Genomic DNA, 69,923 nt, shown 5'->3' on the forward strand with positions numbered 1-69,923 from the left:
GACAACTTCATGGGTACCAACATCTCCACCATAGGGGTGCTGAAAGAAGAAGAGAGAGAGCAAGAAATTAAAATCCTACTTGAAAAAATAATGACAGAAAACAGTTCCCTAACTTGGTGAAGGAAACAGTCATACAAGTCCAGGAAGTGCAGAGAAACCCAAATGTGATGAACCCAAAGAGACCCACACCAAGACACATCATAATTAAAATACCAAAGTTAAAGATAAAGAGAGAATCTTAAAAGCAGCAATTAGTTACCTATAAGGGAGCTCCCATAAGACTGTCAGCTGATTTCTCAAAGAAAAACTTTTCAGGGCAGAAGGAATAGGCAAGAAATATTCAAAGTGATGAAAAGCAAGGACTTATAGCCAAGTTTACTCTACCCAGCAAAGCTATCATTTAGAATCAAAAGGCAACTAAAGAGCCCTGGCTGGCATAGCTCAGTGGATTGAGTGCGGGCTGCGAACCAAAGCATCGTAGATTCGATTCCCAGTCAGGGCACATGCCTGGGTTGCAGGCCATGGCCCCCAGCAACCGCACACTGATGTTTCTCTCTCTCTTTCTCCCTCCCTTCCCTCTCTAAAAATAAATAAATAAAATCTTTTTAAAAAAAGGCAACTAAAGACAAGAAAAAGCTAAAGGAGTTTATCACCACCAAACCAGCATTATATGAAATGTTAAAGTGTCTTCTTTAAAAAAAAGAAAATGATAAAAATATGAACAATTAAGTGGCAATAAATATATATGTATCAACAACTGAATTAAACAACAAAATAAATGAACAAGCAGAACAGAAGCAGAATCATAGATACAGAGAATGTTTTGATGGTTGCCTGATAGGAGGGGGTTAAGAGGATGGACCAAAAAAGGTGAAGGGGTTAAGAAGTACAAATCGGTAGTTACAGAATAGTCATGGGATTGTAAAGTACAGCAGAGGGACCATAGTCAATAATAGTCTAATGACCACGTATGCTGTCAGATGGGCGTGGGACTTCTCAGGATCATCACTTACTAACTTATGTAATATTGAATCACTGGGGTGTACACCCGAAACTAATATAATAATGCATGCCACTGTAACTGAAAATAAAAAGGATCTTTAAAAATCAGTCTTGAGCATGTGTCAACACTGATTCTCGCTAATGGGGAAGGCGCAGGGAGTACAAGCCTGCTGAGGAGCGAGCAAGCAGCCAGGCACACACCTGCTGGCTTCCCATGGATGTCAAAAGCCCCGCCTTCGCATCAGGGGGACCGTGAAAACTGACGGGTGAGTCCCATGATTTGCAGACACTTCCAGGCAGGAGATACTAATTAGAAACAACAAGCAGTATCTCTAAACAAACCTTAAACTATAGTAGACAGTTAAACAGGCATAAGCAGAGTAGGAACAATAGGCCAGGTGCAGAGGGTTACCAGGGTGGACAGCCCGGGCGCCTAGCAATGGGCAAAACTATAAGCCGTTGCATGACCACTCCCTTGAGCATTAGCCCCTGGAAGATGACATCTAGGCCTTGGCCGTGTTCCAGCTCCAGGCCCAGAGAGGTGGGAAAATCAGATGGAGCAATACCATGGCTGACATCAGGACCAGCTGCATTGACTAAGGACCCTCTGGCGCCAACCAATCAGTGGAGACCACAATGGGGCACATCTGATCAATTTTCTGTTGAGATCCTCTCCTGAGACCGGAGATAAAAGCCCTCAGGATGGAGGACCCAGTGCCTGCTCTCTCTCTTTTCTGGAGCACACCTGGACCTCTCTTCCCTCTTCCACCCTCAAGATCCATCTCTCTCCCTCCTTCTTCTAAGTTCCAAGGGTCCTTCTTTCACTTCTATAACTTTTTTCCTGAGCTCATGTCTTCCACAGCTCACTTCCTATACCTCTGTGACTTTCTAAATAAACTTTCTCCTATAGTTTGAGACTGGACTCTGAATTCTTTCCTGGCCAGAACTCAAGTACCGAGGTTGCTGAACTGAGGTTCATTTTGAGTCCACAGCTCTAACACTCGGAGCTGTTTTTCCGCCGCTAACAAAACCAATTAATCAGAAGCAATGCCATTGATTCCCTAGCGGGAGCCGCTTAAAACCTGAGGCAATGATGACCTTAAAAATACAAGTTATTTTACCAGCAAAACTGAGTTTGTTCAGGGATAGCAAGGAATTGCAACTCAGGGTATATGGGCTATGGCAAAACCACAGGCAAACCAGGAGAATGAAGAGGAGGAGCGTTCTCTTATAGAGGAAAGCAGAGGAATTCAAAAGGGCTGTTATAAACAAAGAGGCCATCGGAGGAAGCTGGGAGTTTGGAGCGTAGTGCCTCTTCAGCCCCGTTAGACATGAAGAAACTGAAGCCCAGAAAGGTTCAGCAATTTCACAAGGTCACACAGAAGGGGAACTGGAAGCCTGGTCATTCAGCACAAGGGCCATCCAGCATGAGGTCTTTGCTGCCCTGCTACCGAATCAGCGCATGGCACAGGACGTGGTCACACTGTGTGCGCCCAGGACAGCGGCCCCTTCTGAGTGCATCACCAGTCTTTGCTGCACGCAAAGTTGGTTCAGGAAGTTTGTGTGCCCGTGTTTGCTCAGTGCCTTAAGTATCCAGGAAACAGACTCTGAGACGGTGAGCTTCATGCAGGAGCTTTGCCTGGGAGCAGCCTCGGACTCACGTTCGCGAGGTGGTGAGGAGCCAGACAGGGTCAGTCTGTGGTGGGGTGGAGAGTGAGGCGTCGGTCCACTCTAAGACCCCACGGATTGGGCTGGCCCACACTGAGGCAAAAGGCTTACTATGTGTTTGAACCGTGTCCCCCCCCAAAGAGGTTGAAGTCCTAAGCCCCAGGACCCGTAAATGGGGCCTTATTTAGAAATAGGGTCTTTGTAGATGATCAAGTTAAGAAGGGATCCAGAGGGTGGGCCCTAACCCAATGAGACTGTGTCTCTGTACAAAGGGGAGATTTGGACAGAGAGGCAGACATACACAGAGGGAAGATAAAGTGAAGAAATGCAAAAAATGGCCACGGACAAGGCCCGTGCTCCTGAGGACACCGGAAGCTCAGAGAGATCGAAGCCTAGAAGGACCCAGCCTGTGACACCTTGGTTTTGGATTTCTGGCCTCCAGAACTGTGAGAAAATAAGTGTCTCTTGCTCTAGCCCCCAGTTGGTGGTCCTTTGTTACTGTAGCCCAGGTCTTCCAAGCTGAAGTGTGTACGTTGATCTTCCTGCACTTTACTCCTCTTGGCACAGGGTGTGTGAATGTCAGAGAAGCGAGACTGCACACCCACTGTCCAGCCAGGGCGACGAGAAGAACCCAAGCCCGGGGGCCCAGGCTGCAGATCCACCATGCCATACACTACGCCCCACTTTCACAGAGAAGCACGCTCCCCAACACCGTCTCGGAAAACGCATGTAGCCCTCGGGCTCCACTGTCTATTCCCACACCATTGCGAGAGACACAGCTTCAAGAAATACAGTTGACCTTGAATGACACGGGTTTTGAAAAGTGTCAAGTCTAAGTATATGCAGAATTTAAAACTTTAAAAATCTGCATGTAAGCAGATCCATGCAGTTCCGACCTGTGTTGCTCCAGGGTGAACTGTGTTTTGACCTGCAGTTGGAAATCCACATGAACGGAGGACCTACTTAAGTCATACCTGGATTTTCAACTTTGCGGTGGTCAGCACCCCTGACCCCTGTGTTGTTCAAGGGTCCACTGCATTTCACTTTGCTCTTACATCTGTTGACAGGAGAGCACCACACAAACGCAATGCATCCAGGTAGTTGGGATGAGTGCATCACGGTCTATTCGGATGATGGCACTCTATACGGGGTGAGAACGAGCCCTCCATTAGTCTGAACCCTAGAAAGTGCTGTTTGTGTGGATCAAAAAATGGCCAAGTCTACGGCCTTGCCACCCCAGATATGCTCGATCTCATCTGATCTGGAAAAAATGGCTCAATATCAGCAACTTCGTATGGTTCAGCAATGCAACTCTGGCAGCCACTGAGTCTTGCCCAAGGAATGGTGAGCAGGAATAAGTGAGACCCAAGAGTGTACAACAGCCGACTCCATTAACACATAAAACACATACACAGGCAGAGCAAACCCACGCTGCCAGAAGTCAGGACAGTGGTCACCCTTCCGGAGATAAGACTGGGATAGGTGCCGGGGGACTGGCGTGTTGGGAGAACGTTCTGTTTTCCATCTGGGTTCAGGTTCGACAGGTGTGCCCAGTTTGTGAAAACTCATCAAGCTTTGCATTGTGACTGGGCCCATTTCTCTGTGTGTGTCATGCTGCACAAACATCACAAACACTGTGTGAGGGCTGGGAGGCTCAGAGGAGGTGAGTTTCGGGTGCTCTCATCCACATCCTAGCAGGAAACAGATGGCTCTCAGGGCGACTTTATTTGAGAAGCATTTAGTGGTTTTCTGGTGCGGACAGGGCTGTGGAGCCAACAATGGCTGTGGTGGCTAGGGGGACTAACATGAGCTAAGAGGCCACTCCCAATCCGTGGCCTGAGGGGCAGGGGCGGGGGCGGGGGAGGTGGGGGGGATGGTGCCAGGACCCAGAAAGTCCAGAACCAAGGCTGCAGGTGTAGCACGGGCTGCCCAGTAGGGAATGCAGCCTTCAGCAGAGAATGTTAGGGAAACAAATGAGACATCATTTTTAAAATTTAGTTTTATCCTTATAATGTTATTATTTTTTATCCTCATCCAAGGACATTTTTTCTTTGTTTTTGGAGAGAGAGAAACATCAATGTGAGAGAGAAACGTTGATCGGTTGCCTCCTGTACATGCCCAGGGCCGGGGATTGTATGCACCTGGACGAGGGATCGAACCTGCAACCTAGGTATGTGCCCTGACTGGGAGTCGAATACGCAAACTTTAGGATTACAGGACGACACTCCAATCAACTAAGCCACACCAGCTGGGACTAGACCTTGTTCTCTCCCTCCCTCCAGTCTCTCAACGATGCCTCCAATGGCGGCACCCCACCAGGAGCCAGAGGGCAAGGACCTCGCTGATGCTGATGCAGCCCAGAGAGAGCCACCTCCCAGGACGCAGGACCAGGAGGGACTTGCAGGGAAAACCGGAGCCCTGGCTGTGGGGCAGGCATGTGGGCACCTGTAGCCAATCTTGCTGTTTTTCAAGAGAATTTGGAGACCTGGCCTTTATTTGCGCAATCTTTGTACTTATAAAAGTACAAAGTAACTTTTGTAAGTAATGGGAGTAATTTTCCAAACACGTGTGGGCCAAGCAACACATGCTGGTATGAAGTCTTCAGGCCTAAAAACAAGTGAATACACAAAACGAAAGAGAAACAGACCCATAGACAGAAAGAACAGGCTGATGGTTGTGAAACACAAGAGGGATGGGGGGTGGGGGTGAGTGGAAAAAATACATAAATCAATTTATTTTTAAATGTGCACAAAGCCTAAAAATATCTATTTGGATGGTTGAAGTTCTGTAGAAATTTCATTTTCCATGGTTTTAAGCAACATTCAACACCAGTAATTTGTAGTATAAAATCAGCTTCACATTTAGGTATTCTAAAATGATTCACTAATTTGGTCTAGTCCAATCTTATCCAGGTTTGGAAGTGGCCTTGAAATTGTTATAGAAAATGGTAGTTACAGTTCCTAACTGCAAAAGGAATTTCAGTGAGCTCAAAGTTATTAAAATGTATTAGAATACAGTGAAGGTAATCACAAATCACAGTGTAATTCTGATTGAGGAAGTGTCCATACCACATACACCCACGTGAGTTAGCTGAGTGCGTCACGGGAGGATGGTGAGCGAGTGAACTAACGAATGAATGGACGAACGGGTGAATGAACGCACAGGGGATTGAAGACCCACCTTTCTGCACCAAGTAGGAAGCAACCTCCCCTCCGGATTCCCAGAACGCAGCTTCCCCTTCCCTGGGGCCCTGACGGTCTTGGTCTGTCTTCACCACACCATGAATTTCCCAGGCCTGGCACAGCTGGATGTCCCTCAGCATGGGGGAACTGACTGTCACTGAGTGTCTCCTCCACACCAGGGACTTTACATGCCTTGAATCCCCGGGTCCTAACAATGCAGTGAAGGAGAGTCATCATCGCGACGCCTTGGAGGGAGGAGCAAGTTCATTTGCACGAGTGATGTGGGAAAGGACCAGGCAGAGGCGGCAGAGGCGGGAGGAGGGCAGGTGTCCGCCCAGGCGTGGAAGTCCAGGCCACTGGAGAGCGTGTGCGTTTTCTGCAGGCCTGGTGTCACTTGGGAAGGCAGCTTAGAGTGCGCTTTTTTACTGTGTGAACAATTTGCCTTCGTGAGAGTATTAACAAAACAGCAAAGGGCACAGAGGAGGCCGGCAGCGCTTTGGGGACAGGGAGGTCACCGGAGTTGGGCGGTGATGGGAGAGGCTGTGGTCACCAGCAGAGGGATGGCGGTGGGGGGCTTCGCACAGCACAGCAGAACTGGGATGCAGGTTAAGCCTATCCACTCCCAGCTACTCACTGAGCACCTACTGTGTGCTGGCCACTGTGCCGTGTGCTGGTGTGCGGCAGGGAATAATAGTCCCTGCCCACAGGGGAGGGGGGCAGTCGATGGACACAGCAAATAAGTAAATGACAGGGTATGCGAGTCGGTGATCAGTGTGGGGCAGAAACAGCAGGGAAGGGAGAGAAGGGGTGGGAATGCTGGAAAGTGACAGAGGGCTCTCTGAGGAGGAGACACTCGAGCTTCTCCTGGAACGGAGGCTGGCGCGGATCTCGGGGAGGGGCGTCAGACGAGGGAACAGCCGGGCAGAACTTGGGCGGGCCGTGTGCCGGAGCTGGGGCCTGGCGGTGCGGTCAAGGAGCACACAGCTAAGCCAGGGTGCTGCTGGAGGAGAATGAGTGAGGGGAGAGCCTGGGAGAGGAGGGAAGGGTGGGGTGAATAGGTGGGCGTGGCGTGGACTTGGGCTTTGACTCTGCTTGGACAGAGAAGAGGAGAAGACGCAATTTATGTTTTCGTGGAATCCGTCTGCGTACACGTGGGGGAAGAGGGCAGGAGTGGGAGAGCAGGGAGGGTTGGCTGCGACCATCCGGACTGCCCGTGGTAGTGCCCAGACTAGGGTGGTCCTAATTTCTCCAAACTGGGACAACCCAGGGGCCTGGGTAAACAAACCGCAGGACCGCCACTCAAGGGACCGCTACGCAACGCTGGAAAGGAACGACGGGGTGGGGGTGGGGCAGGGAAAGTGAAGGGAGATTCCGAGATATTGCGGAGGCGGGGCCCACTGGGTGTGCGCACAGGTTGGATGCGGGTGTGAGACTCGGAGGAGCTGAGGACGATGACTCCGTGGTGTGGGGTGTGCCAACGGTGACAGCGTGAATGGCAGGGACAGGAGTCACCACAGAGGTGCTGGGGGCAGGGCAGAGTGGAGGTGACAACGTTACCGTCTGCACTGACACCCCCTTTTCCTGAAAAGTGCAGAGAATTGAGAATTTTCATTGGCACCTCTCTGGTTCACTCTCATGGAGCTAAAAACACCCACGACTCTGTCAGATATTTTTTGTTTTTACACTGATTTTATTTTTCCTTATTTTTTAATTGTTCAATTACAATGGACATTCGATATTATTCTGTATTAGTTTGAGATGTACAGCATAGTGGATAGAACAATCAGCTACTTCACACAGCAGTCCACCGATACCTCCAGTACCCACCTGGCACCATACACAGTTAGTATGATAATATCGACCATGTTCCCCATATTGTAAGTTACACGTCTGTGACTGCTCTGTAACTACCTACTGTAAAATATACTTCTTCTTTTAAGATTTTATTTATTTATTTATTTAGAGAGAGGGAAAGGGATGGAGAAAGAGAGGGAGAGAAACATCAGTGTGTGGTTGCCTCCCATACACCCCCTACTGGGGACCTGGCCCACAACCTAGGCATGTGCCCCGACTGGGAATTGAACCAGTGACTCTTTGGTTCACAGGCCGGTGCTCAGTCCACTGAACCACACCAGCCAGGGCTGATTTGTACTTCTTAATCCCTTCACCATTTTCACCCAGTCCCCCACCCGCCTACCCTCTGTCTGTTAGATCTTTGTACTTAAACAAAGCATAATCTTGTCGCATGTAGATTAATGTTTTCCATCCCATCAATATGTGGGCTGTGGCTGAAAACAGCAAGGTGAGAAAATCGACTTCCCTTCGGAAATGCCATCACACTTGTGTTTTGCTATGTGCTTGAAAACCCTCGAGTCAAGGGAGGCGAGAAAGTGGTGTTTTAGTTTGCTTTTAGCTGTTTCGCCTGATTTGATGTAGGACTGGATATTTGAATACCGTGAGGCTGAAGGAGACAGACCCTGGGAGCCCTCGGATGGAAAATGAAAAGGCGGCTCACTCTATCAGGACCCCCACGTTGAAGATCTGACCCCGGGGTAGGGGTTGGGGGGAGCTGCAGCCCCCACCACCACACAGAAAGGTGAGAAATCAAAACGCTGCCGCCACTGGAGTCCAGAACCGACACCAGCCTTCTGCATCCACACAGACGAGAGCCTCACGAACCCAGTCACTGGTGGTACCTCGGGGAAAAACACCAGCCTCTCCCCGTCTGTGTGTGCCACAGACGAAGCCTCAGCCTCACAAGCACAATCTCCATTTCACTTCCACTTTCCAGATCTCGGTGCGAGAATGTCAGACTGACCAGAACCCTGGCTTCGAGGGAAGTGAGGGGAGTGTCATTTTAGCTTCCCAGCCTCTGCAGTACGGGAAGGCTCGGACGGTGAGCAATCAAATCCACAATCTAAAATCCCTGGGACATTTTCTCCTCGGCCTCCTACAACCCAGGGGAAACCCACGCGTGACCTTTCCCCTGCGTAAGCAGGGCCTGCTTTGCAGAGGAAGGTCAAGATCATGTCTGGTTCATCTGTACGTCCTTTTCTCCTAGCGGCTGGGTGGAGACTGAGGATCTCAATGAATAACCCCTTTTGTCCTGACCTGAAGGCAGAACCAATCAGAGAGAGAGGCAAGAGTGAGAGAGAAAGGGCAATGCGGTAACATTACAGCCTGGACAATGAACAACGCCAGGGAACAGGGCCGAGCTGTGTGGTCAGACGAGTTTGCCACCCCCACCCGCCTTCCTGCTCCCCTGCACTGAGCAACGGAACTTAGGACAAAAATGTGGCTGCTGGCTCTGGCCGCTGTGGCTCAGTCTGGTGAAGCAACATCCTGTAACAGAAAGGTCTCATGTTTGATTCCCAGTCAGGGCACATACCTCGGTTGCAGCTTTGATCCCTGGTCATTGGGGCATGTATGAGAAGGCATAAATCAATGTCTCTCTCTCTGTCTCTCCCCTTTCCTCTTTCTCTAAATAAATGAAAAAAAATGTCCTCAGGTGAGGATTTAAAAAATGTGGCTGCCTATGGCAGATTCAAAATAACAATAGCTTAAATGACATGGAAATGCATTTCCCTCATTTCAAGCTGGGGTACAGCTCTGCTCTGTGAAGATCTCAAGAGCCTGGGCTCCTTCATCCTGTTCTTGGCCCTCCATATGGTGTTGTACTTGTCCCCGTGGCCCAAGATGCCACCCCACAATGTCCCCACTCTAGCCTGAAGGAAGGGACAAGAAGAAAGGACAGCCCTCTCTCTTTAAGAGTAAAAGCTGCCCTGGCTGGTGTGGCCCAGTGGATTGAGCGCTGGTCTGTGAACCAAAGGGTTGCAGGTTCAATTCCCAGTCAGAGCACATGCCTGGGTTGCGGGCCAGGTCCCCAGTAAGGGGCACGCAAGAGGCAACCACACATTGATGTTTCCCTCCCCTTCTCCCTCCCTTCCCTTCTGTCTAAAAATAAAATAAATACAATATTAAAAAAATAAAGAGTGAAAGCTGTACTTCTGCTCACATTCCATTCACCACAACCTGGCCACAGGGCCATGCTTGCTGCAAGGGAGGCTGGGAAATGTCTTCATTCCAGCCAACCATATGCCTACCTAAAACTTCTTAAAAAAAAAAAAGATTTTATTTATTTATTTTAGAGAGAGGGGAAGGGAGGGAGAAACAGAGGAAGAGAAATATCAATGTGTGGTTGCCTCTCACATGCCCCCTACTGGGGACCTGGCCTGCAACCCAGGCATATGCCCTGACTGGGAATTGAACCAGTGACCCTTTGGTTTGCAGGCCGGCACTCAATCCATTGAGCCACACCAGCCAGGGTAAAACTTCTTTAGCTATGAAAGAGGGAGCTAATAGACAGGGGTGGAGGGACCAATAGTTTCTCTTCCATATAAACTTACCTCTAATAGGTCCTCGATCACATGGCAGAAGGGGACAGACCAAAATGTACCCTTTCTGGAGAGAGGCAGGACCAAAAGCAGAGAGAGAAAAGGTCTGTGCCACACAGGCTTAGTTTTCTCTCCCAGACCCTCCTGGAAGGGGCGGGACTGCCTCTGATGGGTGACAGGGACGTCCTTCCCCGGAAACGTGCATGAGACACATGGGTCAAGTCGTCTCCCGTCCAGACTTAGCCCCTAGGGGGACAGGGAGTCCTTCTGGCCTTCAAGCTGCTTTTTTTACAATCAGCTTTGTCCAGAGCCGGCTGTTTGTCCTGTTACCTGTGTTAACAAGACGATGACTTACTGCTCCCCTCCAGCACAGCATCGCCCTACCCCCCCACCCCGCCCCTGCAGGAGGACAGAGTGTTGAGGCAGGAACTGAAGGAGCCAGGAAAACAGGACCGGCCTTGTGCCTCAGGAAGCTCATTGTCTGGAGCCTGAAGGAAGGAAATGGGGCTGGACTGGGGTGAGGGTGTGCTATTGTTGTTATTTTTTAAATTTAACCCCATCCAAGTATCTCTGGTGTTTTTCTCATGTGAAAAAAATGCAAACAATAAAATATACCACCTGAGGATGTTAGGAGGCCCAAGTGACTTGAACAGATTGTCATATACTCGTATAATGCTTAAGATCACAGACACTGGCCTTGGCTGGTGTGGCTCAGTGGATTGAGTGCCAGCCTGCGAACCAAGGGGTTGTCGGTTCAATTTCCGGTCAGGGCACATGCTTGGGTTGTGGGCCAGTCCCCAGTGAGGGCCATATGAGAGCCAATGACACAGTGATGTTTCTCTCCCTCTCTTTCTCCCTCTCCTCCCCTTTCTAAAAATAAATAAATAATCTTAAAAAAAAACGCCTCTAAAAAGAATATCACAGATGCCAGCACCAGACGCCTGGGTCTGCCCAGCCACCCAGCAGCTATTTGCTGTAGGGTAAGTCACTTACCCCCTCTGTGCCTCAGTTTCCTCCTCTGTAATAGGAGAATGGCAGCACCTGCCTCCCAGGGCTGTTGGAGGGATACATGAGTTAATATATGTTAAGTATTTAGAGCAGTGGCCACCTCAGAGTCAAGGTCTCTGTAAATGGCAGTGACTGTCCCATTTCCTCCAGGCAGGACTCACGTTTTTGTTGTTGCTGTTGTTACTTTTTCAACTGCACCCTACACTGTGTTCGAACTTCACCAACTTTTCCACTAAGGTCCTCCTTCTGTCCCAGCAACCAGTCCGGATGCCACATTGCATTTTTCGTCACATCTCCTAAGGCTCCTTTGGGACAGTTTTTCCATTTTATCTTGTTTTCCACGGCTGTGACCGTTTTTGAAGAATGCTGGTCAGATATTCTGTAGAAGGTGCCCCAATCAGGGTTTGTCTGAGTTTTCCTCCTACTCAGACTGAGGGTCTGGGTTTGGGGGGAAACACTGTAGATGTGAATGCTCTTCTAATCACATGCCCGGTGCTGCATAATATCCCCATGGCATCAGCAGCGATTCCAAAGAAACTTGCTCAGTTGGTTAAACTATGTGACCTTAATGAAAGAGAAGTGACTCAGCTGGTTAGAGCATTGTCCCAATATGCCAAGGCTACAGTTACAATCTCAGGTCAGGGCACATACAAGAAGCAACCAATGGATGCACCAATGATACAACAAATGTCTCTCTCTCTCTCTCTCTCTCTTTCTCTCTCTCTCTCTCTCTCTCTTTCTCTCTTTCTCTCTCTCTCTCAAATCAACAAATAAAAACTTTTTTTTTAAAAGGAGTGACTTACTAGATGTTATATCTGCCCTTTGCTATTCTTCCTTTCTACTTAAGTAGTCAATCCCTTCCCCAAGTTTCCTATGGACTTGATGATAGTTTGATATGATTTCTGCACATGTAACTTAGCTATTTCTCAGAGTATAAGTAAGGATTTATTTCAATTTTATTCTACCTTAGTTGGACAGTAAAGGCAGTCTATGTACATGATTGTCCCTGGTCTTCTCTCTCTTTTTTAAAACAACTTTTTAAAATGTTAATTGCGGTTTAAAAATATAAAACTTACCATCTTTTTTTTTTTAATCCTCACCTGAGGATATAGTCATTGATTCCAGAGAGAGAGGAAGGGAAAGAGAGAGAGAAAGAGAGAGAAACATTGATTGGATGCCTCCCGTACATGTCCCAACAGGGGATCAAACCCACAACCTTGTGGTTTATGGGGTGACACTCCAACCCACTGAGCCATACCAGCCAGGGCTGAAATTTACCATGTCAACCATCTTCAAGGTATAGTTCAGTAATGTTAAGTATCTTCATATAGATTGGGACTTGTGTTCTTTTGGAGACACACCAACAAAATTTTGTAGTGTTATGTGGACAGATGTTTCATTTTTATCATTATGTTTTTTGTTTTTATCTGCATTAATATAATTAGCATAGTAATACATAATTTTGCAGGTGTTATTGTTTAAAAACTGAGTTGAGCTTATTTTAGATGAGTCACTTTAGAGAAAGCTATGAAGTAAACACATGAAAGTACAGGTGGGGTGTGCATGTGGAAGGGATTGTGAGGTGGTATGAGAGAGAATGAGGTTTGGAAACGCAAACCTGCTAAACCCTCCCTCTCCCCCCGGGGTCGGTTTAGCCGTCTCCTCCCCGGGGTGCTTCCCTGACCCATTTTCAGTCTTGGCGGATCCCGAGTCATATGCTCTCAAAACTCTGTTTTTCACTTTTGTTTTCAATCAAAGGTATTTTGGAGGCAAGTAACTGAATCCCAAATCAAACTGTTCTGGGAAAATCAATGGGAATGTGCAGACTCACACAACACAAAATCTGCAGGATTATTGGCAGCTTCAGGCACAGCTGGATCTAGGCATTTAAATTACATCATCAGGAATCTCTGTCCATCTACTGGTTTCCTTCCCTATGTGTTGGCCTCATTCTTAGGCAGCCTCTCTACTCACGGTGGAAAGAGGGCCCTCCGCAGCTCCACACTTAGATCCCTTGAGCATAGCAAACCCACCAGAAAGAAAATGCTTTATTCCCCAGAATTCTAATGAAAGTTCCTGGATTTCTCTTCCCCAGCCTGCTTTGGGTGGTGTGCCCCGCTTTCAAGCAATCACTGAAGCATAGGGTTGAAATGCTCTGATTGGCCAGGCCTGCACCCCTCACTTCCCTGGAACCACGAGGGGCTATTAGCTAGAAAGAAGAGAATGAATGCTGGATGAGCAGAAACCACAGTCCTCAAGCACACAATGGTTATTCGTGGTGTTGCAAATATTTGCAGATCACCCATCCGTGCTTCCCTGTCCTGACTGAGGCAAAATCATAAAAGAGGCAGTGCCACGGATGCCAATAAACACATAACCAAGTCACTTGATAAAGATTATTTTTAGAGACTCATGGGTGAAACTTTACCCCAGGTGGAGCCTGGGATCTCTCTGGGAAGGAAAAGCCTGAGCTTCTGAGTCAGGTCTGCATTTAATTCTCCGTACCCTCATCAACCTCACCCACTTATTCCTTCCCTGGGACAGTATGTGCTGAGCCAGGTACTGATTGTCCCAGGCACCTGGGACATGGGGAGGTGGCACCAAAGGAGGGGAGAGAGGCAATGAAACGTGGACGAAGGAAGAAAGGGTTTCGGATGGTGGTACATATTGTAAAGGAAATGTAACCGTGTGGCCTGCTAGCGAGCAGCTGGGGCCCTGACTTGCAGCCTGCCTTCGGGAAGGCCTTTTCCAGGAGCTGATATTTGATTTGCTCCTGGAGTGCAGTCAGCATGAGATGATTTGGGTAAGACTCTAAGAAAAGGGGACAGCAAGTGCTGAGACCTTGAGGTGGCTTCTTCCAAGAACTGACAGAAGGCCCTGGATGGTGTGGCTGAGTGGACTGAGTGCCCGCTTCCAAACCAAACGGTCACTGGTTCGATTCCCAGTCAGGGTACATGCATGGGTTTCTGGCCAGGTCTCTAACAGGGGGTGTGCGAGAGGCAACCACACATTGATGTTTCTCTCCCTGTCTTTCTTGTTCCCTTCCCCTCACTCTAAAAAATAAATAAAATCTGTGAAAGTATATATATATTTTTTTAAGTAAAAAAAAAGAACTGGCAGAAGCTTCTGTGAATGCTGTGTGCTGTGAGGTGACTCACTCAGTCTCTGTGCTCCACTGGGAAATGAGGATGATCATGGAGACCCCTCAAGGTGGCTATGAGGATCCAGCCTGTTAAAGGGCTCATGCTGTGCCTGGCGTGCATAGGTGTCCAATAAACACCAGTTCTTAGTTTGAGCAAAACAGTTGTGAATTCAAGGAGGAAAGAGTGGGCTTGGAGGATCAAAGAATGAGCTCAGGTGAGAGAAAGGAGCTTCTGTGGCTTATCCTTCCAAATCCAAAATGCAAAATATAGCACGAGTCCTGGCTGGTGTGGCTCAGTGGATTGAGCGCCGGCCTGCAAATAGAAAGGTCGCTGGTTCAATTCCCAGTTCGGGCACATGCCGGGGTTTCAGGCCAGGTCCCCAGTTGGGAATGTGAAAAAGGTAATCAATCAGTGTTTCTCTCACACAACAGCGATTCTCTTTCTCTCTTTCTCCCTCCCTCCCCCTTTCTCTAAAAATAAATTAAATTAAAAAAAATTTTAAGACATAGTATGAGCAAGGCCCTGAAATAGGCCTCTAAGCATGCTTCCAGGACATCCTGGATACCAAAGCTAATAACTGGTGTTGTTTTAATAACTACCACCATGCATTGAGCACCTACTATCTCCAGACACTCTGCTGAGCACCTGACGTCTGCGGCGGGTCTGACTCTGGGGTAGGCACTAGTACCAGCATCCCCATCATACAGATGAGGAGAACTGAGGCTCAGAGCAGAGAGCCACAGAGTCTGGAGCAAAGCCAGGAGGCCAGCACGAGGCCACTCCACCTCCTACCTGATGACCTTCGGCCATGTGTCATCTCTGATTGGGGTGACAATTCTGCCCCACCTTTATCCCTCTCCCAGCCTGGGAGTGGGGGGTGCAGAGAAGGAGGGAAGCAAAATCCCAGTGCTCCTCCCCCAGGAACCCTGCCCCCTAGCCTGCTCCCCACCCACCACTACCAGCAACCCCCTGCTTGAGAGGAGTCCAGGCCTGGAGGTGGCTTCCCAGCCAACAGCTGGAGCCTGGGACTGGAACGGATGGGGGGTGTGGCCAGGGCAGGGGCCAGGCCCGTGCAGGGGCGGGGCCAAGGCTGAGTACTTAACTGTGCTGTCTTGGAAACCCCACTCCTGACAGGGCGACCTCCCCTCTGTGGCCCCTGGACAGAACACAACATGAGGGGTCCGCTGAACGCTGGTTCTGTCCACAGCACTGCATGGAAGAGACTGCTCCTAACAGGTGCGTGAGAGACAGTGATTCCACCCACGGGATGGGGACAAGGAGAGGGTACACCTGGGAGAGCCTCTATCCAAGTAAGAGTCGCTGCGCTCGGAGCTCCTACTCGGGTCAGTCTGAATCCCGCGCAGTAGCAGATACCCCCGCTACTGGCCCCTCTTACACAGGAGGGCAGGGAGGCGCAGACTGGGCCGGGGCCAGCTGCCCAAGATCTCAGGGCTGGCAAGGGCAGAATCAGAATTCAGGAGCCCACCCCAGCCGCTTTCCACAAGCGCATCCGGTCTTGCCCAACTCTCCACATCTAATCATAATTTTGAAATTGCAATAGTAATAATCATAAAGTAATAACAGTCCTATTATAAAGAGGTTATTGTGACTATTTCTGCATGCCCACCTGTTCTAAGTGCTTCCAAATAGCAACATTTAATTATTAACCCCAGAAGGTGAGGGCCATATCATCCCCATTTCATAGAGGAGAAAACGGAGGCACAGAAAGGTTGTGTGCCCTCCCTGGGCCACACAGCTTGGAAGTGGCAGAGGGAGGATTTGAACCCCGATAGTCTGTCTATGGAGATCACACCTTTCAGAGGCCGCATGCATCTGCCTGTCAGATAATAAGTGATTTGCCTCCCTTTACAGGTCTTAAAAATGTCCAGCTCTGTGTAATTTCAAAACCCCAAACTTCACCCAGTTTAAAGCTTCTCTTCGCACGCACGCAGTCAGGCCTGTGTTAGACTGTAGTGAGGACGAGATGGGGCGTAGTGGGCCTCGTCTCTCTCCCTTTGAGCCCTTTCTCCCGGCCCATAGCTGTAGTCTGTGCTGCCAGCCCCCGCCCCCACCTCCCAGGGCCGTAGGCAAAGGGGAGAAAGGCAAGCAAGGGGGGCAGGCAGGTTCCACTACAGTTGTCAGGTGGGGAAAGGCACTCTGTTGCCGAATCTCTCTCCGTGGAGGGCGGGGACCTTGGGGACGCTTGGCCCCTGCCAGCCCAGAGTGTGTTCCTAAGGCTTCCATGGAGTGGCTCTCCCCAGGCTCACTGCCCTCTCCTGGCCCCCTCCAGCCTCTTTCTGCCGAGGTCCCAGGTCAGCAAGCCGCGTCCCACGAGGGTTTTCTCCAGGGCAGCCTCCACCCGGTTCAGAGGCATCCGCCACTGGCCCGTGGGAAACATGCAGACATGTCTGTTGTTCTCCCAGGCATTGGAGGTGTGGGCCACATGCACCCCAGCCGTGTGTTTCCTCCCCCGCACGGGCCTCTCCCACGCCACTTTCTCACCGCGGGAATTAGAGGGGACACTTCCCAGTTTCTCTAAGAGGTCGGGTTGGAGCCGCCCTCACTTGGCCTGTGGAGGAGAAAAGCCGGGCAGGTCCTCAGCCTCCCTCCCCCTCCCCCTCCCCCTCCCCGCTCCTCCCCCTCCCCCAGGACTCAGATTTATTCTCAACTGCACCCCCTTGCCCTGCCCCCCCGCCCCGGAGGCCTCGTTCTGCGCCTCCTCTCCCTCTCCACCGGCTCTTTTATTTTTCAATATCACGGAGTCTTAGTTTCGGGTGCACAGCATAGTGCTTAGACTATCATATACTTGACGAAGGGTTCCCCCCAGTATTTTCAGTCCCCACCCGGCCCCACACGTAGTTCCTGCGATGTTATTGACTAGACTCCCCGTGCTGTATCCGGTGATGCAGGGAGTGTCCCTGGCTCAAACTGGGGAAAATTGAATAGCGACTTCTCATTGCAATAAAGGTTAGACATTAGATAAAATAATCATGCTCCTGTAAACTGAGTTCTGGAATCATCTCTGAGGTTCCAGCCCTGAAATGCCATCCTTCATCTGGCATGCTTAAAAAGAATATTTACTTATTTGTTTATATATTTATATATATGTATATGATACAGCATTATACAGGGAGGGCCAAAAGTAAATTCACAGTTGTTTGTATGGAGAATAATACAATAATTAATAAATAATGACACAAGAATAAAATCTGTGTTTTGTGTACCCGCAACCGTAAATCTTTGCCCCACACTGCATAGACAGACATCTTAAATAAATATCAAATACATTTTATATTTATTAATATAATTCATATTTATGTATTGTTAAATTGTTAAATCAATATATAAATATATAATTATGCACATAATTATGATATATTCTACATATTGTATTCTATATATGGCCTACATATTATGTAATTAATATAATAAATAATTATGTTAGCATATAATTATATATAGTAAATGTATTCGCATTGTGTTTATTAACATAATTTAATTTATGAATGAAATACCAAAGTTTGACTGTCCTCAGCCCTGAAAATTCATGATCTCATTGAATCTGAGGCACCCCTGTAAAATGGTTACTGTCAACTGCCCTCCTTGATAAGTGGGGAAACTGAGGCTCGAGCCCAGAAATAATACGCGGCAGAGTCCGAGTTACAGACCCAGGTGCAGAGGCCTCAGCTCCCGTAAGTGAAACCACGACTCCGCGCCAGCTGGACTGAGGGTTGCCGAGGCTTCCCGCCGTCTCCCGAGGAGGCCTTGGGCAGGCTCCCTGATGCTCAGGGTGCCTGCAGCTCTGTCACACGCAGAACTGGATTCTAGCTCGTGCGCTGCAGGACCTGAAGCCTGTCCCTTTGGTCACTTATTCAGCAGACACTGATCTCCGCCCAGCCTGTGCAGTGCTGGGTGGGGCTGGGGACGCAGCAGTGAAGGAGACAGCCTCGGCCCCGCCCTCCCGGGGCTCCCAGTCCAGAGGGAAAACACAGTGGTGATGCGTGGGAGGTGGGGCAGGAATGGTCTGGGAGAGAGAGACCCTGGCGGGGGGTGGGGGGGGCATTGCGGGGGAGGGGAGAGGCACCTTTCAAAGCTGTCAGAATCAAAATATGGCCTCAGAAAGGCGTGACATAAGTTATGCAAAGGGGATCCCTGTGCTCCTTGCTTCATAAACATCTCAGAATGCAAATCTTTTTCATGAAGATAGGAAAGCAAAACCTTGAGCAGGTGATTGGGGAAGAAACTTCATTCTGCCCCTTCGCAGCAAGAGCTCCTCCCATCGGCCCATTGAGTCCTTTGAGGTCTCTGCCCAAACATTGTAACGTCTGTTATTAAGCACCCCTGAGGGCCAGGGAAGACTCCAGGAGGGGGGGCACCTGAGCTGAAACTTGAATCACAGCCAGAAAGAGAGTTAGAGGGGAACAGCATCCCAGGTAGGCGGAACAGCGTGGGCAGAGGCCTGGAGGTCAGAGCACTGCGCAGAGCTCAGCATGGCCGATGTGGAGAATGAGGGAGAATGGGGAAGAACGGGGAGATGAACAGGGACATAGCAGAGGTGCCGGGCGAAGGAGTCTGCACTGTGTCCTGAGGGCACTAGGCAGCCATGGAAGGTGTATGAGCAGGGCAGCAGGTAAGTCCCACCAGCTGCCAGCTCGGAAGTAAAATCAATGAGGGTAGGAAGGGAAAGACCCCATGAAGACCCTACAGTGAAAGAACTCTCAGCTCCCACTTACAGCCTTGGGTCTGAGACTCAAACTTATTGTGCCTCAGTTTCCCTGCCTGTAAAACAGATTAGAACCAAGCTTTGTTGTTGAGAGGATCAGTGAAGTCATGGATGGGAGAATCTGTCACGTTCCCTGGCTCTCAGCCAGCTCTCTGTGTCAGCTGGTCACCTGGAGCTGCCTTCTGAGACCTTCCACACCCCTCCCTCCCACACCCCTCCCTCCCACACCCCTCCCTCCCACACCCCCTCCCTCCCACACCCCTCCCTCCCACACCCCTCCCTCCCACACTCCTCCCTCTCACACCCTTCCCTCTCACACTCCTCCCTCTCACACCCCCTCTGGAGCACAGCACTTGCGTCTGATGCTGATGCTGCCCTGGAAGTCATTCTCCCCAGCCATGACTTCTCATTTGTCTACCAAGAAGAGAGCTGATGGCTGGGTGGCTCAGTTGGTTAGAATATTACCTTGGCACCAAAAGGTTGTGGGTTTGATCCCTGGTCACAGCATATACCTGGGTGGTAGGTTCGATCCCCAGTTGGGGATCATACAGGAGGCTACTGATCTACGTTTCTCCTTCCCCCTCTCCCTCTCCCTCTCCCTTCCTCTCTAAAATCAGTAAAACATCCTTGGGTGAGGATTAAAAAAAAAAAACTTAAAAGACAGAGCTGATGTTTCAACATTTGTTCTATAACTGGGTATTTCTGATGCTTAATATGTAGCCACTTATTTTGTGGATTAAAAAAAAATCTTTAAAAGGCATATTTACAATACACCCAGTGCTTAGAATTGTAATCTGGCTGTTGCCTCGTTAGTCCACTGTCCTAAGCACTCTACAAGCATTAGATGCAGGAGTTTCTGATCTTGAAGGACTTTGCCGGCCTGCCCCCTGTGTGCGGTTGTGCCAGCCTGGGAGACTTTCCTGGTCCTCAGCCTCACCCACACAGCATCAGACTCTCGGACCTTTGCCAACCTGCTGGGTGCAAAGTAGCATCTCAGTTTCGTTTAATTTCCATGTCTCTCGCTGTGAGTATAGCTGAACATCCTCTCTACGTGAGGAGACATTTGAATTTTCTTTTCTAGGAAACCACCCCTATCTTTCGTGTATTTTTCTGGTAGGCTGTTGACATTTCTCTTGCCGATATCTAGGAGCTCCTCATACATTAGCGAAATGAGCTCTCTATCTGTGATATCAGTTGCAAATGATTTTTTCTGGTACGTCGTTGTTCTTTTGCCTTTGTGGGTGGTGTTTTGTTTCTTTTTTCAACATTTGCAGAAGTTTCTTTTTGTTTTTATGTTAGATTTTTTTCATCTTTTCTGGCTGGAGCCCGTGCTCTCACTACAACAGTCCCCGGCCCCGTGAGAGGCAGAGGGAGGGCGGGCGGGCGCACAGGCCCTGGGGCCAGACCGCCAGTACTGCGCTCCACGTTCTAAGCAACTTGGAAACCTGATGAGAAGAAGTGACAGAAGCGGGGGACTGGGGACACACAGGACAACATAGTTGCAACAGTGTCGGTGGCTGAGAATTTTGACCTTACCTCCTATGACATCCAGGAAACATGTCTTCAGTTCTCTGATTCTTTGCTTCTTCACCTCTGCTAGGGGTAGAATAGTTGTGTCAGTGAGGGTGGAGGCAAGAAAGAGATAGTCAACTCGAAAGGAGTAGTGAGCCCTGGCCAGTGGGGCTCAGCTGGTTGGAGCAGCGTCCCATACACCAAAAGGTCACAGGTTTGATTCCCAGTCAGGGCACATGCCCAGGTTACAGGTTTGAGCCCTGGTTCGGGCATGTACAAGAAGGAAGCCAGTCAATGTTTCTCTCTCTCTCTCTGCCCCCCTTTCTCTAAAAAGCAGTGAAAACAATGTTCTTGGGTGAGGATTAATTTAAAAAAAAAGGAGGAGTGAGGAGGGTTTGCTAAAGGGACCATTTGCAGAGGTGTAGGCAGGAGATAGGTGGAGTGACAAGGGACTGTGCAGCACCCAGGGGCGAGCAGCAGTGGGAAGCTGTCACCTCTCTTGGGCTAGAAGCTGTAAGAGGGACGGTGGACCCCCAACCAAAAGAGAGTGGTGCATGGAGATGGCCGCCCGACAGGCGCTTTAGTAGAGGGACACAGCCAGCCTGTGAGGACGGAGCAGGGAGGGAGCTGTGAGACCGGTAACCTCAAGGTCACTCCCACTGACAGATGCAAAAGGCAAGGGACCCCAACAATGGAGCTCAGAGAAGTCAGCCTTTCAGGGTGCACAGCAGAGCAGAGGTGAGAGAGTGGACCTGACCGTCCAGTGGAGTATGTGCTTTGTGGGGTCGATGTACGAGGAATAAGTGCGGCATCTCAGGCTCCGTGCTTAGAACACCGTCTGGCTTTCTAGGAGGTACTCCGTGAATGTTCTCTTTCATTTCAACAACACTTTTATCAGGAGCACTGTTGCCGTCGTCAGCTCTTGGTGGGCCGCACGCTCCGAGAGGCCCATACTTGGGGTGGCACCACGCCCCGCCCCGGATCCCACTTGCTCCCCCTCTTCTCACCTCTCTTCCCACCTCCTCCAGGCACCCTGCTCGCGGCAACCTGCATCTGCTCTGCCTCCTCGGAGCTGCCGTCCTCTGCGCCTCCGGACTTCCTGACCGAAGGAGCCAGTGCTCACCTCCCTGTCCCCGGCAACCTCGATGACATCCTCTCCGCTTCTTGGTTCCGAGGGCACGAGGCCCAGCCGGAAGCCATGATCTTCTCCCCTGAGGGCCTGCCAGGGCCCGGCCACAGTGGCCGGGAGACGCTGGGCACCCAAGGCAGCCTGCTCATCAGAAACGTGACAGCTCAAGACTCAGGAAGCTACACCGTGGTGCTGAACACCAGCAGGGGGCGCAGGAGTGCGACAGAGCAGATACGCGTCACGGGTGAGTGGGACCCCACAGCGGGAGAGACGGGGTCTCAGTCAGCTGGGCACATCCAAACCCGCTCTGTGCCGTGGCCAACTGCTCCCTGACAACTCCCCTCAAAACTTAAGATAGCAACCATTTCTTTAGCTCATGATTACCACAGACCGTTCTAGTCTCACTCACATGTCTGTGGCCAGCTGGGGACTGCTCGGGCGCTGACTGGTCCAGGGTGGCCTCCTTCATGTGTCTGGCAGTGGCCTGGCTGGTTGGGGGGCCACAGGGGTAACTGGGCCGCATAGCCTCTCATCTGCCAGCAGGCTAGCCTGGGCTTGTTCTCTCAGTCGTGGAGCAGGAGCAAGTGCAGAAGCTGCAAGGCCTTCTGAGGCCCACACTCAGAACCGGCATGCCATCACTTCCGCCATCTTTTTTTTTAAGATTTTATTTATTTATTTTTAGAGAGAGGGAAAGGGAGGTAGAAAGAGAGGGAAAGAAACAGCAATGTGAGAGAGAAACATAGATTGGTTGCCTCTCACATGCCCCCAACCAGGGACCTGGCCCCGCAACCCAGGCATGTGCCCTGACTGGGAATTGAACCAGCGACCCTTTGTGTTGCAGGCCAGTGCTCAATCCACTGAGCCACACCAGCCAGGGCTCTTTTATTTTTTTTACTTGATGAGAGAGAGAGAGAGGAAGAGAGAGAAATGTGTTGTTCCACCCACCCATGCATTCATTGGTTGACTCCTGCATGTGCCCTGACTAGGGATTGAACCTACAACCTTAGCTTATTGAGAGGACACTCCAACCAACTGAGCTACCCAGCCAGGGCACTTCTGCCATCTTTTATTGGCCAAAGCAAGTCACATGGCTGGCCCAGCTTGAACAGGAAAGAAATAGGCTTCATCTCTTGAAGAGAGGAGATGCAAAGCATTGTGGCCATTTTTTGGTCGTCTGTCACACTTTGCAACAGACATTCATTAAATATGTGTTCATTACCACTGAGGGAAGGGCAGAGATCTCTAGTGAGAGCCTGCAAACTCAGCTATTCAGTTCTGGACTTGAACTTGCACACCTGAACCAGAAAAAACAGAGCCCCAAAGGTAACCAGACCCATCCTGTCAAGAAGGGAGTTTATAGACTGTTCATCTGCTTGGGTGGCCATAACAAAATACAGCAGGCCAGGCGGCTTCAACAACAAAAATTTATTGCTAACAGTTTTGGAGGCTGGAAGTGCAGAATCCCAGCATCAGCAGCTTTGGTTGTCTCTGGCTCACAGAGGAGCCCCTGCCCACAGAGTCCTCACACGGCCTTTCCTCTGCGTGCAGAGCACAGCGGCTTCCTGTGTGTCCTGGAAGGACACCAGTCAGAGTGTGTTAGCACCCACCCAGATGACATTGTTTTCACTTATTTTGTTAAAGCTCCTGTCACCAAACGTAGTCACATTCTGAGGTACCAGGGGTTAGGTCTTCAACATATGAATTTGGGGGGACCCAATTCAGTTCAGGACAGGGACCCTATTACAGCAGTCCCCCCACTCGTCCACAGCAAATACATTCCAAGACACGCACACACCCCCGTGGATGCCTGAAACCACAGACCCTGTATATACTGTTTCTTCTTACCTTTTCACTTAAAAGGAGTGCGTCACCGCCTCCCTTTGGCGTATTCAAATTGCCAGCGTCACTACTCTTGCCCTGTGGGGCAATTATTAAGTAAAATCCAGGTGACTTGGACCCAAGCATGGTGATCACTCATAGTCAATCAGAGCAGGCCACTGAGTGACTAACGACTGGGGAGTGTGTACGATGTGGACACGCAGGGCGAAAGGATAATTCGTGTCCAGGCAGAACAGAGTGGGACAGTGCAAGATCTTACCACACTACTGGAATCGTTCACATCCCAGTGGCTGGAAGCTAGTCACACAGCCATATATAGCTGCAGAAAAAGCTGGAAATGTAGCCTTTATCCTGGGTAGCCATCTGTCCAGCTAGAATGTGGGGTCCTGTGACTAAAGGAAGAGAGGAAAAGAGAGGAAGGGAGCTATCCAGAAGTTTATGCCACCAGTTGCTATTTGAGGATGCCCTTCTCACTCCCCCCATCCCAAGTTTAGCCAGGCGTTCATCCAAGCTTAGCAGAGTGATCCTTCCAGTTGCCGTGCATTTGGCTGCTAGTTCAGCCTGCTGGTCAGTCCACTCCCTAACCCTTGTCTGTGTGCCAGCACACCTGTGGGCTCCTGGCTATGCAGTGGGAGGGCTCTGGGCATGACCACATTGCTATTCATTAGTCCAACAAACCACCAGCACCTGCCCTGTACCCAGCATGTGATGGACAGTGTTGGGGACACAATGTGACTGACATGGCCCTCCTGGGCTCACAGTCCACTGGGGGAGATCGATTTGTCCCCGGACAGGGATGACTCAGGGTAGGCAAGGCTGGGACACCAGAGGAGTCTGGGAGGGCTTCTCAGAGAAGGGGGAACGCAGCAGTAAATTTCGCAGAGTTGGTTTCTCCTGCCATGGAGTTCCCAATCTATCTGGGCAGAGAGACGTGACATGAATACACCCTAAGGGCAGGGTCAGAGACAGCTTCCCTGCAGAAGTAACATTTAAAAGGCTACCGAAGAGAAGAGGGGTTAGTCAATGCAGATGGTGTGGGAGGTTGTTCCAGGCAGTCAGAACAGGCTGAGTGAGGGCTGGGGGCTCAGAGAGATCTGGCGAGTGTGGGAAGTTGAGAGCAGGGCAACGCGGAGGCTGTGGGCTGGGTGAGCCGCTGGCCGGTCAGCGCGGCAGAAGGAGGCAGGCGGAGATGGGGGTCCGCAGACGTGCAGGGCTTCAGGGGGCCTCAGATTTCCATTCAACAAGTCATTTGCCAATGCTGATTGTTACGTATGCACCAAATGCTTTTTTTTAAATAAAGATTTTATTTATTTTTAGGCAGAGGAGACAGAAGTGAGAAAGAGAGGGAGAGAAACATCAATGTGTGGTTGCCTCTCGTGCACTCCCTACTGGGGACCTGACTCACAACGTAGGCATGTGCCCTGACCGGGAATCAAACCGGTGACCCTTTGGTTCCCAGGCCGGCATTCAATCCACTGAGCCACACCAGCCAGGGCCATCAAATGCTTTATAAGTGCCTTCTCTGTCTTGGATAGTGCTGGAGTGCTAGGCAGGGAGATGTGGGAATCAAAGAAGGCGTCTGACCCATTGGGGACCAGGTCGAGCTACAATAATCCTGTGAGGTGGGGTCTACTATGGCTCCATCTTACAGGTGAGGGCACTAAGGCACAGAGATGGGAAGCCCCTTTTAGAGGACACAGGGCTGCGAAGTGGCGGAGCCAGGGATTGAACAGAGGTCCTTCCGGTTTCAAACCCTGTGCAATCACCAGGCTGAGAACCGCACAGGCAAAGGTGGGAAACAGGCCTTTACGGGAAGAGCCACCCTTGAGAAGAAGCCACGTGAGACTGGCAGGGAGGGCGGAGATGCGGGAGGGCTGGCTCCTCGCCCACGGGTGTCAGCTGACATTCCAGAGGGATATCTCAGTTGCAGAGTTTCGCCCTGAGAAGCACGGGGTCTCAACCCCAAGGTGGGATCCCCAGCCCGAAGAATGAGAGCCAGGAAGAAGTGCCCAGGTAACACCTGGCTGTGAAAATCGGAGAGGATTCTGTCTGCCAGGCAAAGAGAGGAGTCTGCTAGAGACACAGGTGCCCTCTTAAAGGACCAAGGCACAAAGTCTCGTTCACGGCCACTCCCCCAGGGCTCCGAGGAGGGAGGGCAGAACAGACTAGAGTTTCAGGAGGAAAGACTGGGGTCTGTGGCTCTGGGGAGAAAACAGAAGGGAGAGCTCCCAGGATCCCTGTGCTGAGCCCCTCTCCCACACTGCAGAGGCCCTGGTTCTTGGGTGGAGCAGTCCCTCCATACGGCATCTGAGTGGGAGAAAGCAACGGCCCCACCCTCTGGGCTCCCTTTCGGCCCACCCTGCAAAGACTGTGCCCTGCGGAGGAGTCAGCTCCCTGGACCTGGGTGCAGGGGTCTGGCTGGACTAAGGGAGTGTCAGCAGCTGAGTTGTGGGGTTTTGGGGTGGAGGCTATTCCCTCCACTTTCCCGTGAACCTGACTGGCGCCTCCACCTCATGGGAGACCCACCAGCCCACCCTCGGAGCTGCTGGCAGCCCCAACCTCCCCGCTCTTGGTGGCCTCACCCATCTGAGCTCTGGGCAGGATCCAGGACAGGCGGGGTTGTGTGGCTCTGGGAGGGGTTCACACCTTCCATCTTCTCCCAAGCCGGACCCACACCTCCCCCTCACTAGCCCCACCCTCTGACTCCCAGCGGTCCCACCCTGTTGAGCGCAGCCTCCCAGCAGAATCTGGGACAGATTGAGCTGTGTGGCTCTAGGACGGATGCCACTTTTCTGTCCCGCGCCAAAGCAGTGCAGAGCCCTCCCTTCACACGGCCAAATCTTAGTCTGCTGGGGCCTGATAAGTTCTGCAGGCCTCACCCTGACAACTCCTGGAGACCGCCCCCTCTCCCACAACAGCTTGCAAGCAGGTGGTAGCTAGATTTGGTACAGCCCGGGACACTTGCTGAGTGGCCTCAGACCCAGCACCAGCACTGAATTTGAACCTGCATCAGCCTGGTGAAAACCACTCAGCCCTACCTGGTGACTCACTGAGAACCTCCCTCATGCAACTCACGTCCTGCCAGAGATTCTTTCAGTGACTGAGCCTGAGAAGCAGCAGGCAGGAGGAGGCAGCTCTCTTGGAGTGCCTTGGGACTTTTGCTGACCTACCCCTGGGCCTGGCGCTGGTAAAAGCCTGCTTTGGTTCTCAGCTTGCTCCTTCCCGCACACATCCAGGCCCAGCAGAGGCAGCCACAAACGGCGGGTCATTGTGTAGCTCTGAACATGATGCCCAGGACCAGTCACAGGCGACTACATCAGACCACGTGAGACCCAGCACTACATAAGGCCACCCTGCCAAGACTGGGAGTCATAGCAAATCTACTTAATATATTAAAAACAAACAAAGGGGAAGCCAAAATGGGGAAAAGAAAAATGTGCCACCAGATGAAAGAATAGGAGAAATCTCCAGAGAAAAGAGCTAAAATGGACTCAAGCAATTTATCAAACATAGAGCTCAAAAACATGGTTATAAGGATGCCCAAGGAACATAGTGAGAGCTACAGCACTGTGAAAAGGGACATGGAAACCATAAAAAAGAACCAGTGAGAAATGAAGACCACAGTATCTGAAATGAAGGAGACACTAGAAGGAATAAACATTAGGGTGGATGAAGCGGAGGACTGAACCAGCAGTTTGGAAGATGAGGTAGCAGAAAACATCAGAGCAGCAAAAAAGAAAAAGGAATTTTAAAAAATTAGGAATATTTAAGGGACCTGTGGGACAACATGAAGTGTAATAACACCCTCACCATAGGGGTATCAGATGAAGAGAGAGAGAGCAAGGGACTAAGAACTTATCTGAAGAAATAGTGACTAAAAACTTCCCCAGCCTGATGAAGGAAAAAGACACACAAGTCCAGGGAACACAGAGAGTCCCAAACAAGATGAACCCAAAGAGGCCTACACCAAGACACATCATAATTAAAATGGCAAAGATAAAAGACATAGAGAGAATCTTAAAAGCCGCAAGAGAAAAGCAATTAGTTACCTACAAGGGAGCTCCCAAAAGACTGATTTCTGAACAGAAACATTTCAGGCGAGAAGGGACTGGCATGAAATATTCCAAGTGATGAAAGGCAAGGACCTACAACCAGACTGCTTAACCCAGCAAGGCTCCCATTTAAAATTGATGGAGAAATAAAGAGCTTCTCAGACAAGAAAAAGCTAAAAGAGTTTGGTATCTCTAAACCAGTGTTACCAAAAATGTTACATAGTTTTCTTAAAAAAGAAGAAGAACAACAACAACAACAGAGAAACAGAGTTAAAAGAATACAGTAGCTATAAATACATACCTATCAATAATAAATTTAAATGTAAATGGCTTAAATGCTGAAATCAAAAGACTTATAGTACTGGAAGAAATAAAAGGCATATAAGTTGAAAAAGAAGAAGTAAAACTATTATTATCTGCAGATGACATGATACTGTATATAGAGAACCCTACATATTCCATCAAAAAACTACTAGAACTGATAAATGAATTCAGTAAAGTAGCAGGTTCCAAATAAATATCCAGAAACCAATTGCATTTTTATACACCAATAATAAACTATCAGAAAGGGAAACTAAGAAAACAATCCCATTTACAATTGCATTAAAAAAATGAAAAGCCGTCCCAGCTGATGTGGCTCAGTGGATTAAGTGCTGGCTGTGGACCAAAGGGTCGCCGGTTCAGTTCCCAGTCAGGGCACATGCCTGAGTTGCAGGCCGGGTCCCCAACAGAGGGCGTGTGAGAGGTAACCACACATTGACGTTTCCCTTCTTTCTCCTTCCCTCCCCTTCTCTAAAAATAAATACATAAATAAAATCTTTAAAAAACAATAAAATACCTAGGAATGAATTTAACCAAGGATGTGAAATAATTGTACTTGGAAAACCATAACACAGTGGAGAAAGAAATTGAAGAAGATACAAATAAGTGAAAGCAAATACCATGTTTATGGAGGAAGAATGTCCGTACCACCCAAAGCAATCTGTAGATTAAACACAATTCCTATCAAGACTCCAATGGCATATTTTACAGAACTAGAACAAATATTCCAAAAATGCATAGGGAACCACAAAAGACCCCGAATAGCCACAGCAATCTTGAGAAAGAAGAACAAAGTTGAAGGAATCATGCTAGTAATCAAAACAGCACAGTACCAGCATAAAAACAGACATACAGATCAATTGAACAGAATAGAGAGCCCAGGAATAAACCCACACCTTTATGGTCAATTAATATTTGACAAAGGAGGCAAGAACATACAATGGGGTAAAGATAGGTTATTCAATAAATGGTGTTGGGAAAAGTGGATAGATCCCTGCAAAAAAAAAAAAAAATTAAACTACACCACCATCTTGCAACACATACACAAATAAACAAAATGGATTAAAGCCTTCAAATGTCGGGCTCAAAACCATTAAAATCCTAGATGAAAACAGGCAGTAAAACCGTAGCAATTATTTTTTCTGACCTAGCTCCTTGGCCAAGGGTCATCAAAGAAAACACTGGGGGAATCTCACAACTGAGAAAGCGGGCAGTCTTAGCACCAAACCCCATGGCGTGGGTCGGGAAACTGAGGCTCAGAGAGGTGACGTCCATAGCCTGCGGTCACAGAAAGCAAAGGACCGAGCTGCGCTTCTCCCGGGCTGCACGATCCCGGAGCTCCTCTCCCCACCGCCCCCACACTACCTCTCTAGCCCGGCGTCATCTCTATGATACAATGCAAAGGTGTGGTTGACGGCTGGCAGCCCGGCTTTTGTGATGAAGGATTTTCACCTCCACCAGGGAATGGACGGGCTGCTGAGGTCCATCCGACTGCTGTGCAGGAGTTGAAGGTTGATTCTTTCCCTACAGGCCTGGCCCCACAACTCTGTCTGTGCGGTTCTCAGCCTGGCGCTTGCACAGGGTTTGGAACCTGAAACACCCGTGTTCAAGCCCCGGCTTCACCACTTCGCAGCCGCAGGTCCTCTAAAAGGGGCTTTCCCATCTCTGTGCCTCAGTGCCCTCATCTGTAAGATGGAGCCGTAGTAGAACCCACCTCATGGGGTTGATGTAGGGAGCAAATACGTTCTCACAGGTCAAGTGCCTAGCCCAGACCCTGGCACAGGGTCAGCGCATGTTACACAGATGGATGCCAAGGTTCTTGGCCTCTTGAAGCCTTTGCTTTCTCGCCAAAATGGGGGTAACAACAAGAAGCTCTTCCTCGTGGGGCTGTTGGGAAGAGTAAGCGAGTAAATCCAGTGCCTTTCAAACTTTTCCAGCCATGACCCACATTAAGAAATGCATTTCACGCCCTGACTGGTGTGGCTCCGCTGGCTGGGCATCACCCTGCGAAACGAAAGGTCGTCGGTTTGATCCCCAGTCAGGGCTGTGGGTTGAGTCCTGGTTGGGGGGGGTGTGGGTGAGAGGCAACTGATTGATGCTTTTCTCTCACGTGAATGTACTTCTCCCTTTCTTTCTCCCTCCCTTCCCCACTCTCTAAAAACAAATGAATGAAGTCTTTTTAAGAAAGAAATGCAATTTCATACATGACCCAGCATGCATGTATTCACACACCACAAAGAACTAAAAGATGGGTGTCATAAAATAACCATTATTACAATGAATGATGCCTTCTGTCATTTTCCATTGTTTCATTTTATATTTTCAATGCTGATAACAACCCACCAAATGATTTCCCCCAAGCCTGGGTCTCTCTTGCAGTATAACAAACTGAGTTAATGTGTTTACAATGGCGCTTGGCTTGTAGTAAGAACACAGTCTAGGAGACTGTTCCATTGATTCTTGTCTCCACCCCTAGTGGGCTCTTTCTCCTCCTGCAAGGCTTTTAGCTCAGGCACCACCTCCTCCAGGAAGCCTTCAGTGAGCTCTCTAGGTGTGCTAAAATTCTTTTCAATTATATTGCACTGAAATCGGAAATCAGATCTGTGTGGAGGTTCCCAGCATTCACTGTGACATTACGCTCTCCAGGTTCAAATCCCAGCTGTGCTTTTTCTGACCAGGAGACCTGTCCCTAAGAAACCAAACCTCAAAGTTCAGCTGAAGGAAAAACAAAACAAAACAAAACACCATGGACCTAGGACTGGGGTGAGAACTGTGTATGTCCCTTCTCTGTAAAGAGCACCCCCCCAGCAGTGTCCGGAGGCTCAAGCCCCAAACGTTGGGAGCCCCCTTGACTGTGCTCCTTCTCCCTGACCCACATCCAATCCATCCACAAATCCTGTGAGCTCTGCCTGCAGATTAACCCAGAATCCAACCATTCCTCCCAGCCCCTCGGCCTCACCCTGGTTCAGTTGAGGCGAGAGTGCTGGGATATTAATATACCTCCCAAGTGAGTCATTGTGCAGGCTCGCTCCCACTGAGTCCGTTCCCAGCATGCTGGCCTGCTGCCCCCCGAGCAGAACAGCTCTGGCAGCTGGCAAAAGCCCTCGGGCAACTGGTGTGCTGCTGGCAGGTGGAAGTGGTGAGGGTGCAGAGCTGGGCTGGAGGCCCCAACAGCTCAGCCAACCCAGTGTCTGGAGCAGCGCAGGGCACAGACCAAGCACGGCAAACACACTCGTTGGTGAATGAATGAACAAATGAATGAACGGATGACTCTGTGGTGGGCAGAAGAAGGGTTCAGCCTCTCTGACTGCTCCCCACCCCTGTGACTTTACTGCTTGTTCACACAGCCATCTCTGAGCTGGTGTGGGTATGGACGTTCCCGGAGAACACCGGGGGCGTCATCCGGAGTGACCTCAACTACTCGGTGGTCCTGCAGTGCAGGACCACGCTCAGCCTCGAGCCCGTGCTGCACTGGACCTTCAACGGGAAGCCCTGCTGGGCCGAGGACAGGCTGATCATCCGGCGGTTGTCCAGGGAGCACCTGGGCTCCTACGTGTGCGTGGTCACCAACAACCAGAAGCAGCATTCCTCCAAGCCTGTGAACATCTTGCTGTCGGGTGAGGCCCCGCTCCCGTCCCAGAGCCCTGCACCCCAGCTGGTCAGTGGCCAGCTTTCCTGGCTCCACGGAGCCACCTTCTATGAGCAAAACTGTCTGAGACCCTTTATAACCAAGAGGTCATCCCCATTCTCCCATCCACCTGGTGGTTTGGGCATTATTAGCCCATTGTACAGATGAGAGGCTGCAGCTCAAAGGGATGAACTCTAATGGAAGCTCAGCTCAGGATCTGGAGCCGTGGCCTGGGTCCCGGCTCCCACCGTTTGCTGGCTGTGTGATTTCGGGAGGCCCTTTCACCTCTCTGGGTCTCAGCACGCGCCAGGGAAAGAGAGCGTGGGATAATATAGCGAGTGGTCCTGAGCATGGGCTTTGGGATTTGAATTCTGGCTCCACGTCCTGGCTGCATGACTTTGGACCAGTACCTTGACATTGCCATGACTCAGTTTCCCCCTCTATAAAACTGGAAAAATAATAGTGCCCACCCAAAGTGTAGTTGTGAGCATTCCTTGAGATAAGCAGGTGGGCAGCTAAAAATAAGAATGCCTTGTACTATTGAACACTACTGAGTATCCTTGCTACAATTAGCATTATCGGTATTATTAATTCTGTGATGATTTCCATAGGCAGGAGGGCGCATGGAGTCCTGGGCAGCAATAATGAGGACAGCCAGTTGTCGGGATAAGGAAGGCAGTTTGGGAGCTTGCGGAAGCTGGTTTCAACTCCTGCCCCTGTGCCCTCCCGGCCAGGTGACCTGGGACAGGAGACTTCCCTTCTCTGAGTCTCTGTTTCCTCCTGTGACTAACGGGTAGTTACAAGGAACTGAAATAATGCAGGTGTGAAGCAGGCAGAACACCTGTTAGCAACAACAGGTGCCTTAAGTAGCGGCAGTGACCATGACCAGCAGTTTTTCTGTTTTCATTCGTGGAGGGCAAGTGTCTTGGCATGGGCTAGAAGGACCTGGAGGAGCGGGGGCAGCAGAGACCGCAGGCGCCAAGATCCAGGATTTGGAAAGGGCGAGGGTGACAGACAGGCTGGCTTGGCTGGGTCCCAGAGAGCCGGGGTCTAGCGGGAGCTTCAGGATGTGATTTTGAGATGATTCACCATGAAAAAAAATGAAATCTTGTAGTACCTAGTAACCCTGATGTATTCACAGAGAATGACAAAACTTCCAGGAATTCTCTTACTCATTCATCAACTATTAAGGAAATGTTTATTAAACAATACTATGTTACTGGCTGGGCTGGACGGTGCTAGGGATGCTTGGGTGATGAAGATGGCCCTGGGCCTGCCTCCCCAGGACTCCCAGGTCCTGCGGGGAACAGACCTGCCCATAAATAGTAATGGCCAGAGTGGGGGAGCCTCAAGGGCTGTGGGACCCAAGGGAGTGCCTGACCCAGCAAGGGGCTCAGGGAGGGCTTCCTGGAGGAGAGGACATCTGAGTTAATACTAGAATACATAAGAATTATCCAGGCCAAAGGGGAGAAAATGGTATAAAAGGCATTCTAGGGGCACAAAGGCCCAGAAGTAGGAGGGAGAGAGGTGAGCTTAGGTAACTGAGGGGAGCCCAATGGGGCTGGGTTATAAAGATGACGGTGAAGAGAGATGAGGTTGGCCAGGGGGCAGGGCCTGGAAGGTCAAGGTGAGGGACACTTCCTCCCCGGGGCCTGGGGAGTCATGGCAAGATTCTGAGCAGAAGAGGTGCAGGACCCAGTTGGAGCTTTAGAGAGACCCCTCTGCCGTCCCTGTGGCGGGCAGATGGCGGGGAGAGACCAGGGCGGAAGAGCAGGGAAGAGGCCAGGGCGGAGGCTTAGAGGGTGGGGAGGAAGAGATGCATGGAAGAGACATCTGGGAGGGGAACAGTGGGGATGGGGACTGTGGAGGGAGGGTGGTTCCCCTGGTCTCACCCATTCTTGCTCCGCAGAAGTCAGCGTGGACCCCACAAATCAGCCCATCGAGCCGGACCCCATTCTCCTTGTGTCAGGAGGGTCTGCCATCGCCCTCGTCGTGGCCGGCGGCGCAGGGATGGCGGTGCTGTTGGTAGGCATCATCTTCACCATCACCCAGGCCCACAGGTACCTCTGCCCCTCGCCCCTGTGCACCCAACAGCCGCCACTCCGCCCCCAGGAGGCACAGAGCCCGCTCAGCAGCAAGACAGAGACCAAACCAACAGCCTCTGTGCAAGGAGGTTTGGGTTCGCTCGGAGAGGACGACATGGACCCCTGGTGACGAGGCCCTCTGCCTCGTCAGTTCCCACAGGGACCCCAAAAGAGACAGAAGAGGGTTCTGGGGCTGGTCTGCCCAGGTGCAAATCCTAGCTCCATCATTCACCCACAGTGAAGCCATGGGCAAGTCACTTCCCCTTTCTGTGCCTCAGTTTGCCTGTCTGCAAAATGGGGGTGATACTAATAATACCCACCTTCCAGGGCTGTTGTAAGGATGAAATGAGCTAATATTTCTAAAGCGTTTAAAGCAGGGTCTGGGATACTGTCCTATTAATTCCTTCTACACATACCTGTTGAGTTCCCACGATGTGTCAGGCGCTAGGGATACCGTGGGAATTCAAAGTGCAAAGCTCCTGCCCTCAGCAACTTTCATCCCAGGTGGACATACCAACGGCCACGTGATGACCGAGTGACATGGAGACAGTACGTTCAGAGACAAGGAGCGCGAAGGGCCAGAGGGGGCCGGGGGTGTGGGGATGAGGTGGGAACTTAACCAAGTCAGCAAAGACCTCCCTGAGAAAGGGACATTTCAGCCAAGGTGCTGAGCAAAGGAGAGGAGGGATGGAGCCAGTGGGTGTGCGGGGGAAGGGCATGCCCCGCAGAGGGAACAGTAAGTGTAAAGGCTCTGAGGTGGGACCTGCCTGTCATGTTCAAGAGAGGCCCTGGCAGGTGTGACTCAGTTAGCTGGAGCACTGTCCTGTCAACTGTCAGGTCGCTGGTTTGATCCCCAGTCAGGGCACATACCCAGGTTGTGGGCTTGGTCGTGGCGGGTCATGGCACAGCAACCAATCAATGTTTCCTTCTTGCATTGATTTCTCTCCCTCCCTCCCTCTCCTCCCCACTCAACACCTCCCTTCCTCTCTCTCTAAAATCAATCAGCATGTGCTCAGGTGAAGATTAAAAACAGCAAAGAAATAGCAAGGAGGCCCATGTGGCCGGAGTGAGGCGAGGAGTGGGCAGAGACACAGGGCATGAGATCAGAGAGGGGAGGCTGGTGGGTCATGTAAGACCTGGCTTTTGCTCTGAGATGAGAACCCTTTAACCCTAGAGGTGTTAGCTATGGTTTTCATGCTACTGTAGCTTACGAGTACTGAGCACCTATTATGTGCTTGGTAAACAACATTCCATTTAATTTCCACAAAAGCTTGGCGAGGGTGGAGGGATGGGGCTGGGATGAAGATCTCATTTTTGTCAAAGAGGAAGCTAAGGCTCAGGGAGGAGTGACTGGCCCAGACCACACAGCTGGAGAGAGAAAGGATTTGAACCCAAAACCCCGCCTCAGTCCTAGTCCCAGCCCCAAACCTACCCCGTCTCTTTTTCCGCCATTAACAATACCAGTCTTCGTAGCTTCTAAACTGAAGAAGAGACACCTGCCAGTTGCAATGGTTTGGAAAGGTCCTCAGAAGAGAAGGGTGTGGGCTGGGGGTGGGGAGGAGCCCTGCACCCACCTACTGCACCCACCTACCACACCCATCTACCGCACCCACTGAGGGCCGAGAGAGGTCCCTGCTGTCTGCAGTTAAGACCACGGACCCTGAAATGAGGCTACGTAGGCTCGTCCCAGCTCTTCCATAAACCAGCTTGTGGGACTTTGGGGGCATCCTTGCATGATCTGCAGGGTGCGTCCCCGCCCCCTCTGTAGGACAGGGACAAGGGTAACGGGATACTCACCTCAAAGGCAGGTGTGGGGGGAAGGCCCTGTAAGTCATGCCTAGCACTGGCAAGCGTCTGTCAACATCGGCTGTGTGTACAATAGTATGAGGATCATGTGATCATCAACTTCTCTCTTTCCTTCATTGTAGGACTGATGGGCGAAGAATGCGAATGTGCAGCTGAAATGTGAGCCCCTTGCCTGTCGGCTTAAGAGGTGATGCCCGGAAGGGTGGGAAGAGAATCCTGGGTTCAGGGACAAGGTGACATTCTGGGGGGCACCATAGGACACCTCCTCCCTCCTGGTTTCCTGATCGTTTGTTTGTGGGACGTGGTCCCCTTGTGGACAGCCCCGGGCACTGCTTTTCCTCCCTCTCATTGGCTGCCCACACGCCATCTGCCCCTCACACGAGCTCCTGGGAACCACCCACACAAGCCGTGTAAATTTCCTAAAGCTTGTGGGATGCAGGTGAAAGGAACTCACAGAAGTGGCTCAGTAAAAAACAAAAGGAAGGACCTAATAGTAGGATTCAGATAGATTTTCAGGAATCCAAGGGTGTGTCAGTTAGTACTTGCTATGTAACAAACTGTACCTCCCTGGACGTAATGGCTTGAAACCACAGCCATCGATCTAGCTCCTCTGGGCCCTGTCTCTGGTTTCTGCTGGGCTCACTGAAGCTCCATGGTCAGTGCCAGGTCACCGAGGGCCTGTTTGGACTAGAGTGGCCTCAGCTGGGAAAGCCAGCCTCTCCCCCACCTCATCTCTCATTCTCCAGCAGGCAGACCACACGCGTGTTCACACGACAGAGGCTCGATTCCAAGGGTGAGAGCAGAAGGGACAATGCCTTTAGGGCCAAGGTTAGGAATTGACACATCACTGCTTCCACCACATGGTATTGGCCAGAACAAGTCCTGTGGCCAACCCGGATTCGAGGGGTGGGGAAGTTGACTCCACCCTTCATGGGAGGGGGGGAATCTGTGGCCATTTTTGCAATTTGCCTCCCAAGGCTGGGACCAGGCCCATAGCTCCCTGCCTCCCTGTGCCCCCCACCCGTTACCCCTTGTAATCCTCTTCGCCAGGAGCGTGGATTCACAGCTCTCTCTCTGTCTCTTTCAGCAGGTGGCTCTCAGCGCTTCTCCGCTCACGTGGAGAAAGACACCATCCCACAGCGTCCACATCTACATACAACACCACTGTTTAAGGGAACAGTCCAACTTGGCCCAAATCCCTTTGCCTTGCTTCTGAAACCATGGGGAAGGCATCTGATTGGCTCACTCGGGTCAGGTGTCCACCTTGGTCCCACCACTGTGGCTGGGGCGGGGCAGGGATGTTTTGTACAATCGGAGCCCCAGGAGCTCGGGGGGGCTCTGAAAATAGGGGGCAGTTGGCCTCATAAACCGGGTAGATACCTCGAAATGTGTCTGCCGCACACACAGCTAATGTTTGCTCCTTTCAAAAAGAAGAAGACAAATACCATATGATCTCACCTTTAAGTGGAACCTAATCAACAAAACAAACAAGCAAAATGTAACCAGAGACATTGAAATGAAGAACAAACTGACCAGAGGGGAGGGGATAAAGGGGGGGGAGGGGGACGGGTTTTCAGGAATAAGTATAAAGGACACATGGACGCAACCAAGAGGGGGGTGGGATCAGGGGAGGGAGGTGGCCATGACTGGGGTGGGGGGGAGTGGTGGGGGAAAGTGCAGACAACTGTACTTGAACCACAATAAAAAAAAAGAACTTCCGAATACAGAGAAGTGAGGAGGGAGGTGGCTGCTACCCACAGAAGTCACATTGCAGTTAAAATTGACCACTCACTTCGGAATCCTGGCCCGTGGCAGGCAGAGGGGAAATGAGCATGGCTGAGACTCCCACCGGCAAACATCTAACATTTGGGGACCAGTCTGCGCTTCTGTGACCAGCACAGAGCTGCCTACATGTCATCACGCTTAGCAATACCAGTAGCCGGCGTGAGTTGAAATCCTGTCTGTTGAGGGCTGTCCCCAGGCCAGCCACATGGATTCACGCCCCTCTGGTGAGTCACATCTCATGTCACCCTCACTGCACCCACTGGGGAAAGGAGTCCCCACCCCCACTTTACAGGCAAAGCAGGTGAAGCTCCGAGACAGGGCGAGTGACTCACCCAGGGTCACACAGCTACGCGTGATGCTGACTCACGGCTGCCCAATCCTCTCGTCAGCAAACGTGCACTGAGCACACGCTGTGTGACAGACACAGGTCCTGCCGTCACAGAAAGCGTGCTGGCACCGGTGACAGCACCGGTGACGGATGTCTGCTGAGAGCACAGGGCAGAGAGTGGCAGTGGGTCCCCTGGCTGCCTCCCCGCTCCTCAGCAGGGTGCCGCCTCCTCTCTCCTCCTGGAAGGGGGACAGGAAGGTCCTCATCTTCACTCAGAGTATGCAGGGTTCACAATCCCAGAGGCGCGGCAAGATGCCCAGGCTGCCTCGGCAATGCCTGGTTCCTTCCTTCACCCAGTCAATGTTCACCGAGCACCTTCCACGTGGCTGGCTCTGTGCTGTGTGCTGGAGACGCAGCGGCAGCAAGACAGACAAGCCTCTGCCCTCACGGAAGGAACAGACTCTGTCTCCAACAGCCGGCCATTCCTTGCCCAGGTCCTCTGCCCTCCCCCCTTCCCACCAACCTCTTCCCTTTTTAAACACGTCTAAACTCACTTCCTCCAGCTCTGTCGAGATTGCTCTAGGACAGCGGTCAGAGCAACACCACAGAACAGGGCGTTGCGTGGTGGCTGGGAGAAAAAGATGAAGGGATTAAGAAAAAGAAAAAGAAAACTCATAGACATAGACAACCATATGGTGTTTAGAGGGGGAAAGGGGGTGGGGGAGGGGGAGAAGGATATGGTGATGGAGGAGACTTAACTTGGATGGTGAACACACAATACATTATACAGATGATGTATAGAGATGAAACCTATATAATTTTGCTAACCGATGTCACCCCAATCAATTCAATAAAAAGTAAATAAAATTTAAGAGTAGATGGCACGCTGTTTTTCTCTCACACACACACAACTTCCTGAGTACATTTTCCCAAAATCCTGGTATTGACAGAAAACAGTTCTGTATGTTTGGGTGGGAAAGAGGGCTAATGGACACACGACGATCAGAGGTCAGATAATGGCTAAAGCCAGTAGTTCATTGGCTCGCTCAGCATGCCTTCCTCCAGTGCCTGGTCTGCAGGGACCCCTGTGCTGGGCAGTCCCAGGGACCCAGAGGCGACCTCAACAGCCACGGGCCTGGCCTCCCAGGGCTCACAGCCCAGTGGCAAAGACAGAGCGACAGCCAGAGTAGTCAGGGCTGGGATATGGGAGCCCAGATGGAGCTCCCAATCCAGCCTGGGGATCCAGGAAGACTTCCCGGGGGGGAGGGAGGAGTCAACTTTCCTGGCGAGAACACATTGAGATGATTAATAATGAGAGCACTCCTGTCTCCGGAAGGTGCTATTTATCAGACATGACAGCTAAAGGGCTATAATGCATCACTTCCGTTTATTTCTCCAAACCCTGGAAAGTGGATGCTATTAATAGTTCCACTTTACAAATGAAAAAATTGAACTGAATTGTCCCTGCCTAGCTTGGAGTTGCACAGCCCTGAAACCTATCTCCTTAGAAGTTACAGGCTGGTGGGTGACACAGATCCAACCCTGGAGAGTGACAACTCAGAGTGGGACAGAGGAGCTGAGGGGCATTTGGGAGGCCAGAGAAGGGACTGCCCAGCCTGGGAATCCGGGAAGGCTTCCTGGAGGAGGAGTGGCTCAGCCATGACCAGAAGTGCTAGTAGCCATGAGCGAGGTGAAGGTGAAGAAGTAAGTACAAGTGCTCCAGCCAGGAGGTCAGCAAACGTGGTTTATTCAGTCTGGCTGTTCATTCATTTGGTTTGTTTTTTAAATCCCACATATAAGTGAAATCACGCTGTTTTGTCTCTTATTTCACTGATGTCCAACTTATTTCACTTAGCACAATACCCTCTGGGTCCATCCATATTGTGACAAATGACCAGATTTCTTTTTTTTTTTTCATTGCTGAGTGTGGATAAAAAAGGGGCCACATGTTAAACCTGACCAGCCCGGGGAGGCCTGCACGGTGGGACGGACGAACACAGCGACCTGAGGTGACCACACAGGAGGGCCTGAACATAGAAATTCCTGATGAAAAGTGAGTCACTGCAGGTAGTCACATCCCCCAGGCCCACGAAGTCCTTGACAAAGGTCAATCTTTACCTTAAGTGAGCCTGTCATCTTTTTAAAAAATTTATTCTCATTGGCCCTGGCTGGTGTAGCTAGGTGGATTGAGCACGGGCTGCGAACCAAAAGGTTGCCGGTTCAATTCCCAGTCAGGGCACATGCCTGGGTTGTGGGCCAGGTTCCCCAATGGGGCCCATGTAAGAGGCAACCACACACTGATGTTTCTCTCCCTGTCTTGAAAAAAAATTTATTGTATTTTCTCCATTACCATTTATCCACCTTATACCCTCCTCCACCTCCACCCACCCTCTCCTCCCCGAAATCACCACACTGTTGTCCGTGTCCGTGAGTCCTTTTTCTTCTCTGCCCAATCCCTCCACCCCCAACCCCCTTCTCCACAGCTGTCTGTCTGCTCTCCATCTGTGAGTCTGTCTCTATTTTGCTTGTTAGTTCAGTTTGTTCATTAGATTCCACATGAGTGAAATCATCGTGGTCTTTTTGTATCTGCGATGACTCACCTTTGAAATGGCAATGATCTCCTTCTTCAGACCCCTCAGGGTACATCCACCCACCCACTCCTTCCTTGAGGGGGGGCGGGAGGAGGCTGGCCCACTTGTGACTCCATCACCCACACCCCACCTGCCTGGGTGGGATGCTGGGTGGGAGCTGAGACCTGGACGTGGGTAAGCCGTGAAGGACTGCATGGTGTGAGGTGTCCTGACAACTGGGGCACCTGCTCACCAGGAATGGCTGTGGGGTCCCTGGGCAACGCCGCCGCTTACTGTCCTGTTCCCTCAAATGCCTGGGTCTGGGCGTAAGGATGTCTGTGGGGTGGCCACTTAACAGAGGCCTCGGAGGGGGTAGGGGGCACGGGGCTTCCTCTGGGAACAGCCCACAGCCTGTTGGAGAGAATCGTTGGATCGTTCGAAGCGCTGACCTTGTGCAGGGTACAAGCCGGGGAAGAGGCAGGGGAGGGAGGTGAAGTCCCCGCCTTCCAGAAGCTTACAATGACGTGGCAGGGCGGGGCAGGTATTACTAATCACACCAAAACCCCCCAACCTAATTACACAGTGAGACCAATGGTGCGCAGAAGTCAAAATAACTGGGGAAGTACGGAGAGCCGGGACCCAAAGCAGGAGCCACGGGACATCTCTCAGGTCGAGCCAGCAGGCAGGGGGGCAGCAGTCGGGGAGGGGACCGGACACAGGGACGTAAGCAAGCGGTCCCTCACTGGAAGGCGCCCAGGGCGGGCTCCCAGTGACTCGGCTTCCTCTGGCTCACACCGCCCCGCCCCCGGGGACCAGGTCCAGCACCAGCCGGCGGGTCGGACCTCCGCCGTTATCCATTGTTCTTCCTAACGGAAGCCAGAAGAGGGAGAGGGTCCCTACCTTTGATTGCATCCCCTGTGGCTGTGAGCCATTTATTTTTACACTTGAACTTGGAAGCATCTGATGCCTTGAGTATCTAAATACTTCAAAACAAGACATGGAAAGGACCAGAAAACAAGAAAGATCTTATTTTCCCACCAGTCTGTTCTCCCACCCAGCCCTGCCCGCTCCTCCTGATCAGGAAGCATCACAAGCCATGGGAGCTAAGGCAGCAGCCTAAGCCATTATCCCCAAATGCCACCTGCTGTGCCCTTCCATTGGAGAGGCTGGAGCCCCAAGGTCACAGGCAAAGCTGGAAGGGCAGGATCCTCCCCACCAGAACTGAGTCTCACACCAGCCACCAGGCCACCTAACTGTCTAGAGTCTGTTTTCTCCTCTGTGAAAAGGCAGCGGCAGCTGCTGCCCCACTGAGTTGTGCTGAGACATAAATGAGGTCGTGTAGGAAGGGCACGCAGCTCAGCTGTTCCATAAACACAAATAATTGTTTGCATTACCTGTACTGGGGGAGACACGAGCAGAGCATGAGAAAGCTAGTACATGCACACACAAAAATCAGAGAGAGACGACATTGGTTGCTCTCAATCAGAAGTCACATGGAAAGGTGGTGGGACGGCTGGGTCTCACCCACAGAGCGGCGAGGCGTCTCAGAGCCGCGAGGAGGACGGTAACTGCCCAGCTTACCTCGGGCTGAGCCCACTCTGGCTCCTCATCCACAGCGCGTGGCTGCAGCAGAGCAGGTGAGTACAGCTTTTCTAGACGACAGTTTTGCTACCTATACACTCTTTTTTTTTAAGATTTTATTTATTTATTTTCAGAGAGAGGGAAAGGGAGAGAAACATCGATCAGAGAGAGAAAAACATTGATCGGTTGCCTATAGAACATACCCTGATCAGGACTGAACGTGAAACCCAGGCATGTGCCCTGACCAGGGATCGAACCAGTGACCTTCCCCTTTGTGGGAGGACACCCAGCCAAGCCACACAGGTCGGGGCTATACATCCTTTCTCACTCACTTCCGTCTCCAGGCACCTGTCCTAGAGATAAAGGAACCTGTGGGAGCAAAGATTCACACGCGGCGTTTTCACGTATCAGCGTTCAACCAAGGGGACTGGCTGCGCATCTGGTTTGCCCACACAGTGCGAGTGTACTCACCCCTGCACAAAAACCATATAATTGTTTTTATTGACAGAAGAGTGGTCTCGACGGAGCACTGAGTGAGGAAGGAATGTGAAAGCGGTAGGTGCAGCATGATCCCACTTTAACAGTGTGCATTTACAGGAATGTGCGGCAGCGGCGTGCCCTGGAGGGGCAGCCAGTCTGACTATCCCTTCACACCCAGCTGTGTCTGTCTGTCTGTCTGTCTGTCTGTCTGTCTGTCTGTCTGAGATGCTCATACACCCACCCACCCGGTGGGAGAGAGGGAGGGGGAAAGACAGGGAGTGAGAGAGGGAAGCACAGGGGCTGGGACTGCAGATCCCCGAGCCTGCCCAGCTGGAAGGGTGCGGCCTCCCCACCCCCAGACTGGGTGCTGGCAGGGTGCTGGAGCCTCTGGAGATGTACCAGGCCCTGTCGCCTCCACCCCTTCCCCCAAAGAAACCCTTCTGGGCGCCAAGCATGTGTCAAGCCTCAGGATCGGTATTCAGCAGGTGGTCTCTCCTTGCAGCCTGGGTGGTAAGCAATGACAGTCCCCATTTTACAGAGAAAGAAACTGAGGTTCAGGGAGGGCAAATGACCCACCCAAGGTCACACAACTGGGCTCAGACGTGCCCCACTCTGGGCCCCCGGCTACCAGGGGTGTGGTGTGTGGGGACACGGGCCCTTCCCAGGCCCTGGCTCCCCACTCCTGCCCTCGGGGAGCACAGTGAAGGTCATTGGTAGGCGGACTGCGAGATCTTGGGAGACCGGCCAGCAACTCAGTCAAGGGAGAAACTGCTTCTGAGTGTGAGCCCGGAGGGCAAACACTGGCACAGAAACCACCAGTGTTTTGGCCTCACAGAGCCACCCCAAGTGCCCTGTCTGCTCCATTTCCTGTGCTGTCTGTGACCCCGTGACCCCACGCTGGGGAGCCTGGGGAGCCTGGGTTGGGGGACACGGCACTGGCTGGTCACCACACACGCATGGCTGAGCAAACCCGTGTCTTTCACAGCCATTCCTCGGGGTTATTTCTTGGGAATCTAGAAACACACACTGAGGTTTTCTCGGACCTCAGCTGTCAGCAGAACACCAGGGCCCCGCCTTCCCTGGGTGCTGGTGGGCTGGGAGTCTCTGCGGAGGGCCAGGTCGGGGCAGGGAGTCTTCGGGCTTCCACAGGGAGGGATAAGAAAAGAAGAAACAGTGCGTCTACACATACAGCTGACCCTCGCACGATGGGTTTGAACTGGGAGGGCTGGAGAATGCACAGACTTTTCCCATAACTGATGGGGGACTCAAGACCTGGAAAATTTTAGCTTAAGGTGAAAAGCTATAAGTCTAGCAAGTAATGTGTATGTTAAGCTTTTGTTTCAGAAACTATAGATAAGGCCCATCCTGGCTCCTGGGAGAAGCAGCCAACCTCCTGGGGCACTGAGAGAGGATTACCTCCTGGGGACATCTGAACCTTTGTTCCAGGGAGAGCAGACGACCACCTTGTTCCCCCTTGGGAACAGCTAACTGCCCAGGACAGGAAAGTTGCAGCTTCTGAATTTCAAAGCCCTCACCGCACCTTGTTTGTCTTCCCCAACCCCCTTATAAAAGATCGGGCCAGGAAAGAGAAGGGAAGATGGTCTGTTAGGGTATGAACCCACCATCTTCTCGGATAGTCAGCCATCTGAATAAAGCGCCCTATAAAAGATTCAATCGCTGTCATTGCTTATTGGATTTGGTAGTGACAGGCAGCCCGAACGCCGGTGTCTTTTCCGGTTACAGAACTACGACAAATGTATTTTTCCTTCCATGTGATTTAGTTAACGGGTTTTCTCCAGATTACTTTATTGTAAGAAGACAGTATATAAAACATACAAGACACGTTAACTGACTGTTCGTGTTATCAGTACAGCGTCTGGTTGACAGTGGGCTGTTAGTAGTTAAGTTTGGGGGCAGTGAAAGGTTATGGGTGGATTTATGACACCACGTGAGGGTGGGGGTCAGCACCCCTCATGTCCGAGTGGTTCACGGGCTGGCTGGATATTCCACAGCCAATGTTAAGAGTCGTTTTCTCTGGGTCGTGGGGGTTTGGATGACTTGTCAACATATAGACATACATACAGAAGTTTTCTATTTATGTGTCGTTTCTCATTTTTCTAGTACGGGCAGCTCCTTCGACATTCCTTCCTCAAAACAGTCCCTGTAATTGTGGTAAATTTAGAGTACTCCTCCTCCGCCCAGAAAGCTGGCTGCACGCAGTTTTGCCCTTTGGAAAAGAAACACTGCAAGGAGCGCCAGGCTGTTGGCTCACTGTCCCCTCTTGTAAGACGGCGCCATGGCCTTTCTCCTGCTCTCGGATGAGTTTGGCAGCGTGGGCTGGTTCTCTGTGCCAGGTTCCTTCCCAGTGTTCCAGTAAAACTGAGGGTCTGGACCTGTCCCTGGAACGTAAAGGCCATCCCAGGTAGCTCCAGGCTCGGAGACCCTGCCTGGCAGACGAGGACGGGCAAGAAAATCCCAAGAGCCACGTAACAAAACTGAGGCCGGTGAAGTCACAGGGCTTGCCCGAGGCAGCTGGAGCTGTGGTCAGGAGCAGCACTCAGGCCTCCATCTCCTCACGCAGCTGTCACCTCCGCCCTCAGGGCTGCGTCCCAAGCAGGACAGGACTCGGGAGCTTGGGTCTGCGTTCTGCTGTTGGCACAGAAGGAAGCACAGGCAGGAGAGAATGAGAAGCAAAGGACGGAATAACAAACCCAGCTGCACCCACCTGGATAAACAAGTCATCCGCACTTGTCAGACAGGTGGGGCGGACTCATTCTAGAAACAGTGAGTCTCAACAACCGTGGCTTAGGCAATTAACATGGAGCCCTGGAAAGAAAACTCCCTTACCTCTGCCTTCAAGAAGCTGGCACAAAGCGGTCAGCCCACAGATCGATTCTATTATTTTTTCAAATTATAAGAGAAGGTCTATTTAGAAAGTCACAGAGGAAGAGGAAGTGAGCAACAGAAGAAACGAGCTCAGGACACAAGTTACAGAGTCTCCGCTGGTGGGAGCGGCGTCCCTGGAACTGAAGGATTGCGGGCCAGCCACACTCTGGAAGTACTCAATGTTTCTCTCTCATATCAGTGTTTCTCTCTCCCCCTCCCTCTCGCTCTAGAAGAGTGATGAGAAAACTGTCCTCAGGTGAGGACACAGTAACAATGTTCAAAAAGGAAGGGCCTTTGGAGTTTCTGAGAGACAGAGAGGCAAATTGAAGGCACCCTGAGGAAAGAAGGGGAGGGAGGAAAAGCGTCTGTGTGGGGGAAGGGGAAGAGCCCGGGAAGAAGAGGCTGGGGAAGTGCGAGGCTGTGCTCCGCAGAGAGAGCTGCCCAGACAGACTCTGTTTTGACCAGCTATCTGAGACTCAGACAGGCTGTCCCGATCCAGGAAAAGCCATTGGGGCCTAGGAGAGCAGCCAAGCCCCTTGGCCTCTCCACAGTCCCCGCCCACCCAGTTGGAAGAGTCTTGTTTCAAATGCAAACACCTCCTGGCCTCCCTGGCCAAGGGGAGGAGCTCAGCCTGCCTCCAGGCCTTGCCCAGGCTCCCCAGGTCCCAGGGGGAGGGCAGACCTCTACATTTCCAAGAGAGCAGCTTTGCCTTCCTGCCTTCACATGCTCAGAGCTCCCGTATCTACCTGAACCTGCACCAGAGCCCCCCTCGTTTCCCCTCCGAACACTGAGGGCCGTGTCTCTGCATTACAAGGCAGTTTCAACTCCTTTAGACAGAGTGCAGCTGGGTGAAGAACCTTAGTAATTGTAGTGACCTTAGTAGTAGCGTGACATGCTTCTAGAGGTCACCTGGATGAAATCAGTCAAAAGAAAAAAGCCAAAGCCAGATAAGTAATTGTTCCTGGCATGAAACCCTGTCACCAGACAGGGGCCTGGCCCTGAGCCCGTGTGCCCGGGACCAGCCGCTAGTGTGTGGGTTCCTGGCTTCATGCAGGGAAGCTTTCACAACATGAGTCCAGGTGACTATGAGGATGAGTTTATTTATTTTTTAAAAAGATTTTATTTATTTAAAGGGGAAGGGAAGGAGAAAGAGAGGGATAGAAACAGCAGTGTGTGGTTGCCTCTGGAGCGCCCTCAGTTCAGGAACTGGTCCACAACCCAGGCATGTGCCCTGACTGGGAATCGAACCAGCAACCTTTCAGTTTGCAGGCCTGCGCTCAGTCCACTGGGCTACACCAGCCAGGGCAGGATGCGTTTATTAAAGCTGGGGAGAGTGAAACCAGGAAGGGCTTCGCATAAAAGAAGCAAAAGGAGAGTGTGGGCTGGGCTGCCTTAGCTCACTGAGAAGTCAGAGAAAAGGGGGCCTTGGGGACAGGATTGGGGATTAGCCTCTGGGACGAGCCGCTGCTGCCCACAGCTCCCCTGGCTGCGAGTCTCGGTCCCTTAGAGTTTAGGGGACACATGCCCTTGGGGGAAGAAGTGAGGGAAGAAGAGGAATGGCACGGGCTGCTCCCCAGAGGCAGAGTGCACCCACCTGGCCCTTCATCTTGAGGCTTTATCTCCCTCTTGCGAGTCAGAACCCTGGGGGAGGTCTCCAGGCAGGGTTTCAGCAGAACAGTCATCAGTTTTCCTGGTGAGCCCTTTCAGAGTCCTGGTCGCCACTGACTGGTCAGTGGAAAGGCAGGGGATCCTTAGTCACTGTGGCCACCCACCTGGTTTTGCTGCTTTTCTGGGTCTGGAGCTGAAATACACCCGGATGTTATCTCCAGGGAGAGGAGCTTCTACGTCTGGCTGTAAATTGCTTGACCAGTTTGTTTAGCTATCTGCCTCAGTTTCCCTGCTCCACATGTGCTGGCTTACTGGCCTGTCTCTGTCGGATGTTGCCGTAAACACCTTTTTAAAGAGCACGGTAGTAAGAAGAAGTGGTGCGACAGGACCTTGAAAAACCCGAGACAAAAGGATGTGTCCCGGTAGGGGGCAGGGGGCGGCTCAGCGGACTCGCGCTGACTGGACACGGGGCTGGCGTCTGTGACAAGGACACGGATTCTATGAAGGTGAGAGGGATGAGTGGGAACAAATCTAATCAGCATTTTAAGTTGCATTATAGGAAACAGTGCCTGGCAGCTGAACTAAATTCAACGTTGCTGTAATTGGACGCGGGACCTGAGGAGTCCGCCCCTGCCGGTTGGGCAGAAGAACTGGTTTGGATCTTCCCTCGGATGGATGTGACACCTGGGACTGCCTGTCTTAGCCAGGTGTGGAGTGCATATTGTCCTATGACTCATACATCAGAAGACCACCTTCCAGGCTGGAAGTGTCATTACCAATAAAAAAGTCTAAAGTCTCAACTGATATTCGCTTAGTCTTCAAAGAGTCATTGTACTAATCACCCTCCAACGGCAGAACCAGGAACAGTTCTGAGATAACAGTTGGCAAGACAGTGGCCTTGCCCTGGCCGGGTGGCTCAGTGGGTTGGAGCCTTGTCCCCATGCACCAAAAGCTCGCAGGTTTGCTCCCTGGTCATGGCCCAAATCTGGGTTACAGTCTCAATTCCAGTCAGGGCCCCTGTGGGAGGCAACCAACCAATGTTTCTCTCTGTCTCTCTTTGTCCCTCCTGTTCTCTCTAAAAAACAAACAAACAAACAAACAAACGAAAAGAAAAATCATAAACACATCCTTGGGTGAGGATTTAAAAAAAAAAAAGGCGAGCACCTTTAGGTGCTCCCTGGCTGCAGAGTGGCCCTGACTCACGCCCAACACACCTTCCACTGCCCCCACCTCCGTCCTGTCTCTTTCCTCACACATGCGCCCAAGTGTTTTTCAAAACGTGCCCCAGCAAAATTTGCCACTCCCCACAAAGCGCTTAGCACAGTGGAATCCCCCCCACCCCGTGTAATTTGCATAGATTTCCTGCACCCGGAACAAAAAGAGAAAGAAACCCTGCAATGCTGTGCCCAGTCCCCTGCTGCGAACATGGTGAAGACAGGGCTCAGGAGCAGACCGGGCCCAGGAGTGTGCATGCTGTCACCTGGGGGGGAGTGGGGACATGTCGGTGCCCCTGAGCTCACGGGCCGCTCAAGGACTTTACAGGGTAGAGACAACTGACTCGAGAACCTAACCAATGAAGGTCCCATGTGGGAATTCAACTCTATTAGAAACTATATTTCCCCCACTTGGAGTGACAGAGCCCCAACAGACCATGGTCCCTACACCTCGGGACTTCAACACCTGCCTTAATGGAGCTTCCACAGGTGGGGTGGGGTAGGCTGTAAGACAGCAGAAGGTCATGTATACAGTGCATCAACCGGCGCAGCTCGGCTGGGCATCCTCCCAGAAAGCGAAAGGTTGCCAGTTTGATTCCCAGCCAGGGCACACGCCTGGGTTGCACGTTTGGTTCCTCTTTTGGTGCGTAGGAGAGCCAACCGATTGATGTTTCCATCCCTGTCTCTCTCACTCCCTTCCCCTCTCTCTAAAAATATTATAAATAAATAAAGCCTTTTAAATATATATACACCCATAAATATACATACACAGTGCGTCAGATAGGGATGCTGCGGGGCGGGGAGCAGGAAGAGGGGCTGTGGGCTCCTGCTCGAGGTAGGGAAGGTTTGTCTGAGCAGGGAAGGTTGGGGCAAAGAGGAGCCGGGGGTGAGGGGCAAGCCCTGTGCACAGCTGTGGGAAGGCCCAGGCAAAGAGGGGCTAAGCGCACAGGCGGGAGTGCACCCACCCAGCCCAGGGTCTGGGCGCAGTGGGTACCGGGCAAGTGTGAGGAGCTGAGGGCAGGGGAGAGGCTCAGCGGGTGGCCGGGACAGACGGGCGAGCACCTTTACTCCGAGCGAGAGGAGGGCCTGAGAAATCGCCCTCCCACGGCTCTCCACACCCTGCACTGTGCCATCCTCGTCCTCATCGTGTTCCCCAAACAGCACCTCTGTGTGCTATAAATGTTCATTGTTACCCGTCCTGTACCCACCAATATAAAAGAAGGATGTGTCTCTCCATTTTAGTTTTTATCCAATCAGAGAGTTCCCCGCTCTGCTTTCCCCTCCCCCACCCACTTAATCCACCATCAGTGGATTTCCTGTAACCCTCCTTATGTCTTCTCCTTTTGATGGGGGATTCAAATGTAGGGAAATTTTTAGTTTAAATAATAGCGAATAAGCTTAGTCATCCATGCATGTAAAAGGTATTGTTCTGGGAAGTGAAGGTGTGACCCCCCTGACTCCAGGAGACCAGAAGCAGTTCCACCTGTGTGCCTTGGGAGGGACTGCGAGAGCCTCAGGATGGAACTGGAGCCACTGTGCTCCAGGGTGAGATGACCCAGGGTGAGAACGCTGCAGGGTTTCTAATCCAATTAATTTTCCCCTGAATTCCAAACCCCTTACCTACACTTTGTCCTCCTTATAAAAAGGGCCGCTTTGAAATGGACTTTAAGACGGTCTGTTCTCGCCATCTCTGGTGGTTTACAGAGATGACGGTTTATGCGCCATCTCTGAGGCTGGGAAAAAAGTAAAATGAAGAGGCAGATACTTCCTTGACATTGGCGAGTACAGGATGGGCACGGTTAGCAACTGCAGTTGACACGGCAACAGTAGTGTGAGGGCTTCTCTGGTGTCCGGTCTGCAGCCGTAACTCTGCCCAGAGGGGACTGGAAAAGGGAAGCTCTGACCTTCCCGAAACACATCATCCGAGATGCCAAAGGACAATTAAGGTAACAGGGACCTTCTCCAGGGAAGATACCGCCCTAGGACATGACGACCCACCATGACTCACTTTTGGTTAAGAAGTTTTCATTTCAGGCCCTCCTGTGAGGTGACTTTCAGTTTCGGAGTTTGTGGGCCCCACCACGCGGGCCTCCCCTGGGCTTGTCCCTTAGGTGCCATACCTGGCGCGTTTTTCATCCACGTCACAAAGAACAAACTGCTGGCTGCCAGAGGGGAAGAGGGGATGGGTGGAAAAGGTGGAAGCGAGTGAGAGGCACAAACTTCCAGTGATAAAATAAACAGGCCACGGGCCTGCAATGTCCAGCACGGGGAACACGTCAGTAACAACATAACAGCTTCACACGCCAACAGGTGATCACTAGACTCACCCCAGGGATCACCTTGTAAGGTGCAGGAGTGTCAAACGCTACGTTGTACGCCTGAAACTAATATACTTTAACGAAAACATTTCAAATAAAGTCAATGTTCTTTGTTAAAAAAGAAAAAAAAAGTTATCTGGCCACTGTCCTGCGGACATCGGAGACTGGGTGTGGCTTCCATTTCTGATGGCAGGGTAGGAGTCAGCCGTGATTTCACTTCCTTTTCTGGGCTTTGGGAAGACGGGAGGGGAACAACCGCCCGGAGCCAGGCTGTACTCAGAGTGGACGGGGCTGGACACGTGGGCGGGGGCTGGTGGGAGACGGGGAAGTGGAAGTGACCGCTATGGCAGCCAGCCACCTCTCGGGGAAGACAGGCAGGTAGCTGTTGTCTGCGGTGGGTTCCCCCCCACCCCCGGTGTTCTCCTGCTTGCTCGGCTGCAGAGCATGGAGGAGTAGAGTTCTGCCCCAACCCCACATCCCACCCCCTTTCCGCCACCACGGCACCACAGGGAGAGTGGGGATGGAATCCTCGCTGCTCCTCGGGAGAAGAACCTGAGATTGAGCTGCACGCAGGTCCTCGCCCTGTATGAAACTCTCTATGGCTCCCTCCTGCCCACGGCAGTAGTTCCCAAGCAGGGGTGCTCTGCAGGGTCACACTGGGGCTGTCACAGCCTCGGGACACCTGTCGTACTTGCTGCCACTTGTTGAGCAACTATATCGATAAACAGCTTTTTCACCATATCACTTATTGCCAAATAACCCATTTAACCATCACCACAGGTTTTTATGATCCCCTATTTTACAAATGAGAAAAAGAAGGTGAGAGACTCGACCCTAATAGCGAAGGGTCACCAGCTATCAATCCGTGAAACTGGAGTTTGAACCAAGGAAGCCACACTCTGAAACCCCGCCCCTACTCCACGGTTCCCAGCCTCCTTCTCTCCCCTCCCCCTCCTCTCTCTGTCTCCCAACTTCTCTCCCCCCTCCTCTTCTTCCCACTCCACTTTCTGCCTCCCTTTCTTTCCCTCCATCTCTCCACCTCCTCACCCGCTAGGTTCCTACATCAGATCCTTGGGGATAAAGCTTCACACCTGAAATTGTAAAAGCTTCAGTTCACTACCGTAGGTAGAATACAATGCCAGGCTCCTACTCGGCTGCCAAGAGTGCTGGGTAACACTTGGTGACAGCCTCTGAAACCACAAATGTGCATGGCCTGGGACTCAGCTTCAAGGAACGAGTGGAACTGATGCTGTCACACACGTGGGAAACGGCAGGAGCACAGATCCTCAGGGCAGCGCGCTCTGTAAGGGCAAAGGTCAGAAACACCTTAAGCGCCTGTCCACTGGGGGCGGGTTCAAAATGCAGGGCGTGTTCATGGAACAGCACACAGCTGTGAGGGAGTGAGTGAATGAGGCACTTGCTACATCCTTTTCTGGCAAGATCATGAAGCAAAGTGAAAAGCAGAAAGAGACAGAACAATGCCACTGTTTATTCTTCTACATTGGGATGGAAGAGTAAGGAAGTTGCATTCAGCAGGTGGAAACCCATGGCCAGACTCCAAGGAACTTCAACAGTTCCATTGGAGATATTCACTTGCTTATTTATTCTTTCGGTAGATACGTCAGCCCTTGAGTGAAGACCAGAGTCTAGAACCGGCCCGACCCTTGAACAGTTTAGAGCTGTGCCTGGAAGACACAGAGAAACAAGCGGATGTGTCGTGTCCCAAACCAAACTTGCTCTTCTTTCCACACCTGCTGCTGCTGCTGCCCTGTCACCCCCATGTCCCTCAAAAGGACCACCCTCTTCCCGAGGTCCAGAGCCTGAGGTCCTGGGTGAGAAAGAGGCAACTCCATACCCCACCCCCAGGCTGTAAGCAACGTCCTGGGTCTCCCCCGTCAAAGCACAGTGAAATCCAACCACCTCTCACCCTCGCCCCCCCCCCCGCCACCGCCACCCTGAAATGAGCCTCCCTCCGAGGCCAGACACCATGGCAGTCGCTTCCCAGCTGACGTCAACCCTCCCCCTCCCCACCCCCAGTCTGTTCCCCACGGAGGGATCCTGTTAAAACACAAGTCCAATCACACCCTCAGCACAAAACTCTCTCAGGTCTCATCATCTCCACGAATCGTAAACATCTCTTCACGGCCTACAAGGCCCAGGAATGTTTGGCCCCTTCATATCGCCTCCAACTATTCCTTGCACTCTCCACCGCTCTTTCTATTGTAGCCACGCTGGCCCCTTTGCTGGTCCCCAGTCATCACACAGGTTTCCGCCTCAGGGCCTTTGCACTTGCTCTTTGCTGTGCCTGAAACACCCCCGTCATTTGCGGAGCTGACTTCGTTTAGGTCTCTGCTTCCACTCATCACCTCGGAGCTAATTTTTCTATCTGCCAGCTTTCATTACATTTTGCTGTAATAAGAAACCACTCCCAAATCTTGGTGGTTTCCATCATTAATTTCTCACTCACATTACACATTGACCCCAGGCCAGCCGTGGCTCTCACACATTGTCTTCATCCTGGGATCCTGGCAGAAGGAGCAGCCCCACCTGGGACAGGGTGAGCGGAGGGAAAAAATCAGGCCACAGTTTTAAAACATCTGTTCAAAGTGTTACAGAACAACAAGGGGGGCCTGGGACGACATACTATTACCAAAAGGAACCCCCAGGTCCATTATGTCCGCCGTCTATAGGAAAGATGTCTCTCAATGTCAGAGATTCATGAAAAGGAAAGGAAATGTTTATTTAATGGTATACAAACTTAAAGTAATGACCTAATGTCTTCATCAAAATCCTAAAGTCCCTTAAAACACCCACAAGCACATATAGTCCTTCCTTTCCCCTTTGCTCAGTCTGGGGTACTGTATCTCAAGAAAAGAAACAGAAGTCCTTGGCTCAGGCAGCCCCCCCCCCCCAGCTCTTCTCAGTAATCCGTCTTGGCTGGGAGACCTCCCTGGGTTCCCGGCACCCTCAGCTGTGTCACCAAAATCTCTGCTAAAGCCAGGTGGTGGTTCCCCCTGATAATGCTGCAGGGGTCCCCACTCTGGCAGAGACACAAGGTTCTCCACTGCTCCAGCCACGTAGTCCTCTCTCCCAGGGCCACAGGAGTCCCCACTCAGCCAAAACCGCGTGCTTCTCTCTTCAATGGCTGCTGTGTCTGGGTTTAAATCCCCGCACCAATCTCCCTCTGCAGCCCCATTTCCAACTCCTCCCACACTCGACCACACTTGCCCTCAATCTCCGGTCCTTTCCAGCTTTTCTGGCTGCCTGGGTCTGGGCAGGTGTGGCCCCATGTCATGGAGCCAATCTTCTCCGAGCTCCCACGCAGGTGCAGGCGCTGTAACTCGGGGGACCTGCCCCCCAGTCACATCTTGGGCGGGTGGTGGGGGGAGTCCCTTTCCATGCCCTGGCCAAGAGCATAGCCACAGCTATTTAGCATATCTAAATGACCAGCCAAAGGCTATAGGTATGTTAAATGACTATGCCATGGATTAGCTGCAAAGCTGTTGCTGTACAAAACAGCCCTGCATGTTCTTGCTCTGTGTGTCCCTTCCCCCAACTCACACCTGTGGGGGAAGGGGTGAAGACATTTTAAAAATCTCCTGACACCTTGAGTTCTGGACCCTATTTCAAATGCCCATTTGGAGTCTCCCCTCTTGGCTGCAGCCTGTAACAAGAGCACTGACCGAGTAGCTCATTTGATTGGAGCATCGTCCTGATATGCCAAGGTTGTGGGTTCAGTCCCTCATCAGGGCACATACAAGAATCAACCATTGAATAGATAAATAAGTAGAACAATGAGACGTCTCTTTCTCCCTCTCTAAAATCAGTAATTTTTTAATTATTAAAAACAAGTAAAAAATAAAACATCTGCTCAGAACCAGGCCGCATTTTCCCCTCCAAATGCAACTCAAGGGCGACACCTCGTTCAAAGGCCCCCACCTGCTACAGGAAACCCTAATGCTGGGAGCTGGGAGTTTCTGACTTACGCCTTGGGGAGGGGACACTGGAGGGAGGGGACTCAAAGTGTTGGACAGCCGCAAAGGAGGGAATTTGAAGAAATTCTTCCTAGTCTCCTTACCCTGTCTTTTTTAAAAGATTTTATTTATTTGTTTTTAGAGATAGAGGAAGGGAGGGAGGAAAATAGGGAGAGAAACATCAATGTGTGAGAGAAAAATCCATCGCTGGCCTCTCACATGTATACCAACCAGAGACCAAGCCCACAACCCAGGCATGTGCCCTGACCGGGAATCGAACTGGCGACCTTTCGATTTGTGGAATAACATGCAACTGAGTGAGCCACGCCAATCAGGGCTCCTTGCCCGCTCTTATTTTTTTTCATGGCTTTTACCATCCCCCGGTATAGTACCCATCTACTTCTTTTTACCTTTCTCTCCCCAACTCCCATCCAGCAAGGGACCTCCAGGGGGTCAGGACTTCACTGCTGTTCTTCAGCATTGAGTACATAGTAGGGGCTCAATAAGTATATCTCAATCGAATGAATTCAAGGAGAAAAGGGCCATGGGCCCCAGTGGGGGATCCCAAGGAGCTATGGGAACCAGAGGAGAGTGGTTTCAGTAAGACCCCGGGACACCTCTCATGGACACCTCTCACAGCTGAGGGGTCGGCAGGGGCCAGGGGAGTGGCTGTCAGGGGAATCAGGCAGCTCCTTGGCTCAACCCAGCCGTTCCGACTGGCACTAGTCTCCCTTCCTCACATCCTCATCCAATTTCTTTTCCTTTAAAGATTTTATTTACTCATTTTTAGAGCAAGAGGGGAGGGAGAAAGAGAGAGAAACATTGATCATTTGGTTGCCTCTCCTCAGGCCCCCAGCCTGAAACCTGGTCCACAACCTAGGCACATGCCCTGACTGGGAATTGAACCAGCAACCTTGAGGTATGCAGGCCAGTGCTCAATCCACTGAGCTACACCAGCCAGGCCACATCCTCACCCAATTTCATCTAGACCTGACACAAGACATTTTATTGAATGCAGCAATTTTTAAAAGACTTTATTTATTTACTTTTAAGAGAGAGGAAAGGAGAGAGAAAGAGAGGAAGAGAAACATCAACGTGTGGTTGCGTTTGTTGCATTCCCCACTGGGGACCTGGCCCACTACCCAGGCATGTGCCCTGCCTGGGAATCGACCCAGCAACCTTGAGGTTCACAGGCCAGCGCTCAATCCACTGAGCCATACAAGCCAGGGCGAATCCAGCAATTTTGACAGCATGGATCCTTTGGCCTTCCCAACTATTTATTGACCGAACTTAACTTTTTTTTTTTTTGGCCCAGGAATACCAGCCACTGAAGGCCCTCCCTCTTCCACTGGCCCTCACCACATCCTAGCCCCATCCCTGAGACCCTGCCTCTCCTTGAGCCCCCCTCCGATTTCATCCCTGAACCTGACCCCATCCCCTGTCCCCAGCCCTGCATTGACCCCACTCTTGAGTTTCAGTGGCTGGCAGTCTGTATCACTGCCACTATGTGGAACTGTTCAGGACCAAGGCTCTGAGGGTTTGTTTTCAGAGAGAGGTTCTGTTCCTCTCACCAAGGAGTCACATAGATGCCCAAGGGGGAAGATCAGAGTATGGGGTGAGTTGGGCCCCCTAACTGGAGCCAGAATGTCAGCAGGGGCGGAGGAGAGACCACGGAGAGAAGGCTGCTGGAGCACCTGGCTGGGGAGTAGGAGAGCTTCCTGGGTGCTAACCCATGAATGGTCTGTTTCCCTCCCCGAGAGGGTGGGCTCCATAAAGGCAGGAATTTGGCGCTGTATTTATTTCTGGCACATCCCTGTACCCACAATACTGTCTAGCTCAATAACATAATTGTGTTTTGTGTTTTAGGTTTTTTTTTTATTGTGGTAAAATACACAGAATGTAAAATGTAACATCTTAAACATTTCAAGCACACAGCTCCCTGGTATTAAGCAGCTCTCACCACCATCCATCCCCAGAGCTCTTTTCATCTTCAAAACAGAAACTGTTTATCCATGAAACAAGAACTCCCCATTCCCCCCTCTCCCCAGTTCAATAAAGGCAGGTGAACTCTCACCAACATTAGTATTTGATGATAGCAGCAAGGTGACGATGATACTTGTCATTCTTAGAGCTGCCAGGAATCAGGCTAAGCAGTTGCTAAAGTCTTACATCACCCCTGTGAGGAAACCGAAGCCCCAAGAGGAGCAGCAACATGCCCTCGCCTGGCTCTCCAGTCCGGGGGCGCAGTGGAGTGGGGGAGGAGGTTAAACCGGTTGGCTAAGAACTCAGGGTCTGTCTCGATTGTAGATTTGAATCTCAGCTCTGTCACTTACCAGCAAAGAGCTGCAGAAAGTCCCTGACTCTCTAGGCAGGTCGCCTGCGCCTTCACCCTGTCCAGCGGGGATCCGCGTATCGGGAGCTCCCAGCGCCCACGACCCACGCCCCCGGAAACTGCTCTGCCTCCGCGCCCCGCCCCGCCGCACCCGCCCCGCCGTGCCCCTCCGCTCCCTGTCCAGCGCTGGCTAGGGGGGCCGGACGGACCCTGGGAACTTCTCGGCGGGGTTATCTCCGAAGTCCCTAGGATCGGCACGCGGAGCTATTCCCTGTATTCTCTCCCACCATGGCGGGAGCTGCGGGGCCGCCGCCGCTGCTGACGCTGCTGCTGTTGCTGCTGCTGCTGCTGCTGCCGCTGCCGCGGTCCGGTGAGTTCCCGCAGTCCGCGGGCGCTGCTCCTTCTGTCCCTCCCCACCTGCCCGGGCACTCAGTCCCCCTTCATTCCGAGGGTTGGTGGATCTTAGGGGCCAGGACTCTTCTCTTGGCTCCCAGAAAGCGCCGGTTTCCTGCTACGTAGGGCAGGTTTCTCATTCCTGTTAGAACAGTGACTCATTCTCCAGAAAACAGCGGAGGTCATTCATTGCCCTGCTCACCATGCCCAGACAGAGGTCTCATGGAGAACAAGGGGTCAGGGTCGGCCTCCTTCTAACCCCATGTCGGGCCGTAATGGCTTGGCCATTCATTCATTCTTCCCCCTCCCACCGCCCCCCCCCCATCCTCGAAGAGATGTCGTTATTGATGAGGGGGGAGGGGAAGCGGGCAGGAGAGAGAGAAAGAGAAACATCGATGTGAGAGAGAATCCCGACCAGAGATCAAATCTGCAACCCAGGCATGTGCCCTGACCAGGGATCGAACCCACAACCTTTTGGTGCATGGGATGACGCTCCAAACCACTGAGCCACCAGGCCAGGGCTAGGGATACAGCTCTGAAGTCAGACAGCCCTAGGTTCAAAACATCTTTAGGCTTTAATACCGGTGTGAGCTCAGGAAAATTACCTAAGCTCTCTGCTTCCATAAAATGTGTTGGGGTGGGGAATCCCACCTACCTGGTGAGCTCATGTCTAGGGAGGTGCTGAGCAAGAGTGTGTGCTCCAGACGAACAAATGGAAATGATCATTCATGAGAACAATAGTGATACTGAATCTAGACCCAGGGATGCTGGAGTCTCTCATCTCAGCATGTCTGAAAAATCGATTCATAGAACACCAGATGCTTCTCCCCAGAAAAGAGGGCGCCAAGGCTCGATGGGGAGACTGAGGCACAGAGAGGGGCAATAATTCGCCCAAGGCACGCGGCAGGAGGTAGCGGAGCCAATGAGTGTGAACTGAAACAGTGGCCAGAGACAGCTGTCCTAGGGTGGGAGAGCCCAGTGCCCTGGTGCCTGGGCACAGGCCAGACCAGGCCAGGGTCTGAACCCAGGCTCTGCCCCTTGTTTGCTGGTTAGCCCAGGCGTGTGGCTTGACCCTCAGAGGCTCACTTGCCCCCTCTGTCCAAGGTGATGAAAACTAGCACCTATCTCTTGGAGCCATGGACAGGTTTAGAAAAGGTCACACTTCAGGGAGCAGCTCAGTGCCTGGCTCCAGTGTGACGATGACACAGGAACACGCTGAAAGAAAGGCCACTTCACCCAATGTCATCCTCATGGCAGCCTTGTTAAGGAGGAGACCCTACCCTCTGGTGGAGGAAGTCACCAGAGAAGGAGACTCGCTTGTCCAGAGCTGCACAGCATGCCCGTGGCAGAGCTGGCATTCAAACCCAGGCCAGCATGCTCACCACGCCACAGTTCCCTGTGTCCAGACTGCACCCTCCCTCCGCACAGCCCCCGTCCACTACCTCCCGGCTTCCTCTTCCTCGTAATGATGATGATGATAACATTTGCCCTTCAGAGTGCTTGGCATTGCTAACCCTTCACATGGATTGCATCACCGAGTCCTCCCAGCAATCCTAAGTTTAGAGCACCTGCATTTTACCAGTGCGGAAACTGAGGCTCTGAGGGGTGAAACCACCCTAACAGAGGGCCACATCGAGTGAGTGGCAGGGCTGAGGTTCCAAGGACGGAACTCTTTCCCTTCCCACCTTCTCCATCACCCTTGTTACTATGAATGAGCATGCACAGCATTGTGTTTATTAGTGTCAGGAAGAGCTACCATGTGTTCAAGACCTAGTATGAGCTGGGGCCCCTAGCAGAAAGAGTTTCCTATGGAACCTGGAGGCTTAGAGGGGCTCTTGACTGCAGCTGGCCCAGGTTCAAATCCCACCTCTGCCACTTACCCTCTGTGTCTTCTGGAGCACATGGCTCTGTACGGAAGTGTCCCCATCTATAAAGTGGGGCTGACAGTGGTACTGGCCTCAAGGAGCTCTTGAAGGACTAAATGCCAAGAGATGCGTGAAGCACTCAGAACAGCCTCTGATCTGTGTAAATGACTCCTGAGCATTCACTGTTGTGAGTCCCATTTCACAAACTAGGGAAAAGAATCAGAGAGGTCAAGTAACCTGCCTGAAGCGTCACAGCAGAGATCAGAATAGATCCAGAAACCTTGGGCTATAATTACCTCCCTTTCTTATTCCAGGATCCCCTACAAACATTCTCCCAGGTCAGGTCCACACAGAGGAGGAGGAGGAGGAGGAGGAGGAGGAGTAATATACCACGTTTCTTATAGATTCTAAGACCTAGGGTTTCTTCCCCTTTTTACTCCTCTAAATCAGAGATGCTCTAAATATTGACACTGAGCCCCGCCGTAAATGCCAGCACCACTGGAAATTGCATCTTAAAATTGATGGCATGGGGTGATGAAAATGTCCCAGAACTAGGTAGCGGTGATGGTCACACAACACCGTGAATGTAATTAATGCCACTAACTGTACACCTTAGAATGGCTTAAACTGCAAATTTAATTTTTTAACCACTATCTTAAAAATCAGTGATGCTAGGATGGAGCAACTGTAGTAATAGAAAAAAATACGGTAGTAAAAGCCCAGTGAAGCAGCGCCCACCAGGTCGCAGACCCAACCCATCTGCTCTCCCTTTCGCCAGCGCCCGGATGGGGACCGGACCCCTGCAAACACACACACACACACACACACACACACACACACACACACGCGCGCGCCCGCGCACACTCCCGAGGGACTCTAGTCCCCAGGTGAGCGGCCATCTAGGCGCCCCTCCCCATCCAGACCCGGATGCCCAGGCCTGACTCCCACCCCCCTGCAACCCGTTTCCCCGCAGAGGCAAGCACCCAGTCCTTCGAGGTGCGGGTGCTCACCCAGGTGAAGGGCTTCCTGGGCCACAACGTGACGCTGCAGTGTAAGGTGCAGACACAGGAGGACGACCTGCAAGTGACGCTGGTGACGTGGCAGCGGCAGGACTCCACGGGGGTCCCCCGCACCGTGGCTGTCTTCCACCCGATCCAGGGCAGCAGCTTCCCCGAGAGCAGGCGGCTGGGGTTCGTGGCCGCCAGGCCCCGCGAGAAGCTGCGGGACGCGTCGCTGATGGTACTGGGACTGCAAGCAGGGGATGAGGCGAACTACACCTGCCACATCGCCACGTTCCCGCAGGGCAGCAAGAGCGCCCGCACCTGGCTCCGTGTGCTGGGTGAGCAGGGAGAAAGGGGACAAAAGGGTGGGTGGTTGGGTGGGAGTTGGAGGGGGCGGGAAAGCAGGGTGGAAAAGGCCCGGGAGGGAGTGATGCCCTCCGGAGCAGAGATCCTGTGGGGACAAAAGTAGGTGGGGCCTGGGAAGCGGAGGACCGGATTTGCAGGCCACGCTAGTGTCTCGGGCAAGTGGTTTCCGAGTGCTGTCCTCAGCAAGCTGTCCACAGGGTCCCGGGAGGTTACCCAGGTGACCCACTTAGAACAGAGGTCCCTGTGAGCCCCTGGTAGCTGCCAGCTGTTGTCACTCCCGAGTTCTAGGAAGGGGTCGTAGAAAGGCCTAGATGGAAGGAAAGGGGCGCGGATACCCAGCGGGGGAGCTGCTTTACCGGCGGGACCCGGGCGCCCTCTAGCGTCATGGACTCATTGGTTCACTCTCTTGAGCACCGGGAAGAAAAGGACAGGTCCTCCTTTCCCGGAAATGGAGTGAGAAGTCTCTGTGCCTCGGTGTCCTCTTCTGTGAAACGGATATGGCCATGAGGATGAATAAGACCTGACATTTATTTTCCAATTATGTGCCAGGGACCGTTCCCAGTTTTGCCAGAGTGACTCATGATGAGGCAGGCGCTTGGAGCAGGGCCAGCCACCCGGCACCCGAGCCAACGGCTCTGGTCATTTCAGCAAACCTGGGGCTTCAGGTCTTATGGTTTAGGATGAGGGCAAAGCAAAACCACCCATGAGTCAAATTAAAGAGAAACCTTCAGTAAGTAATAACCCCAGGGAAGGATGAGGAAGGAACCGAGTGAAGCCCCAGGTTTGGGAATCACCAGAATGATGATTAAGAGACACACCTAGAGTTCAAGGCCTGTCCTGTCACTCGCTGCCTCCAGCCAGGAGCTCCCCCTCTTTATCGCAGAAGCACAGCCCTGCCCTCCTCTCCTCCACAAAGCCCTCCATGGCCACCCCCACCCGGGCCCCCCTCTGAGCTCCCCTGTCTCAGACTCACCCAAGGCGGGTCATCACTGCCTGAGGGAGTGTCTGTCTTCCCCTTGAGCTGGACAACCCATGGAGGCAAGGGTGGGGCTGTCTCAGTCGTTGCTGGGTCCCCAACACTGCCCATCCCAGGACCAGGCCATGTCTTCAGTGACCAATAATAATAACAACATTTATCGAGCACTTATGTGCCCATACCACTTTAAGAGCTTTGCATGTGTATTCTCATTGCCTGTGGTCCTGTCTTTAGCCCCAGTTGACAGACAAGGAAACTGAGGCACAGGCTTGCCCAAGGCCCCCCAAGTGCTCAGGGCCAGAGCTGGGATTTGAACCTGGCTGTCCTACATCCTCAGTTAAGCCACCTCCCTCTGCTGCCCACATGTTTGTCATTAATCAATGATGGCAGGTGAGGAGTGACCTGTCCCCTTTTGCTCCTCTCCCCAGCCAAGCCCCAGAACAAGGCTGAGATCCAGGAGATCCCGCTCCGCCTGCTCAGCCAGGAGCCCGTGCCTGTGGCCTGCTGCGTATCCACGGCAGGCCGCCCACCCGCGCGAATCTCCTGGTCCTCGGGTGGGGAGGTGAATGAGAGCCAGGAGCCAGGACCCGTGCCCGGCACATTCAACGTCGTCAGCCTCTTAACCTTAACACCCTCGAGCCGGGTGGATGGCAGAAATGTCACCTGCACAGTGGAGCACGAGACCTTCGAGAAGCCCGACCTGCTGCCTGTGACCCTCAGTGTGCGCTGTGAGTGTGCCCGCGTGTGAGCGAGCATGGGAACCACTGCCCAAGAGCAACGTGCTTCTTCATTAAGTAGGCCAGCTTCTTAGGCCGCAGTCCACGCTGCTGCCCCGGTGGTCTGCCCTGACCCCCCGGCCGCTGTCCACACTGACACGCACCCCGTGTGCACCGGCTCCTGGAGCACAGTCTGCCTCCAGCTCCCTTGTCCACTGTGTACACTGCCTCGCCCTAGTCTACACTGGCTCCTCTAGCCCACACACAGCACTGCCCCTGTTGTCCCCGGTCACCTGGGCCACCGGCTCTGGGGAGCTGTGTTCCCATTACCCCAGACTCCTCACAGGCCTCTCCATCTGGGGCTGTTCCCGAAACCTGCTGAGGCTTTTTCCTGTTCTGGCATGAATCTCGCAGGTCTTCAGTCCCCTCTGAAGGCTCCCTGTCTCTGAGTTTGCATGTCTGTTTCACCCAGACCCCCCTGAGGTCTCCATCTCCGGCTATGATGACGACTGGTACCTCGGCCGCAGTGAAGCCGTCCTGAACTGTGACGTCCGCAGCAACCCGGAGCCCAAAGAATATGTCTGGAACACGTGAGTCCTGGACAGATCCAGACTCGGGGGTCTGAGGGAGGAGAAGATGCAGGAGAGTATAAAGAAAAGTCAACTAGGGCCCTGGCTGGTGTGGCTCAGCAGATTGAGTGCTGGCCTGTGAATCAAAGGGTTGCGGGTTCAATTCCCAGTCAGGGCACATGCCTGGGTTGTGGGCAGGGTCTCCGGTTGGGGGCACGCGAGAGGCAACCACACATTGATGTTTCTCTCCCTCTCTTCCTCCCTCCCTTCCTCTCTCTCTACATATAAATAAATAAAATCTTTAAAAAAGAAAAAAGTCAACTTGGGACCCTGAGAAATTTTCTGAATGGCATGCTCAGAGTTTATGAGGGACTTAGTTCGGGTTCACTGACACACCTGCTCTTTTTTTCTTCTTCTTCTTCTTCAGGGTTTCACTATTTTTTTCATTTATTTTTTTATTTTTAGAGAGAGAGACAGGTAGGGACAAAGAGAGGGAGAGAAACATCGATGTGTGAGAGAACCATCTATCAGTTGCCTCTCAAACCCACAACCTAAGCATGCACCCTGGCCAGGAATTGAACCAGCGACCTTTCGCTTTGCGGGACAAGGCTCAACCAACTGAGCCACATCAGTCAGGGCTACCCCTGCTCTTTACGGCCTGCCCGCTCTGTGCCCAGTACTTAAATCATCCCGTGGGATCCTCGAATTCTAGCGCGTCCCCAGGTCAAAGATCAGCTGGGCCCCAACAGGTGCCATCCTTTGCCCAGGTCACACAGCCATGAGGACACAGAGGCACCTCCAATGGCTACCTGACTCCAAACTCAGTCCTCTAGCTTCTGGGCTGTGCCACCTCCCCGGCCACCTCGTGCGGCCTGTGCAGTCCCCTCTGAGGGAGCAAACACTGTCCCCACTGTCTGGATGAGCACACGGAGGCTCAGGGCAGACAGAAGTTACCCTTGAATTCATACCAGCGCTGGCGTTAAGGGTGGCGGCAGCAAAAGGCAAAGGGGAAAACTGCATGACATAATTTCCATTGGGCTTTTTTCCTTAATACAAAAATAACACAATGCCATTGTGGAAACTTTAGACAATTGTGACTGAAAAAAGAATATTGCATCTACAGTGGAAGGTACCTGGCCACTTCCAGAAATATCCACTGTCGCCTCTCATCCCGACCCTTCCTGTCTTTTTTCCTGTACGTCTCTAAACAAAAACTGCCGTGGATGCATTTTAACATATTCTTCCACCTCATGAACCCCTTTCCACATCAAAGCACATAGATCCACAACCCTGTCTCTACAGAATTTTATGAGGAAAATTTTCCTTCCTTTTTTTTAAAGATTTTATTTATTTATTTTTAGAGAGGGGAAGGGAGGGTGAAAGACAAAGAGAGAAACATCAGTGCGTGGTTGCCTCTCATGTGCCCCCCCTACTGGGGACCTGGTCTACAACCCAGGCATGTGTCCTGCCTGGGAATTGAACCAGCGACCCTTTGGTTTGCAGGCCGGCACTCAATCCTCTGAGCCACACCAGCCAGGGCTTTGTGAGGATGATTTTCAAACATACAGAGAAATTGTGAGAATTTCCCAGTGAACATTCAAAAACCCACCACGTGGCTTCTTCCGCTAACATTTCACTACGTCTGTTGTTTTGTCACGTTCTGCCCATCAGTCCATCCCTCTCTCCATCGTCCGTCAGTCCTTATCTTATACGCGTGTCAAAATGCCCTGAGCCCCTTTTTAATGCTGCTGGGCTCTCCTCTGGGTGTGTGACATGGATGATTTCTGCAGACGCCCACATCTCCACGCTTATCTCTCCCCTGTCCACTAAGCCCGTGTTTCTCGGCTGTTCCCCGTGTGCTGGGTGCTATTTCCTGGCACACCTGGGTAGATGAAGTAGGCCAGATTCCCTTTGCTCCCAGAGCTTCCTTTCCAGTGGGGAGAGAAATAATCAGATGATAGTGCAGTAAACTACGTAACACCATGGAAAACAGGAAGCAGAGAAGGGGCATGAGGAGGGGACCCTGCAGTCGAAGTAGGGTGGCCAAGGAAGGTGTTGCTAAGGTGACAGGTGAGCAGAGGCCTGAGGGAGGTGAGGGTGAGCTCTGCCGCCGGTACCTGGGGAAACAGCATTCCAGGTAGAGGGAACAGCGTATGCAAAGACTCTGAGGTGGGAGCATAGCTGGATTGTTCGAGAATCAGCTAGGGGAGAGGAGCAGATAATGTGGTCAGTGGTATGGGTGTTGGCTGATGTGGGGCCTGTGGCTGTGGTAAGGACTTTGGATTTACTCCGAGTGAAGCAGGGGCCTTGGGAGGGTTACAAGCTGCCTTAGTGTGAACGAGATCATGCAGGCTGCTGAGCGAGGGACAGACTGGAGTGGGGGGCAGGAGTGGAAGCAGGGAGCCCAGTGGGAAGGTGGCCACAGCAGCCCAGGTGGGGAGGGCATCAAACCAGGGTGGTGGCAGGAGAGGCTTTAAGGAGTGGCCGGACTCTGGATGCATTTTGAAGGTGGGGCGGGCAGGAGCTGCTGATAGGCTGGATGTGGGCGTGAGAGAGGGAGTCGGGAGAGTCTCAGAGCTGTTCTCAACTTACACCCCAGATGGCAGGAGGGTGTTTGCACTCCTGGCATGCCGTCCAGGCTGCCCACAGAGGCCGCTTCCTTACCCAGCTGTCTCTCCCAGGACAACGGGTTCCCTGCCACACTCTGCCAACGCCCAGGGCTCCCAGCTCCTGTTCCATCCCGTGGATGAGTCCATCAACACGACTTTCATCTGCCGTGCCACCAATGCCCTAGGGACAGGGGAGGCAGAACAGACTGTCCTGGTCAGAGGTGAGGAGGCCCCTGGGTGAGGGAGTCCCTCAGCCCCAGGACCGCTCTCTGACTTCCATCCTCCCCCGCCCCTCCCAAAAGCACCAACAGGGTCAGCTTTACTTTCTGTGGGCCCATTGTCTGTCCCATTGTTCCCATTGCACAGTTGCCTGGGTACCCCGCTCTGTGAACCCAGGCTGGGGCCATCATATGGTGCCTCTTCCCCTGGCGTCCAGAAAGGCCTGTCCAAATGTGTTAGGCAGAACTCTTATCAGTTGCAGCTGATAGAAACACAACTCAAAGTAGTCCAAGCAAAAGGGGGACTTTATTAAAAATTACCTGCAGTTATAATTAAACCAGATGTTCCAGCTGTGTGATCCAGGAGCTTTTCTTTACCTCTCTTGTCTCTGTTTTTCTCTATGCTGGTTTTATTCTCAGGAAGATGCTCCACTCAGGGAGGCAAGATGGCCCTCAACAGCGACAGGCTGACATCCCAATAGTGTAACACTCCCAGGGCAAAAGATACACCACTTTCAGCAGCTCTAGCCAAAGTCCCAGGGCTGGCTCTCATTGGCTCAACTTAGGTCACAGCCACCCTATGAACCAATCACGGCAGCCAGAGAGAATGGAATGCTCTGATTGGCCAGGTCTAGGTCAAAGTCCCATCCTAGGAACCAGAGGGTGGGGTGGAGTCCACCTGAACCCTTTAGACTGAGGAGGAGGCAGAATGGTAACTTCTGAAAGAAATAAGGGATGATATTTGCAGGGCGGGTCATACCCCAAAAATCTCTGAACCTAAATCCCTGCTTCCTTCTTCTCTTCCAGGAGAACGTCCCAGGGATCAGTCCTCTGGGACCACCACCTGGGTTGTGGTCCTGGTCGTGGTCCTGATTGTGGTTGGTCTGGGGCCCCTGGCTGTTTTCCTGTGGCGCAGACACTCCCGTGAGTCCCCTCCTCTTTGACACATCCCCTGCCTATCTGCTATGAGTGAACGTCACCGCAGCCACCATGGCTGAGCACTAGTGTGCTCATCCTTCCCATGACAGCCTCTCTCTGAACCCTCTCCCTGACACCGCACGGTCCCACCATTTTACAAGCAGGGACACTCACATCAGGAAGTCCTGGTCATTGGATCGTAGATTTGTTTGACAAATATTCAGGGAGTCAGGGTAGATTCTGCAGGTCCTCGAAGGCCACAGTAAGGATTTTGGCTTTCAGTCCAGGTGACACAGAATGGATGGAGGACAGACTAGGATTTAACCACCCCCAGCTTTCCTCCACATGGCTCCTTCCGGCAAAGTCCTGTGGCTAATTTTTAAGATTTCGTTTATTTTTAGAGAGAGGGGAACGGAGTGAGAAAGAGAGGGAAAGAAAAACATCAATGTATAGTTGCCTCTTGCATGCCCCCTACTGGGGACCTAGCCTGCAACCCAGGCATGTGCCCAGACTGGGAATTAAACCAGCGACTCTTTGGTTCTCAGGCCAGTGCTCAATCCACTGAGCCACAACAGCCAGGGCTCCTCCGGCTAATTCTATAATCAAAAAAGCTACAGTTTGCCGAGCCCTTTCTACATGCCAGGCACTGTCTGGGAACAGCCCCCTTGAGTGCTCACAAAGCCCCAGCAAAGTGAGTGCTCCTGTGAGCCCCACTTCACAGAGCAGGAAAGGTCACCTGCCAACCAGCACAGAGCTTGAAAGACTGGAGTAGAAGGCAGTTCTCTTGGTTACAAAGATTGTTCCCTCAACTACTGAACAAAACTGCCTCCTTACATACCAGCCAGGGGGCCCCTCCTCCAGGAAGCCCTCCATGATCCTTCAGAATGATCCAATCATCTGCTCTGGGCTCCCTCACCCATGCCTTGCTGACTCTGGCACATCACTCTGTGGGCACTTATCTGTCTCTCCAGTGGACTGTGAGCCCCAGGAGGACAGAGCTAGAACTGCCCCAGTCACAGCTATGTCCCCAGCACCACCCGCCACCAGACCAGGCACAAAGGAGGCATTTGAGGAAGCATTTGCTGAATGTGTCTTCTGCAGAGCCAGACTGCCTGTGTCTGGGCCCTCTACCACTTTATCCATTGTGTCGCCATGGGCAAATGACTCCGTTTCCTCATCTGTGAAATGGGAGTAACTGTACCTGATAATCCAGATAAAGCAGTTAGCACAGCATTTGGCACATTGTAAGCCATGCACTGGGTACCTAAGCTCTGATTAGTACTGCTATTGTTGCTATAATTATTAGTGTAAACTCCATGAGAACAGGCCTCGTCGTCTGTTTTGTTCACAGTTATATCCCCAGCTCCCAGAATGCACCTGGCACAATGTAGACATTTACTATTTGCTAAATAAATCTCTGTCTGATGGGTGAGGACAGTGAGGCACAGAGAGGTTAAGTCATTTGCCCAAGGTCACACAGCTCCTAAAGGACAGAGCTGGGATTTGAACCCTTCCACCTGGTTCCAGAGCCATCCGCAAACAGTATTTATTTATGCTTAATAACTGGGGGAAGAACCTATCCCATTCCTGTTCTACAAATGTATAAACCACTCTGGAATGAGGCACCCCCATGTCAAGAGCAGAGCTGGCCCTAGCATTCAGTGCCCCTGCCACCCACCTGTGTCAACTTCCTGTGCTTCCCACACGGTCCTTCATCCCTGACGACTTCTCCTGTTTCTCCTGTTTCCCAGGTCGGAACCAACGCAGCCCCCCGGATAACAATGTAAGTGTGGTGGTGGAGCGCAGGGTGTGTGGGTAGGGTGGGGTGGGCGGTGGTCATTCCTGCATGACCACAGACTAACTGCTGTGGGCTTCCCCAAAGGGGGGACAGGCATGTCTGGGTGCCCACGGCCTTTCGAGGAAGCCAGCGTGTCCTCAGGCGCCGGGTCCTGGGTCTTTTCTGGAGATGCCCCGAGCGGCCAGCCATCCCCAGCCCTTCCTGCCAGGCAGAAGCCCCTGGAAGGTTTGCTGAGATGCAGGTTCCTGGAGCTCAGTCCCTGAGAGTCCAGTCTGCTGGGTCTGTGCTGGGACCTGGGATGTGCAGTGGCATCGGTGCCCCTTCGCTCGGGTCACCTTGCCCCTGAAGTGCTGCCCCGGCTCCCAGGGAGGGGAGGAGGGGGAGAGGCAGACCTACAGCTCCGCACAAGGGCTTCAGAGGGAAGACTTTCGTCTGGAAGGGCCCTGAGGCTAAAGTTTGAATGTCCCTCTTCTAGGAGGTCTATTTCGCTGTCAACTCTGAGGCCAGCTCTCCCCAGGACCTGCAGGCAGACGGCACAAGGTGACGGCTCCTGGACTGAATGGAGGGAGACTGCAGCTGGCGAGGATGAGGGCCTTGCAGCTGGACCCCACCGCCACGGGTGAAGTCTCTCTCCAAAGAAACAGACCGCCCTCTCTGTGCCAGGCCTCAAGATGCCCCCTCCGTGTTGCAAGGCAGCGGGCGGGTGTCTGTTCAGAGACCCCAGAGCCCCCTCAGATTCAGCGTGCTCACTAAGGACTCCCAGAACTCAGGGTCGGTGCCACACTCTGGGCCACGGTTCAGTGAGGTTCCTGTCAGCGATGTGATCAGTGGGAGGGCAAAGCCCGGGAGAGACCCCGCCCGCTCACCCGCTTGTCCGCTCCTGGGGGAGCCACACGACAGCTCTTCCTTCTCCCAGGAGCGACACGTGACAACATACAGGGTTCCATCAACTGGAAAACTCATCCCAGGCTCGGCTTCCAGAGTTTCCGCTGGGGGTCAGGCAGGTAGACGCGGCCGACCTTAGTCTCAAGCACCTCCCTAGGTCAAGCCAATGTGGTGGCCCGGGGCCACCATCAATCACACTACTAGCACCGCTGTCCTTGGGGAAACAAGGACTACTATCAGCCAGGACACTGCAAGAGCTTAGAGGTTATCTCCCGTGACAAAAGGTCAGCTCTCTGGGCAAAATCCATCTCTTCCTGCACTGCGGGGTCATGGGGTCACACTGGATGTTCCAACTGCCAGGGAATTTTGATGAGACTTCTTTTACCTTCGGCCTTGAGCTTCCGAATCTCCATGTCAGTTGAATTTCTGTGGCTCCAAGAAACAGCCGCTGATCCAAGTCCCCAGAAGAGGGCCAGAGGCTGGGACACAGCTGCCTGGGGCTGTCCAAGGAGCAGGAAGAACTGGTGGACGTGAACTTGGAGGTTATCGGCTCCTCGCACCCTCTTCAGGGGGTAGCATCTGTCGCCAGCTGGCTGGAGTTGACCGGACCCTGTGGCAGGGGTGCTGGTAACCCACGAAGGAAAGCAGATGTCGGTCCCAAAAGGTGGAGGAAGAGGTGCCGGGGGAGCCGCTGTGCCGGACACCTGCCCTCAGAGCAGGACAGATGCAGCCCGAGACCAGGAGGCAGAGCTGCTCATCCTGACATGTTCACTTTGAAACGGTCTGTGGTCGTCAGAATTCCTCTCAGAGTGACAGCTGTGTGCTGGGGAATATACCTCAGGGAGGTGAGACCTTGGACCAGGATGCTGAACTGGAGAGCGAGGCGGGACCTGCTCTGCCCGAGAAAATGGGAAGGATCTGGGACCTGCTCTGGGCAGAGACGGGAGAGTGCGGAACAGAGAAGGATGGGGAAGAGACAACCGGTGGGATGGTGAGGGGCTCAGGGGGCAGCCAGGCCAGTGGGACTCCGCAGTGTCAGACA

General features: G+C 52.1%; 2 protein-coding genes and 2 long non-coding RNA genes across 7 annotated transcripts in view; 3 read left to right on the top strand and 1 right to left on the bottom strand.

Moving 5' to 3' along the window:
• The first annotated feature begins 1,129 nt into the window (after positions 1-1,129).
• LOC123822996 lies at positions 1,130-5,629 on the top strand. Its single transcript, XR_006786457.1, has 3 exons — positions 1,130-1,268; positions 4,710-4,840; positions 4,953-5,629. It is a non-coding gene; the product is annotated as an uncharacterized LOC123822996 (long non-coding RNA).
• A 9,803-nt stretch (positions 5,630-15,432) lies between these two features.
• On the top strand, positions 15,433-37,030 carry IGSF23 (immunoglobulin superfamily member 23). Of its 4 annotated transcripts, none has more exons than XR_006786456.1 (6): positions 15,433-15,633; positions 21,661-22,005; positions 31,321-31,590; positions 33,511-33,626; positions 35,614-35,678; positions 36,579-37,030. XR_006786456.1 is itself a non-coding variant. In XM_045845236.1 (6 exons), exons 1-5 carry the CDS (start codon positions 15,570-15,572, stop codon positions 35,645-35,647), a joined length of 864 nt encoding a protein of 287 aa, XP_045701192.1. In that variant the 5' UTR covers positions 15,436-15,569; the 3' UTR covers positions 35,648-35,678; positions 36,582-37,030. The 4 variants fall into 4 exon arrangements, 2 of the variants coding, with proteins under 2 accessions (XP_045701192.1, XP_045701190.1); XR_006786455.1 differs by having other exon boundaries at positions 36,582-37,030; XM_045845236.1 differs by having other exon boundaries at positions 15,436-15,633; positions 33,511-33,661; positions 36,582-37,030.
• A 14,700-nt stretch (positions 37,031-51,730) lies between these two features.
• Positions 51,731-56,685, bottom strand: LOC123822997. The gene is made up of 3 exons (XR_006786458.1): positions 56,569-56,685; positions 52,729-52,808; positions 51,731-51,946 (listed from the first exon to the last, which is right to left on the bottom strand). It is a non-coding gene; the product is annotated as an uncharacterized LOC123822997 (long non-coding RNA).
• A 31-nt stretch (positions 56,686-56,716) lies between these two features.
• Positions 56,717-69,923, top strand: part of PVR (PVR cell adhesion molecule) — a 15,812-nt gene continuing 2,605 nt past the window's right edge. The window contains exons 1-8 of the mRNA XM_045845213.1: positions 56,717-56,937; positions 59,799-60,164; positions 61,597-61,896; positions 62,357-62,474; positions 65,135-65,283; positions 66,088-66,204; positions 67,950-67,981; positions 68,472-69,923. The exon at positions 68,472-69,923 is cut by the window's right edge and continues 2,605 nt beyond it. Coding sequence (XP_045701169.1) covers positions 56,856-56,937; positions 59,799-60,164; positions 61,597-61,896; positions 62,357-62,474; positions 65,135-65,283; positions 66,088-66,204; positions 67,950-67,981; positions 68,472-68,540 — 1,233 coding nt within the window. The 5' untranslated portion in view covers positions 56,717-56,855 and the 3' untranslated portion in view covers positions 68,541-69,923. The remainder of the gene's footprint in view (positions 56,938-59,798; positions 60,165-61,596; positions 61,897-62,356; positions 62,475-65,134; positions 65,284-66,087; positions 66,205-67,949; positions 67,982-68,471) is intronic.

Source organism: Phyllostomus hastatus, unplaced genomic scaffold, assembly GCF_019186645.2.
Source record: "Phyllostomus hastatus isolate PE091 unplaced genomic scaffold, TTU_PhHast_1.1 phas_contig_468, whole genome shotgun sequence".
NCBI classification, from domain to species: domain Eukaryota; kingdom Metazoa; phylum Chordata; class Mammalia; order Chiroptera; family Phyllostomidae; genus Phyllostomus; species Phyllostomus hastatus.

Coding starts and splice junctions, on each gene's coding strand:
- IGSF23 (XM_045845236.1), top strand. CDS start 15,570: ATGAGGGGTCCGCTGAACGCTGGTTCTGTCCACAGCACTGCATGGAAG. Junction 22,006..31,320: donor AGAGCAGATACGCGTCACGG/GTGAGTGGGACC, acceptor TTGTTCACACAG/CCATCTCTGAGCTGGTGTGG. Junction 31,591..33,510: donor TGTGAACATCTTGCTGTCGG/GTGAGGCCCCGC, acceptor CTTGCTCCGCAG/AAGTCAGCGTGGACCCCACA.